This window comes from Capsicum annuum, chromosome 12, assembly GCF_002878395.1.
Source record: "Capsicum annuum cultivar UCD-10X-F1 chromosome 12, UCD10Xv1.1, whole genome shotgun sequence".
Taxonomy (NCBI): Eukaryota; Viridiplantae; Streptophyta; class Magnoliopsida; order Solanales; family Solanaceae; genus Capsicum; species Capsicum annuum.
Genome location: NC_061122.1, coordinates 45368278 through 45440366, shown reverse-complemented (window position 1 = coordinate 45440366; position 72089 = coordinate 45368278).

Genomic DNA, 72089 nt, shown 5'->3' with positions numbered 1-72089 from the left:
CCAAACCCTATTTTAACACTTGCCCAATCCATACTAAATCTAAACCTTTAGGAGTTTAAAGTACCCCACTTAAAATGGATTACCCATGTTCTATTTTCATCTTTTCAAATCCACACTCATCAAAGCACATAAATCTCATAACTCCAATTCCCCTAATGTTCCTAGCCCTTAACTCCACTACTAATTCCTCTTCAAACTTTAATCAAAACCTAATTCACCAAATTTATCACGACCCATCATTCTTTCTTTAGAGATATATTGTATGCATTGCCCAATGCACTAGTTTGCCATTTTCATTCCACTGCACAAGTATGCTCAAATTTTAGTTTATGTATTTTGTTTATGAAATAAATTCAACATAAATATCACTTGATGTAAATGTTTTAAATGGTATTTATGTCGAGTTTGTATCTAATTTTTTAGTGCGGTCTAGAAACCCTATGGGTGAAGTCTGAGTAACCCAAAACAAGGGTAAAAATGTGTTGCGAACAATTTTAAAATATGGGGAATCCCATAAAATGATTTATCAATACATGAAGTAAATTAGGATGCACAACAAATGTTTGATAAAATGTGAAAAATGAGGATTGAAATAACTAATAAGTTTGAAGGTTCATGTGACGGACCGTCAACTAGTGATGGTTCGCTAACCTAACTATCACAAAGAAAATCAATATGATCAAATCTAGTTAAGATCCAATGGTTTCACTGATGACCCGTCAAGATTGCGATGAACCATTTCACCAACTATCACAAAGCTTAATTTATTATATGGAAACTACTTAAGCCTGATGGTTGGAGTGATGAACTGTCACTTAAGTGACAAACCATCACCCTAATCCATCAAAGCCAACTAGTTTCCAATGTCAACATTTGTTCTTGAATTCATAATTTTGTGCTATGTTTAGTTACTTCTCTCATCAGGTAAAATTCCTTCTAAGATTTCAAAAAAAAAGGTGAAGTAAGACAAAGGTTAGCGATAGATGCCTTACTCTCTAAATTAAGGGATGAACCTAAAAAGGAGATTGAGTAAGCTGAGGCCCTTGCCTATCACACTAGACAAAGTGAGAAGCGGCGTATGCATGCATTCGAGTCTGAAGAGAAGAATATGTTGTTGAGTGAGGATTAGAGTAGTGATGGGGAGAGTACCAACAACTCTACTTCTAGCCCAAATATTAAGGATGGAAATGAGGCTATTGCTAGTTTTGAAAACAAAACCCAGGGAAGAAAGAGGTGATGTAATTTATTGTAAAGCTCCTAGGGTAGGATTAAAACATCACTAGATGGTCTTGAACCAACTAAGTTAATAGGCATGAAGAGACCATTTGTCTAAGAATATTAGATCATGACCACTGACCATCTAAAGATTGAATGATTGTTCAATGCATATGAGTTAGGTTATTTAAGCAAACTGCCAAACTATTATTTTCCTACCATTGTCTATGAGTTCTATGCCAATTATTTGGCTATCTTGGAGAAGGATTGCCAGAAGGTGAAAAAGGTGTCTTACATGAGAAATGGGGAGAGAATTCCGATTTAGGGTTCTAAGTAGAATTTAAGACCACACAATCAACCAAATCCTATTCGGTTAGTTTTATACAACTTTATCCATCACCCAAAACTCTAGCATCAATGAAAACTACGTCAACTTAATGTCCATGGATGGCCCGAGTACTAACAGTAAATGGAGAACCTTCTAGGTTGAATACTAAGAAGCGTACAACTAAATCCTCCCTGAGTTTCAAAGCTAAATTTTAATGCGATGTGGTTAGTTTAGGATATATTCCTACTGGTGGGGATGCTAACATAAACCCTCAAAGAGTTATTTTGGTCACAATTTTAATGGAAGGACCAAAAGATAACTTTGGACAAGTGATTTCAAATGAGCTATTTATGAGGGCTTATAAGACTTCTAGAGCATTGCCTTTCCCATATGTTATTATAGAATTATGTAAGCTAGTAAAGATGCTTATCATTAGTGGACTTGATAATGAGGTATAGGTGACCAAGAGGAAAGACAATGAAAAGATTTTTGCTGAAACCAAGTTTGAGTTTAGGGTTCACAAGCCACTATCATTTGGACCACAATATCAAACTACTCTATAGACATCTGATATCCTCACAGGAATGCCAATACTACTTTTTGTTATCGATCCACAGGGTTCTTCTATAGTATCTGGGGTTGCTCCTACTCCACAAATGTCGAGACTATCAATAGTACCTCTATTCCACCTACTTACTCAGAGTGTTGATTCACCCCTAAAATTTTTGTGATGGTAGTCAAGGCCCAAAAGAAATCTAAGAAATAACTGAATGCTTGGGATAATCAATTCAAGCCATTCATGGATCAAATCATTATAGAGGCTTTGAATCCATATGTAAATCTTATTCCCGTACTAATAAAATGAAGGAAAGGTTAAGCAACAGGCTTAGAAAGCTTTTTATTCCAGATTTGGTCAAGTTTACGACCAAATTTAAAATGGATTGAGCTGACATTATATCCATGAAAAAGGACCTCACCACTGGATTTCCAGATTTTATTATTTAGAATCAAATAATTATGAGTAAATTTTGGATTTAATGGGGCCCTCTATGAAAGATAAGGGCAAATAAGTACATAAAGGTGGATAAGAGAAAATATCAAGGAAGAGAAATCACAAAAATAAAATAGATGAAGAGGGAGCTATGAGGAAAGTGGCAAAAGCATCAAATAAAGATGAAAAAGCTTGGATAAATAAAATACAAGATTAGTTAGATGGATTATATTCTAGTTCAACAAGTATAGTTGGGACCAACTACCTATGTTATCGACACCTACTCCAGTTATTGAGGAAGTTGATGATTTGAGCACCCCGATCACCACCGGGGTCACTGTTGTAGATTCTGAAGGCACCAAGGGCTCTAAAGACTTTCTAGACTCTCAAACCTAAGGTATTCATAAGAATTCCATCCCTTGAGTTTATATTTGTATTATTTATGCATTGGGGGAACATATTATTTTTACTAGTAGGGTGGGGTACTTGTGAGTCTATTACCGCGAGGGTTTTTATTACTTGTGTTTTTAACCTCATGTTCTATATAGTAGAATTAGAATGTTTAGCTTTTGTGTTTCTATCATTGTCACTGTGTTGTCTCTATCCATATACTTTTTATGCAAAAGGATGATAATGAATGAATAGTAGTCGTTTTGAAGTTTAAAAAATGATGACCCATTGAAAATTATAAAAATTTTATGGTTGTATGTCTTTATTTGACAATTGACTGTTGTGGATCTGTACTTGGAATTAGTAATTTATAAATGATGGGAGACTTGCTTAATCTTGAATATGAGTCTGATAGTTAGCAACAATTGTGCTATTCTATGCCATGAGTATGTAAGGCTATTGTATTGTTTCTTACTTTATGCATGCATCTAGAACTTTCCCAATTCATTCTATTATGTGATAAGTTGGTTTTCTAGGAGTGGATCACAGACCTTGTTCATCCTTAATCCACTTTACTCAAAAGAACTTCCCAAATAATATATTAAATCCCTTTATCCCTATTTTAACTTATATAACTTCTTTATTCAACAATTGTTAGCCTTCCCTTCTCTATCATTAAACCTCTATTTTGGTACTGGTCCTTCCTTGGACATCGTACACCTCAAAGTTAAGGGTGGCTATTCTACAAAGTTTTACTAAACAAATAAGGGTATGAAAATATTGTGGATGGGTGAAAGAAGATCCTAAGAGTACACAAAGAAGGATGAATGAAAAAGAAATAAAAAGAAAAAAATCTAAGAAAAAGAATAAAATCATAAATTAAGTGGATTTGTGTAATCATGCATGTCAAGGAAGGTTGAGTCACTTTCCTAGATATATCCTACCTGCACCCGAGCTATCATTACAAGCAAAGTAAAATAATGTAGTGATCCTAAGCAACAGCTGAAAAATTAAGTGAACGGTATGGGCATGCTTATGATATTGTATATGCATTATTTGAAGTTCTTTGTGAGAGTGAGATATTTGAATTTTAGTCCCTGAAAAATGTACAATCTAATGGTAGGGCGAGTAGGCAGTTTGTATCTTTCTATGACCTCAGAATAAAAAGTTAGAGGATAGGTAGAGCAAGAGCTCTTAAAGTTAACCTGGGAGCTCTTGTGTGAGGGAAATCTCTAATATAAGGGCATGTGAGAGGTACTTGAACCTATCAGTTATTATTTGGGTCTTTTGAGTATATGTAGTTGTAACGCCTCAGATTCTGAACCTCGGACGCTACACGGTGCTCATAATCTCGAAGGACCATAAGCTAACCTATGACTGATATCTATAACTGAGCACTGAATAATATATTGTAAAAATGCAAAAAATTGGCAAAAACTTTCCATAAGGTTCAATACTGAAATAAAGTATAACAATACCAAAACTAAAACAAGTGTCTGAAAATACTCTACTCTGAAAAAGCCTCTAACTGTCTGAATAAGGAGTTGGTGGGATAATCCACCAACTAACTCTATCTACTGAAATACTAAACCTAATGCAATAAAGAAATAGATAACATCCACGAATGATGAGGACACACTGCTAAGTTTACTGGTGCTGGCCAAATTTGAATTGCTATATGTGCTCGAGATCCCGTGTGTTTGAACCTATGGTATAAAATACCATAGTGCAAGAGAGTATGCGTCTGTACGAGGGGATATACTGGTATGCTAGATGAGGTAAGGATAAATGCAAGGGTTCATATGCATGAACATAAGACTGACTGAATAACATGAGACTACTAAATGAGGATACATACATAAATGCATAAACCATAACTGAAGTCAAAGTGACACTGAATACTGAGTTCTGGATACTGTCTAACTATTATCTGAGTTCGCTGATATTGTAGTACTGAGTTTTAATAATTAGACTACAGATAAATGGGTTTACTGATACTGTATTTCTGATGACTGCTATGGGGTCGATCCTATCTAGCGGGTGATCCCAGAATCTACTAATACTGATACTGCTTGACTAAATCTGAGATCAGGCCTATCTAGCGGTTGATCTTTGAATTTATTGGTAATGAATTGATTGACTGAATCTGAGATCAAGCCTATCTAGCAAGTAATCTCTGAATATATACTACTGAACTAAGTTATATTACTGAGACTGATTTTTGAAACTGAAACTATGAGAGGTAATCATCTAATGGACATGCACCTTCTAGTTAATTTGGGGTCCAACCTGTAACCCCAGTTGGAAGGGTGCCAGTACTTTGCCACGGGTAAAGACACTACTATGGTCAAGCCTATCTAACAGGTGACCCAAACAGAAAGTCAAGCCTAATCTAACGGGTGACCCTAACAGGAAGTCAAGCCTAATCTAACGGGTGACCCCTGAGAAGTAGCCAAGCCTTACTCTAATAGGTGACTCATCATCCTACACTAGCTATGTAGTTCTAGAGTACAGGGACTGCTACTAATGACTCTGCCTAACTAACGGGGAAGCCGTCATCCCTGCCCTCGCTCGGTGCTGAGTCCTACTCCCAACTGAATAGATACTGAAATGATTCTTAGATTGTACTGGAATGGGATGAATCTATTACTGATCATGTTATGTATCTGGTCTCACTGAGTTCACTGGGTTCCATTGACTGATGGAATACTACTGAGCTTACTGAACTTTCCTAAGTCATGAAGCTGATTGAGTTCTACCGAATCCTGTAACTGACTGAGAATACTACTAATTATGATATGACTGAGAGTACTATAACTGACACTGGCTCTAGACATGTAGCTAAATTATCGGTTATGAAATACCTCCAGGACTCAATAGCATAAAATTAAAGTATAATAATTCTTGAACAACATGGCAATCGTCTATCATTCACAATACAATCAATGAAGCATCTCTTCAAGTATTTGAAAGTCATAAAGTTGTAGATGTATAGGCATACATACTAATGTCTCATAATTCATTCACCAAAGCCTTTCAACAAACACTTAGCATACATTAACTTGTACACAAATGGGGATTTCATATTAACATGCTATAATGACACTACTTCATTCACATAGGCATTTAATCAAACATATGGGGAGCATGCTTTGGTTATACACCAAACAATACATCTAAATAACATGGCTACATCAATCAACATGTAATTTGAAGGGTTTATCATGAATATCTTTCAAATCATCACATACTAGGATCAAAGCTTTCAACTTGTAATCTAAAACATGAATTATAACCCAACAATAACATAGACATAAACTTCAATTCAATCAGAATCATGAAAATCATAAATACACAATCTTTATAATTCAAAAAGGATTCTTAAGCTTCATGGGTGGAAGGAACCCATGAATCAACATCTAACATACCTTAATGGTAATGAAATTGTTGAAAGATTGGACCTGTAAGCTTGATTGAAAGAATTTTTGTAGATAACTTTGAATTTGGAGCTTAACTTTTTGATTCTTGAGAGATGACACTTGGATTTTTGTTCTTGAGAATGGAGAAGAGATTTTAAGTTACTTAATGATTACTTAGGGTTTAGAGAAAGGAGTTTGTGTGTTTAATAACTCACAAAATATTTTAAAGTGATTATGGACGGTGTAAGGGTGTGAAATGACTTCAACATCCTTGATCTAGGTAAAAAAATGAAGTGTTTTTGGCACTTGGAAATGACTTAGGCGGCACACAGTCAATCGCACAAGCTAGTTTGGGCGACACCTTGTCAATCGCCTAAGTTTGGTTGGGCAGCACCTAACCAATCGTATACCCTTACTGCCTCTCACGAAAATGGGCATAACTTTTTGCTCGGGTATTGGATTAAGGCAAAATTGGTATCGTTGGAAAGCTAATTCGATTTTATACAATTTGATTTGTCTAAATCTTCAAAAATAACATATATACCCCAAGTTCTGCTTGTTCAAAGATGACCCTTTCAAAATCAAACACTAAAACTTAATGGATTCAAAAACTCTTAGCTTGAATTACTTTAAGTGACTCTTATGAACATGTTTAACACATCATAAGCTCTATTCTCGCTAGGATACTCATTGTAAGTCATGTACTCAAATATGAATTATAAGATTAGAGGTTTCACACATAGGAACAATGAATTAATTTCTAGCTAAGAAAAATATGGGGTGTTACATTATCTCCCCCTTAGAATCATTCGTCTTCGAATAAGACTGACTAAGCTGAGATCACTGATAGACTGACCTTACTTACCGAACATGAATATCTGAAACATGACTATATGACTGGAAGTTCTAATATACTAAAATTTTATACTGAACATGGATATCTGATGCATGAATACCTGACTGAACTGACTCATGAATGCATGACTGAATATAAAATAGTAACTGATATCAAGTTTATAAGGAAAATCTGAGCATCAGGGAATCATAGGGTATCTCCCTCTTGGGACACTATGTCCCTCTAAGAATGCTTACTTCACTGATATACAGGGGCGATGCACAGGACACCTATGAACTAAATCATAACTAAATATCTGGGATCTGAAACTAATGCATGATTCATGAACTGGGTGAAACTCGCAACTACTAGGATGTTCTATATTGGAATAGTTACATTACTGAGATTTTTGATAGTATGACTAGACAGAATAGGAAAATAAACCATATGAATTATGACTGCTTAACTGTCAAACTAAATTGTTGGCTTTACTAACTAACTCATGCTGAAAACTTAAGCTCAAATGGAAGCAAGGGATCTAACAAAGCATATCATGAAGATGAAATACTCAGAACATACCTGAATCTATGCTAGGGGAACTTGCCGTATCATAGCGAGTCTGAAGTTCATAGAATCTATTCTGACACTGACCACTAGTGGTATTGAAAGTGGCACCCTGCTGATGCAAATCTCTACCCCTCTGAGCCAGTATTCTACACTCCTGTAACCTATGGCCTTGCTTTCCACATCTAAAACATACCTCGCTGCCTACTCTACATGCACCTAGTGATTCTTACCATACTCTTCACAAAGCAGATAGGCATGCTTAATTCTCATACTACCCTGAGTTTTGAAGCCTGACGTCCCATCATGACTGTCAGTCTAGAACTTTGGTGCTGGTGCACTAGATGATATATAAATATGGACTACTGAACAATCATGAGATAACTGAGCATAAATGCATGAAAAATGTAAAATCTGAGAATGCAAGACTAAGTATATATCTATTACGTCACTGAGACAATCTATAATCTGAAAGGCTGAAAGCTATTAAACTGAATATCTGAAAGTATGTACACTTAGTCAAGCAAACCTAAACTAAAAGACATTGAATACTATACTGAGACTGTGGGAGCTATCATGTAACAGATATAAACCACGTGAGCTATCATGGAGTCCAATGTCTAACCCACGTTGAGGAGAGTTATTCTATCCTTTCCATCAAAGTAGAACCTGAACTGTAGTGATCACTAAACTGATGTCCCAAAGGATGTGGATGTCATTCCAAACTAATGGAGGACCCCTCAAAATCTACGGTGGCTCTGTAGGACAGGAACTTAGGGACTGCTATTAACGTCTCATGCCTAACTAATGGGGGACACGCCATCCGTTCATACACTCGGTGCTAAACCCTATTCCCAACTGAAAGACACTGAAATACTAACTGGTGCATGCACTGATAACTAATAACTAATAAGCTCTGGTCATGGTATTCTAAAAATAATAGTGCATATAGATTCTGAGGTAGTTATTAATGTATAAACTGATACTGGAACTGAAATTGGATTGAGTTTAACTGAACTCAATTTCATGACTGATAGTGCTCGTTATTATAATAACAACTGAGAAATTAACTAAGCTCATGGTTTAACTAAAATCATTCTAAGGATACTAAAAACTAGGTAAACAGCTAAATTTTGGGTATTCATAATCCTCAGGACTCGATAATAATAACAATAAGACCACATTAAAACTTTGAAACCATAGAAGGAAATCATTGTTCAACATTCAATACTTAAACATTTCATCAAACACATGGGGACCGTAAACTTATGCATGAGAATGAGCAAACATGCGAAAATATCATGGTTACATGAATCAATTCACAACTTAGGGATTTGATATGAAGATCATAGCATTGAAAATATGTATTGGCTCATTCCACTTGAAAACACATATACTGTTAACTTAAAATCAACCACATGGGGATCGTGAGTTAAAACATGGGGGTAGTTAAACCATCAAAATCACATAAATTTCAATATTAGAAACATGGCTTAAGGATTTAACATGTGAAAATAACCATTTGAACATATCAAGGCAATTTCAACAAAAACCATCTATAAACATGATACATACTCTAAATTCATGAAATTTCATGGATATAATTCATATTAACATGTAAAGATCATAACTTTGAACTTGAAAAGGGGTTTTGTGCTCCATCGGTGAAAGATGACCCATGGATGAACTCCCACATACCTTAATTTGGTGGATTCTTGAAGAAATCATGAATTTGATATAGAAGCTTGACTTTGAAACTCTTGGAGATGATCTTGAAAGCTTTTCTTGGAATTCTTGAACTAGAGAACTTAAATTCTTGTTTATCTTGAAGAGATTTAATGGAGTATTGAAGTTCTTGGATGGAGGTTAGGGTTTGTTCTTGAGAGGGGAGACTTTATTAGAGAGAAATTATGAGGTAGGGGGCAACTGATACTCCTTGGGGGCTAAAATTATGTGGTATGGATGGATTTGCGTGAGGGAAAATGACCAAAGTAACCCTAGACCCTTTAGGAACTGAAGCAGTGCGTGAAAAAGCTTCACATCATGTAGGATATAGCATTAGGATAGCAATGCATCGTGTCACTTATCATGTCGAGAAACCGGCGCACCACGCCCCAATCGCTTGGCTTACTACCTCACATGAAAAATGCCATAACTTTTCCCTCAGGTATCAAATTAAGGCAAAATCATTATCGTTGGAAAGCTGACTCAATTATCTATAATTTGGTGAGTATTAAGCTACAAAACTCTATGTTTATGAAAATTTATACACATCCAAAGTTGACGCTTGTAGAATCAAATACCAAATTTTGGATGAATCAAATGCTCTTAGCTCAACTTTGTTCTAAGTGATTCTTATGAACATTTTTCACCTCGAAAGCACATCAATCACGAGGATAAAGTTCATGAAATTTATATACATATAGGAATCATTTGGATTATAGGTTACACATGTAGGAACTATAGTTTAAATTCTAGTCCAAAAATGTGGGGTCTTATATTTATGCTCCCAATCAACTTTACAACATAAAGTGTAATACCCCATATTTTTCTAGCTCAATTTAGCTCTTAGTACGCAAGAATTCCAATATACACTTTAAAAAATACTCATAATTTTCTAGCTTAAGGCCCATCATTGCATAGGAAATTTAGTCAGCTTTCCAACGATATAAATTTTTCCCAAATCCGATATTTGGGTGAGAAGTTATGCCATTTTAGTGAAACAGTATGTCAAATTAAGAAGCACCGCGTTGTGGTGAGGGTCAAAATTGCATTTGTCATTTTTCAGTGAGACACCACGATTCCAGCGCATTGCGGTGAAGTTTCAGTTTCCAATTCGCTTTTTTTAGTATGTCAACGTGATAATGGCGCATCGCACCAAAGTGCAATTTCACAATTGTCACTTTTTAGTGAGGCTCTGCGATACCTCCGTGTCGCACCAAAGTGCATTTTCACACTCTTCCTTGGACGACACTAGCCGAAAAAATCTAGTAACTCACTGTGATGCCACCACATCGTGGTGAAAGCCAAAATTGGGATTTTTAGTGACAGAAATTTAATTCTTTCCAGGGGAATTTAGGTATTTTTTCATAACCCAGATCAGTTCAAAACATGTTAATTAACCCCTAATAACCTAATTAGATCATCATTTATTCAATTTTCCTTAAATCAGGATCAATCTCTCTTCTAGTTAGTAAAACCCTAGCCTTCAAGAATTAAGAAGAATCTCAAGAATTATATCTCCCAAGTATGTTAGGTGTTCATCCATGGGCTCTTACCATCCATGGAGTCCAAGAACCCTATTTAAAAATACAAGTTCTCATATTTATGATTTCCATGCTTGAATTAGATTATATGTATGTTCATGATGTTGTTTGGGCTTCAATCTATGATTAATTACAAGTTTCATGAAATTAAGATAGCATGTGTGATGAGTTATGTGATTCTCATATTAAATCCTTGAATTTATAAGTTGAATATTGTAGCCATGATATTTACATATATTTACACTATAACATTTTTCGCCTAAGGCCACTCTTGTAAAGCATGGCCTAAAATAGCAGAAAGTGTGGCATTTGATCAAAGGCTACACTTTGGGGGGAGTGGCCTAAAGAGGCGTAACCTTTGATCAAAGGCCACACTTTTCAAGTGTTGTCATAGCAGCTACATTTAAAAAGCATGGCCATTAAGGTATAAAGGCCACACTTTGTAGCTTGTCATTGGCAATACTTTTATTTGATAAAGCTACACTTACAAGTGTTGCCTTTGTTTTGCTATTGGACACGCTTCACAAGTGTAGCCTTTTGTAGCACCTCTATAACAATACTTAAAAGACGTTGCCTTTGTTTTACTATTAGGCACGCTTCACAGGAATAACTTTTTGTAGCACCTCTATAACAACATTTAAAAAACGTGACCTTTTCTTTATTACTAGCAACACTTAGAAATCATAGCCTTTTATACACCCTCTACGACAATACTTATAAAGTGTAAGAACGTTTTAGCCACACTTTTGAAATGTAGCAATATTGCCGAAAATTTGATAGTTCAAACCACATTTTACAGAAATGGCATTAGGCATATAAAATGTTAGTACATAATTTCTAATTAAAAAATAATTATTTTGATCAATATGTATACATCATTAAGCACATTACATAAAAATCCATATTTATATATATAATCTCATGCACCAATTAGCTAATAAATAATTGAAGTGCATAGATTTGATTTAAAAAAATCACATCTTTTACATACTAAGTAGAAAACAACATAACAAAAATTTGTACCAAGTTCCACAAAAAACCAAATGTATATAAAAGTACTTTGTTGGAGCACACAGCCAGAACCCCTCATTCCAGGAGCAAGAGTCTGAGCTTTCATAACCATATAGTTCTCATCCTTGTTGTGTGGTTAGAATGGTACCTCAGCGAATACCAACTCTACATGGAAAGCCTACTAGTTGGGAATGAAAAACCCTATGTCATGTTTTTATGAAATTTCAAGTGTCTTCTGCAAAAACTTTTAATATGAAGTCTCGAAAAAGTTTTGAGTACTGCTTGGGATCAACTGTAGATATTGCGGTTGGATCATATTAGAATGCTTTATAAGCATGTTCCAGCTTCTTGCTTATGTCATAATTCTGTAGTATATCGATTATACCAAAGAATAGGATGACATCATAATACTGCCCTGTGGGATCTCCCATTAGCTGTGTCTCAAAATTGCTTCTTCTCATATTTAATTCAGCCTTTGCTGCCATGTTGATACCCAATCTAATGGAAGCCCACCTGCCAATACTCAAGGGAGAAAATAAGTTTAGTCAAAATCCATTTAAGTTGAAAACTTGAACAAAAGCAGAAAAAATAAACAAATGTCAAATGATATTCGCAAGAGTGCAGTTTACCCTGAAGGATCAAAAAGAAGATCCATGTCATCCCTGGAAATTCGAGGCATTGATACATCACCACTCCGGTCTGCATTAGCTGAAACAAAAGAAGAAATGAAAATCATTATTCGTGTAGAGTTCCAAGAAGGAACGAGTGTGGATAGACATGTATACCAGTAGAAGTAAGAACTCCAGAATTAGGTGTGTCAGTTGTGACTGGTTATCCAGAACCTGAAACTTCTTGAAAGTGCACTCCAACAAAAAGACTGTAGTCCATGATTCTCTCCTGTTCAAGGAAATCACAGTCGCGATCCACTTGCCTGTGCAATAGAAAGTTGAACATACTTTGTGAAAGGAGAAACTGAAGGTAAAATTTAGAGTGCAGTTTGACACTGGCTTAGGCTACATGTCTATGACTATGGTGAGCTTTTTAATGTTGGAACATCAAATGTAAAGCTCTACTGACTCCTCTTATAACAAGTAATAGAAGAAACTTTCTCAGTCTAGTTATCCTCTTTTCAATCCTCTTATGCTAAAAAGTACTTAGTATTGACAGACCAAAGAGATAAAGAGTACTTTGTCGATTCCAAGCCACAGTTAGTGTATTCAATATTAACACCTGAAATAAATAAGACACCTATTATTGATAATAGCCAAATCAGACATAAAATCTAAAGAGAAAACATCTGCTATTGGCATAGATTTTTTGTTTACTCGGCATATGCTTCTTTCTTCTGGGAAGAACTATGGCTTGCGATGATGCCATCATTATAGAAAAAAAATCAAGCTTTTAAATGACAGAAAGCAAAAAAAAATACTACCTGCAAAACTCTTGGAACCAAACTTTCTGCAGTCTGAATATAAAATTGAGATCCAGGTCCTTGAGGGTAGTAGTGGAGTCAATTTGGAATTCAACTTTCACAGTGAGAAGACCATGGGAAGAACCTTTCAAGTCAAAACACCTGTGAATGGCATACTCGGTACAGAAAAAGTTCCCCATTTTTACAAAGCGAACCTACTCATCAGTTGTTGTTAAGGACAAACTCAATTAAAAAGAAAAGAACAGGCAAACTCGATGCAACAAAAACATGAACTTGTCAAATACCATACTAAAAGATATTGTTCTAGTTGTATTATATAACTTCTTCTGAGTAGGTCTAGTCATCTTCACAAAATGAAGGCCAAAAAATTTGGTAACTAGTGTGTTCTCAAATGCCTGAACATGATTGTAATAAGCTGGAAGCATTCCTAAAAGAACCTGCAGTTATGTGAAAGAAGCCCCATTATGCAATTTACTTAAAAGACATCAATGACTGGTCCTACATGACATCAAAGTACATAATTTCACTAGTTTGTTGAATTTGAAGTATAGAAAATTGAGGAAACTATATAGACTAATATACTTAATGGAATCATATAAAATGTTTTGAGCATCCCAAAACAGAAATATCATCACATAAGTTGACATGGAGAGAATATTATTCAGAAATGTACCAAGGTCATTATCTAAATACCTAGTAGTACAAAACAAAATTTACCAAAAACTTTTGTCCCTGAGGTAGTTGAAAGCAGCAAAGAAATCATGCTCAGAATAGCGCCTTAAAGTTTCGGCAAGCAAGGTTGACACAAGTGGAGATTTTGAGCTACGAAGTTGATTTTGACAGCTAATGCAATCAGCCAAATTTTAGATGGGAGAGTGTATCAAACTAGGGAAATGGGAACTTCAAAAAAAAAATGGAACAAGTAAAGAGAGGATAAGAACCTCATTGAAGTAGAAATAAATCATTGGGATCAATATGTCAAGATATATTTGAAATCAAGGATAGGATAAATACAAGTACTAGTAGAAAAAAAAGAAAATATGATAATTTCAAAAATACTGATTCTACCTCCTCAAGCTGCTTGGAAATAGAAGCAACCTCCAATTTAGCCTTCATCATTTCTTCCTGAAACCACCTTAAGTATTAGTACCCTTAGTTAGTCAGCATCACCTATAGTCAATGAAAGTAACAGAAACCTCTGCCACTTGAAGAGAACATTTGGTTTTATGGATCTTAGCATTCTGCTCCTCATTTATCCATTGTAGCTAAAACCAGATATGCATATAATACAAAGTGATGTCAATTCTTTAGGAAGTGTGCCAAAATTATTATATTTGAAAGATTTCACCCAAAAACTTAGATCAACATGGCATCAACCGAGAAAAAAGAAGAAACTAGAACGATGAAGATATCTTGATCCCTAATATGAAAATTCAAGTAAACAACACAGACACTTTCAAGTTTTAGATTCAGCTCCAGTATTTTCTCCTTTGCTTCATTTGTACTGATTTCCAGAGTATCTTTTTTCTTGTTTTTTGATTCGGTTTCCCTTCTAAGAACATCTATCTGCAAATGAACAGAATATTAAGGAATGCAGCACAATATTAATACAAAGAGCCAGCTTAAACATAACTAACCTGGCATTCAAGTTCAATGGCATGTACATTAGCCTTAGCAATTAGCTCTTTTGCATTAAAGATCCTTTTTCCCAGCAAAGACAAGTATATATCAAGTTAATGAAAATCTACACATTATTATTTAAATTGCAAAATTCAAATCTAGAGCACCGAAATATCCCTGCTTGTTATCATAGTTATCAATTGCTGTCTGAATTCTTTATTTTACTTGGATACTTAAAATGACCATTCTCATTTCAAAAGTTATGTGTTGTCAAACCTGAAATAACTGAAGTTCACTTTGCAAAGAAGCCAAAGAAGCCAATTTGGCACCGAGCAGTGCTGGAAGATTTTGAAGCTTTTCCCAGTCTACATGATTGAATTTTTCTCCAAGAGTAGCTCGGTTTCTTGCATATTTGATCACCAATTGCCTGTATATAAAGTTTATCATGTAATCCAAGTAATAAACCTAACCACAAGATAACATGGGTTAAGCACCAAGGAAGAAGCAGTAAATTACCAATTTTTTTTAAAAAATGTAACTTGTAGTAAATCACCAATTTTATGACAAGGATTTTAGCTCAAAAATCTTATTATCATTGGGAACTTTGGAAAATTCTGTTCACACTGACCAGCCATTTGGTTTCTAACCTTATGATGTAGGAATAATTCATAATATTTACCTATCTACATCTGCCCATCAGAATCTTCCACTGCGTGTAGGCTTCGCTCTTGACAAGCCATATTTATCAAGAAAAGCACGTCCTACCCCCATCATCTTCAGGAAATTCTGACTCTTCACCAGATATCACATCATCTTGAACGTGATATCCCTCCAAACTGCATGTCAGTGTGTATGAAGTAGATGGGAAAGAGCTCATTGACTATCTGTCATAATGCCTGGGGCTGTACAAACTCAGTACCAGCCTCCGCATGCTTTGAAGATTTCCTCATTTCATCTTGTATTAAAGAGTAGAACAACTTACAACAATCCCTATAAGCAGAACAACTTATAGGTAGAACAACTGTATTTTGCGTGGCCTCCAGTTGTATTTTTTTTCTTGTAGTTGTTTTTCTTATATGATGAATAAAGAGTAGAACAACTTACCAGCAATCCCTATAAGCAGCGCATTGCAGGCAAAAATCTAAAAGAGCCATTGGAATTAGCAGTAAATGACAACAGCTCACTTAATTCCTGTTGTATATATTTTGATTTTCCGTGGCCATGATACCAGAGCTGAAATCAGTGTTTACAAAATCTGATACATACTAGTATTACTTGAGCTCCTTTCTTCCAAACACAAGTGGTTTTTGGATAGACACTGGTTAATTTTAGATGACAGCGAGTAAAAAGGCAGTTCACATACAAAGATCAGGAATAAAAGAGACATGGAACAATAATATCATAACCAAATCTTTCTTATAGCACTGAAGAAATTCACCAAGAACAGAAAACATTTTAACTCATACCAAAACACCACCAATTTGATTTATACATCATCATAACTTTCTATAGAAGTACCAAGTGAAATGTTTGTCAAATGACCTACTTCTTAGTTCTCTTCTTCTTAGAATCGGAGTTCGCAAACACTATTTTGGGATGCTTTCAAGTCAAACATGGGCCAATGAGAGGATTGTGATTAAGGATAGGGTAGTTAGCTATAGTGACAAGAGCCGTAAAGAAAACACCACCAGCATACATTAACAGCGTAGTTTGGGTTGAGCCTAACACATAGACTATGAGGAATGCTACCATAGCAAAGCTCAGAAGAAGTATCTGCATCAATTGCTCCACTAGATTTTGTCCTTGCCAATCCATCCAAAATAGACGACAAAAAACAAATGAAAAAACTGCACATTATCACAAAATAGGTAGAATAGAAGTAAGTCATATTTATACTAAATCCACCGATCGAATTAACTATCCATTAGTCCAAACCGACAAGCTAGTTGGGATCGTTCATTAGTTTCAGCACCATCTCTTTTAGAAAAATAATTCTAAAATAATAATGCATAGCCACAGTACAGTTTATAATGTTTTGGTTCCTATATCAAAAACAAATTTGAGACAAATAAACCAATGAATGAACTATTCATCATAACACAAATATCTATTGAGGAAGGTAGTTCAAAATATTACTGTGCAGCTCTATCATGATCTAAGATCTAAGGTTCTTGCCTTGACAGAATCACTATATTCCATGGAAGCTTTGCGCTCAACTATGTAAGGTTGATAGCCTGCCGCAGTTGAAAGATTTAAACTCCTTATACTATCTACCTGGTCACTTTTTAGTTAAACTCCTTATATGTTCTAATTGGTTTACATAGATTTCAACAGAGTTAGAAAGTAAACTATGTCTGCGGTACTATAATTCTTCAAAATAGATGTCCCCACCAAACGTGATGTAGAACACCATTATAGGTTAACAATCAGGGATCACTACAAAACATTAAATATTACAAAGTATTGTAGTAAAGAGGGGACAGTCGTGGTGGTAATAGATTTAGGTGAAGAGAAAGTAGAGTTCATCCTCAGCTTTAGTGCCAACAAGAAATTAGCTAAGCCTTTAATGGTTGCCAATCTTATCACACAGGGTGAGGTTGATATAGAGTATCAAAGAGAGCCTTGCAAGTATGCAACTAGTGCACATCTCATGGTTAAAGTTCATGAGAGTAGCAAGTTCCCTAACTACTTAGCTATAGCACTCTTAAATAAAAGTGGACTAAACGATATCATGGCTATTTAAGTTTGGGAGGTAAATTTTCTTCTTGCCCAAATCTTTCAAAAGTTTGAATGGAGTAATGAAGTCAGTGAGCATTCATATAGCCAACCCCAACTTATTTAGGACAGATAGTGAGCATTCATATAGCCAACCCCAACTTATTTAGGACCGAGACATATAGTTGTTAAAAACTAACTTCTATTAATAATTATAAGTTAATAACTCTTACTGATACTTGATTTAAGGTTCTACAGCTACTCAATAATAATACAATGTATCTTCCCCGGTTTCCACATCTTCTGTACAAGCAAACACAAATCTAAGACGGGTTCTATGGGTTCAACTAAACCCAATGCTTTTGTCGAAGAAAATGTACACATATACAACAAGAAAATTCAAAATGTATAATATATGTAATAAGGTTACATTCATTCTAAACTCACCGACTCTAGATACAGAAATAAACTTGTAAATTTTTACAAACACAAGAACATCACAAGCAATGGAAGTCAATGGTGAGGGTATTTGGAGTAGTGTAGGCTATTTCAAAGGGAAAATAGATAAATCTAAATAACATTGGAAAACTGAGAATTTCATTATTATAAATTAACAAATATGCACACGCCTAAACCCTTGCCTAAATCTTTGAATTTTAAAAGGGCTTCTCTTTGCCCAAATTGTAAAAAGGTTTTATTTTTCCAAATCATATCAGATATTTACCAAACAATGCATGAATGCTCAGAAATAAAAACAAAACAAGAAGAAAAGGGTTAATCAGAGCTTACCTCAATCTAATTTCTAATAAAAACACAATTTCACACTAATTTCTAGAAAAATATTAACGGTATGCTTCAATCTTCAATTCCGCACAATAGCAATTGAGAATAAACCCTAGACAAACCCTAAAACTTTGAAACAAATCAAAATAAAAACAAAACCATAACCATAACAAAAAACAAAAAATGAAAACCAAATAAAAACCAAATGCACCTCCAATCAGTGAAATTTTCACTTTTATCACTCAACTGAGCTTCAAAGACCAAAATTTCTACCTTCTGAAATCTCCACGCGAACTGAGCTGTGGAGAGCCAAAATTTGAGGATTTTAGGCAAAGAAATTTGAAGAAAATTGATGAATTCGGTGGAATTGAGCTCAAACAATCATATTTGAAGATATTTGGGAAAAATTTTTGTTGTATGTGTGAGAGAGGATTGATATATTTTTCATGTAAATATTTACTTTCACAATTTTTTTTGGTTAATTATAAGTTGGAGGGAAATTGAAATATTTGGGAGGGAGGAAGAAAATTTTAATGAAAATTTTAGGCCACATTTTAAAACTGTTTTCTTTTAAATTATAATAAAAGTACATTTAAAAATGTAGCCATATATCTATCTGAATAAGAGTTGTCAATTATATCATGATTTGACAATATTTGTAAAGTGTAGCATCATTAAAGACCACACTTTCAAAGCGTTGTCAAGGTTATGCTTTAAAAGTGTGATTTTTAATGGTATAGGCCACACTTGTAAAGTGTGGCTCAGGTTTAGTGTGGCCTTAGGCCAAAAATGTTGTAGTGTTATTATTATGTGAAATAATCATGCTCCCCAAGTGTTTGTTAGAATGCCTATGTGAATTGAATAGTGCAATCATGACATGTTAGCATGTGTTCCCATTCATGTCCAAGTTCATGCCTTGCAAGTGTTTGACAAAATATCTCAATGAATGAATAATGACTAAGTAACTAGCTAGTATGCTTTCAAGAATGTGCCAAGTTTTACTATTGATGCTATCAAGTCCTGGGGGTATTCAGTACCCAAAAAATCTAGTTGTTTACCTAGATCACAGTAGCTACAAAATAATCTTAGTAATGTCACGAACAGTAGTACTCAGTCAGTTACAGACCTCAGTGAAACTCAGCCTAGTTCAGTCCAGTTTAATAATCAATGTCATTCAATTAGGAGTAGGATTCAGCACCGAGCAAAACCAAGGATGGGGGCTCACCGATCAATAGAGGGTGTGATCCTTAGTAGCAGTCCTTGTGTTTTAGAAATACGTAGCCATCGTAGGTTGCCAGTTGAGATAGGGTATTTACCTGCCAATTGAGGGTAATACCATTCTCATCTGGGAACCTGCAAGTAGAGGGTGAGCCTTAGTCCTTTGGGATGATATTTCAGTAGATACACATAGCCAGTATCTATAGCCGTGGCACGGTACTTACACCCTTCCAACTGGGATTACAGGTTAGACCCTAATCAGGTCAGAGAAGGGCATGTTGGTTAGATGATTACCTTCTAAATTTTCAATTTCAGTCTCAGCCTAGAACTCAGTCCAGTTCGACAAAATCAGGACTGTCAGAAATAGTCACCGAGTTATCAATAATTCAATTATTAGTAATCTCAGATATCAAAACTCAGTTCGCAATTTTAGTATAAATCTCAAGCACAGTATATTTATGTATATGCACAGTATTACATAATTAGTATTTACAGTAGCTTTAGTTATCCATGTACTCTCATTCAGTTATATTCATATCACTCAGTTAGTTACCATTCATGCATATAAACCCATGCATATTAGACTTACCTCATCTAGCATACCAGTACATTCCACGTACTAATCGCATACTCTTTTCTTATGCTATGATGTCTCATATCATTAGTTCGAACGCTCAAGCTCATGACCGCGCTTAGCCAGATTCAGTCAGTAGCAACATATCTAGTAGTGAGTCCTTATCTATCGAGGATATTCTTTTATTTTAGTATTATAGTAGATTCAATATTTTATTAGTCAGAGTTAGTTGAGGGCCTGTCCTATCAACTCCACATTCAGACAATTTAGTTAGAGGCTTTTCAGACTAGACTAGTTCAGATAGTGTTCAATTTCCAGTGGTTATTAATAATTTCTACATTTATTAGTATTCAAATTATGAACCTTATGGCATTTCAGCCTAACTTCTACATTATTTTATTATTATTATTCAGTCTCAAGCAGGTACCAGTCATGGGTTAACTTATGGTCCTTCAGGGTCGTAAGCATCATGTAATATCTGGGGTGCAGACTTAGGGCATTACAAGCTTGGTATCAGAGCCTAAGGTTCAACAGAGTCCTAGGGAGTCTGAAAGCCACGTCAAGTAGAGTCTTGTGCATGGGTGTAAAGTGTGCCACACTTATGTGCAAGAGGCTACGAGACATTTTTAAAAAAGTTTTCTTTCTTTTAGTATTCATGTCATGCGAGTGAGCATGAACTCAAGTTAAAATCTCAGTCTAATTCATTTTTTCCTTCTATTTACAGAACATGCCTCCTAAAAAGATCAACAAAAAAAGAACTGGAAACCAGCCAACACCTCCGCCTGTTAGAGCAGATCCCTTGGAAGAGCATGTCTCCCATGCAGAATTCAAAGCCGTGTTCACCACTTTAGACCATTTTGTAGCAGCTCAGAATGAATGGACAACTAATGTTCAGCCCAACCCAGTGGCCAATACTGCTACATCCAGGATTCTGGACTTCACCAGAATGAATCCTTCCCTATTTTTAGGATCTAAGTCTGAAGAGGATCCACAAGAGTTCCTCGATCAGGTGAAGAAAGTCACAGATATTCTGGGAGTGGCTTCCAGTGAGAGTACTGAGTTAGCTTCCTATCAGCTATAATATATAGATCATATATGATTTAAGCAGTGGAAGGTAGACAGGGGCACAGATGCAGAGCCCATAGAATGGGAAGAGTTTGCTACTGCTTTTCTAGATAGATTTTTTCCCATAGAGTTGAGGGAATCCAAGGTATTAGAGTTCATCACTCTCAAGCAAGGAAACATGAGTGTTAAAGAGTATTCCCTCAAGTTTACTCAGTTAGCTAGGTATGCTCCCCATGTAGTAGCAAACAATAGGTCCAGAATGAGCAAGTTCATATCTGGGTTGTCAGAGACTGTGGTCGAAGAGTGTAGAACTGCGATGTTAATTAAGGAGATAGACATATCTAGGCTAATGGTCCATGATCAGTTGATAGAAAAGGCTAATCATAACGAGAGAGAGAGAGAAAAAACAAGAAAGATAGAATATGTAGCTTCAATTTCACTTAACCTAAGTCAGAAGGCGGTAACTGTTCCCAGTTTCATCCAAAATCTTTAGTTCCAGCTCTTTCCTCAGCTAGTACTCCTATACCTAAGTTCAAAAATGGTAAGTAAGATAATACACCTGGCTCTAAGTCTCAGGACAGTGTTAGTAGTGCTCGAACAAATCCTCTTTTCCAAAAATGTGTAAAAACCATCAGGGTGTCTACAGAGCTGGAAGTAATGTATATTTTGGGTGTGGCAAGCCATGCCATAGAATCAGATATTTTCCTAAGTCAGGTTCACAGGATCATTACAATCATCCCCCAGCTCAATCCGGTCACCCGAATCAACAGGGTGTTGCTTCCAGTGCCACTAGTAGGCAACACCCAAATAGACTCTATGTACTTCAGTCCCGACAAAATTAAGAAATTTCTCCTGATCTGGTCACTGGTACGTTATAGATATTTCATTTACATATTTATGCTTTATTAGATCCAGGAGCTTCTCTGTCTTTTGTAACTCTTTTCATAGTAATCAACTCTAAAGTCAGACCAAAAATCTTAATAGAACTTTGCTCAGTCTCTACCCCAGTGGGTCAGACTATCATAGCCCGATGGGTATACAGGAACTATCCAGTTATGTTATCTCAAAAATTCACTTCAATAGATTTAGTAGAGTTAGAGATAACGTATTTCGATGTCATTCTTGACACAGTCCTTGAATGGAGAGATAGTACCATAATGCTTAAGGGTCAGCTAATTTCATATGTTAGAGCAAGAAAAATGATATCCAAGGGGTGTGTCTACCATCTTGTGTGAGTCAAACACTCTAGTTCAGAGACTCCTAGTCTTGAGTCAGTTCTAGTAGTAAATAAATTCTTAGATGTGTTTTCCAAGGATCTTCCTGGAGTTCTTTTCGAAAGGGAAATCAACTTTGGAATATACCTTCTTCCAGATAGTCGTCCTATATCTATTTCGCCACACATAATGGATCCTACTAAACTCAAAGAGTTAAAAGAACAATTAAAGGAACTTTTAGATAAGGGGTTCATCAGACCCAATATTTCATCGTAGGGTGCACCAGTCTTATTCGTGCGTAAGAAAGACGATTCAGTCAGAACGTGTATAGACTACCGCTAGTTGAACAATGTTACAATCAAGAAAAAATACCCAATTCCTAGAATTTATGACTTGTTTGACCAATTTTAGGGTGCCAGTTACTTTTCTAAGATAGACCTTAGATCAGGCTATTATCAGCTTAGAGTCAAAAAATGTGACATCCTGAAAATAGATTTCCGAACCTGGTATGGTCACTTTGAGTTTCTAGTCATGTCCTTTGGTCTCACAAATACCCCAGAAGCCTTCATGGACTTAATAGATCATGTGTTCAAGTAGTACTTTGATATGTTCATTATAGTATTCATCGATGACATTTTTGTCTATTCCCGTAGTGAGAATGATCACAGATATCATCTCAAAATTGTACTTCAAACCCTAAGAGCCTATTAGTTATTTGCCAAATTCGGTAAGTGTGAATTTTAGCTAAGGTTAGTAGCATTCCTTGGTCATATTATTTTTGGTAATGGCATTAGAATTGATCCTCAAAAGACCAAGGTGGTGAGAAACTAGGCTAGACCCATTTCTTCATCAGATATTAGGAGTTTCTTGGGTTTAGTTGGCTATTACCAATGGGTTTTTGAAGGTTTTTTGTCTATTATATTGTAACGCCCTGAATTCTGAACCCCGAACGCTACACCATGCTCATAATCCCGGAGGAACACAAGCTAACCTATGACTGATATCTATAACTAAGCACTAAATAATATACTGTAAAAATGCAAGAAACTAGTAGAAATTTGCCATAAGGTTCAATACTAAAATAAAGCATAACAATACCAAAATTAAAACAACTGTCTAAAAATACTCTAGTCTGAAAAAACCTCTAACTATTTGAATAAGGAGTTGATGGGACAATCCCCCAACCAACTCATCAACTGAAATACTAAATCTAATGCAATAAAGAAATAGAGAACATCCTCGAATGATGAGGATGCACTGCAAAATCTACTACTACTGGCCAAATTTGAACTTTTATGGGTGCTCGAGATCCCGTGCGTCTGAACCTATGGTATAAAACACCATAGCACAAGAAAGTATGTGTCAGTACGAGGTAATGTACTGGTATGCTAGATGAGGTTAGGATAAATGCAAGGGTTCATATGCATGAACATAAAACTAATTGAATAACATGACACTACTGAATGAGGATACATACATGAATGCATAAACGATAACTGAAGTCGAAGTGACACTGAATAATGAGTTCTGAATATTGTCTAACTGTTATCTGAGTTTGCTGATACTGTAATACTAAGTTCTAATAATTGGATTACTGATAACTAGTCTACTGATACTATATTTTTGATAACAACTATGGGGTCGATCCTATCTAGCGGGTGATCCCAGAATCTACTAATACTGATACTGCTTGACTAAATCTGAGATCAAGCCTATCTAGTGGGTGATCTCTAAATCTATACTCTGAACTGAGTTCTATTACTGAGACTGATTTCTAAAATTGAACCTGTGGAAGGTAATCATCTAACCGACATGCTCCTTCTAGCTAATTTGGGGTCCAACCTATAAACCCAGTTAGAAGGGTGTCAGTACCATGCCATGGGTAAAGAGACTACTATGGCCAAGCCTATCTAATGGGTGATCCTAACAGGAAGTCAAGCGTAATCTAATGGGAGACCCCTAGGAAGTAGCAAAGCCTTAATCTAATGGATAACTACTCATCTTGTGCTGGCTACGCAGTTATGGAGCATAGGGATTACTACTAATGACTCTGCCTAACTAACGGGGAAGCCATCATCCCTGCCCTTGCTTGGTGTTGAATCCTACTCCTAACTGAATAGACACTGAACTGATTCTTAGACTGTACTAGAATAGGCTAAATCTATCAGTGATAATGTTACCTGTTTGATCTCATTGAGTTTACTGGGTTCCATCGACCGACAGAATACTACTGAGTTTACTGAACTTTGCTAAGTCATGAAGATGACTGAGTTCTACTGAATCTTGTAACTAACTGATAATACTACTGATCATGATGTGACTAAGAGTATTTCAAATTAAATTGGCTCTAGACATGCAACTAAATTGTCGATTATAAAATACCCCCAGGACTCAATATCATAAAAGTAAAGCATAACAATTCTTGAACAACATGGTAATCGTCTATCATTCACAATACAATCAATAAAACATCTCTTCAAGTATTTAAAAGACATAAAGTTGCAGATGTATAGGCATGCATACTAATGTCTCATAATTTATTCACCAAAGCATTTCAACAAACACTTAGCATACATTAACTTGTACAAAAATGGGGATTTCATATTAACATGCTATAATGGCACTACTTCATTCACATAGGCATTTAATCAAACATACGGGGAGCATGCTTTGGTTATACACCAAATAATACATCTAAATAACATGGCTACATCAATCAACATGTAATTTGAAGGGTTTATCATGAATATCTTGCAAATTATCGCATACTAGGATCAAAGCTTTCAATTTGTAATCTAAAACATGAAATATAACCCAACAATAACATAGACATAACCTTCAATTCAATCATAATCATGAAAATCATAAATACACAATCTTTATTATTTTGAAAAAGATTCTTGAGCTTCATGGGTGGAAGGAACCCATGAACCAATATCTAACATACCTTAATGGTGATGAAATTGTTGAAAGATTGGACCTTTAAGCTTGATTGAAAGAATTCTTGTAGATAACTTTGAATTTGGAGCTTAACTTCTTGATTCTTGAGAGATGACACTTGGATTTTTGTTATTGAGAATAGAGAAGAGATTTTGAGTTAATTACCGATCACTTAGGGTTAAGATAGAGGAGTTTGTGCATTTAATATCCCATAAAAATATTTTGAAGTGATTAGGGACTGTTTAAAGGTGTGAAAAGACTTCAACAGCCTTGATCTAGGTCAAAACGGAGTGTTTTTGGCACTTGGCAATGACTTAGGCGGCACTCAGTCAATCGTACAAGCCTGGTTTGGTGACACCTTGTCAATTGCCTAAGTTTGGTTAGGCGGCGCCTAACCAATCGCATACCCTTACTGCCTCTCACGAAAATAGGCATAACTTTTTGCTCGGGTATTGGATTTAGGCGAAATTAATATTGTTGGAAAGATAATTCGATACTCTACAATTTGGTGGGTCTAAATCTACGAAAATACCTTATATACCCCAAGTTATGATTGTTCAAAGATGACCTTTGTGAAATCAAACACTAAAACTTGATGGATTCAAAGGCTCTTAGCTTGCATTACTTTATGTAATACCCGTACCTTTCTCCTAGCTTGAAATTATCTCAAGTATATTAGAAACTTATGTTGAAATATGAATCCAATTTATTACACATGGTATTTTAAGATTTTAACTTTTTTTTCACATGAGAAATTGAGTTAGCTTTCCAACGATACCAATTTCATCAAAATCCGATATCGGACGAGAGAGTTATGGCCAAAATATAGAAGACAACAAAACCACCCAGGTACGACGGTGTAGGCTGACAGACCGTCGGACAAGCGATAGACCATCAACCACGTCCATTGCATCAAGGCAGCGAGCCAAATCTCTGGATGAGTACAATGGAAAGGTTCGACGGACCACCGCATCCCACTGTCACACCAAGGCAGTAAGCTCCAACTCTATCTTACTTCGATGGTGAGTCTCACGGACCGTCGACCCAGTGATGAGCTACCGTACCCCACCATCTGATGTCCCGCTCAGTTATTTTAAGTCATTTTAACAGGGCTATTTTGGTCTTTTATCACCCGTTTATATATACCCAGTTATATCCGACCTCAGCTTATTTGTTCGTTATTCCTTCACAACAACAAAAATTAGGGTTTTCTGTCTAAGATTAATCCCCAAGAATAAAAACCTAGGTATGATTAATGTTCATTCATGGACTCCTTTCGTCCATGAAGCCCAAGGATATCTTTTCTAAGTTCAAGTTTATGGATTTTCTTTATGAATTTCATGTTGGGTTGTTGTTTTTCATGTTGATAATGACTAATTGAATTCAAATCCATGTTTGGTGATAAATTTCATATATAAGTGATTAGTAAAGATATAGGTTCATGTAAACCTAGGATTAAAACCCTTGAATGATGAAATTAGAAGATGATTCATGATGTTTGATTGTTGTATAATGTTGTCTACATATACTATGCTTATTATGTGTTCGATTAAATGCCTTTGTAAAGGAAAAGTGCCCAACAAGAATGATATCATGAAATTCCCATTTATGTACAAGTTTATGCATATCACATGTTTGATGAAGTGCTTCAATAGATGAATTACGAATTGTGTTGTTGGTCATGCATTCAAATAAGTCATTTTTTTTAGTTTCTTCTCAGTGAATCCTGGGGTACTTATACCCAACAATTTAGTTGTGTGCCTAGAGCCAGTATCAGTTTTTCACAATACTCTCAGATAAGTCACGATCCATAAAACTCAGTCAGTCATGTGTCTCAGGAAATCTCAAAAATCTTAGTAATATCAGTAATGCAGTAATCTCAGTAGTTCTGTAATCTTAGTGATATTAGTATTCCCAATAAATCTTAGTGACTTTAGAACTCTCAGTCAGTCCTCAGAACTCAGTAGCATTCCGTTAGTTAATGGGATTCAGTAAAACTCAATTTAGCTCTGCTAAATAATGCTGCTAGTGTCAGTTTAGTTCAGTTAATCAGTTCAGTGTCTTTCAGATGAGAGTAGGATTTAGCACCGATCGAGCCTAGGGATAGGGACTCATCTGCTAGATAGGACTAAGATCCCTAGAAGAAACTCTAAGTTCCAAAACTACGTAGCCAGTGTAGGTACAAGATGTCACCTATTAGATAGGAATGACATACTCAGGGATCACCCCTTAGCACATTTAAATATATAGGACTGATCCCAGGGGTCACCCGCTAGATTAGGACTGACTCTATAATAGTTTTCTTTACCAGTGATGCAGTACTGATACCCTTCCAACTGGGGTTACAGGTTGGACCCCAGTTAGCTTAGTATGGGGCATGTCAGTTAGATGACTACTTCCCACAATCTCAGTTTCAGTCTCAGTATCAGTAATAGCACTCAGATAGTTCTATAGATTTTAGGACTGCCAGATACAATTACACAGATACAGTACGGAACTCAGCTAGTTCTATCAAGTTCAGGACTGTCAGATACAGTCACTTATGTTATCAGTTATATCGGTTATCAGAACTCATGTTATCAGTACTCAACTTCAAGACTATCAAATACAGTCAACCAGACCAGTTTTTCATAATCAGAACTATCAGACATAGTTATTCATATATCTGTAATATAGTATTAGTCCCTCAAGTATTTAGTAATACAGTATCATACTTTCCCACTCATTAGTGACTCAGATGCCAATATCAGTAAACTCAGTAGTCAAAACTCAGTATTCAGTCCTATCATGATCTCAGTTACAATTACGCAGTCATGCATGTATTCTCACGTTCATGTTATTAAGTCTGTTATTATTATTGTTCATGCGTGTAAACCCCATGCATTTAGCCTACCTCACATGCATACTAGTATATTCAATCATACTAACGCATTTGTGCTATGTTGTTTTATACCATAGGATTAGAGACATGATCTCCAGAGCACCAGTAACATTCCAGTCTCAACAGTAAGAGTTAGAAGTGAGTCCTCATCATTCGAGGACGTGATCATTACTTTATTATGTCATTAATTAATTTAATAGTTGGAGTTAGTTGGGGACATATCCCATCAACTCTTTATTCAGACAGTTTAGATGCTTTCCAGATTATCATGTTCAGTTAGTTATTTCAGTTGTTTTGGGTATTTTATACCCCACGTAGCTGTTATATTTCTATCAGAGATTATGTCTTAATTTTGAACTTTATGGCCTTTCAGTTCATGTTTCCATATTATATAGTATATTATGCAGTATACAGGTATAGATATCGGTCATGGGTTAGCTTGTGGTCCTTTGGGGTCATGAGCACCGTGTAACATTCCGAGTACCAGATTTGGGGTGTTACAAACTTGGTATCAGAGCCTAAGGTTCAATAGCATCCTAGGAAGTCTGAAAGTCGCATTTAGTAGAGTCTTGTACATGGGTTTGTTGTGCACCTCATTTATGTGCAGAAGGCTATATGATGTTTTCGGAATAGTTTCCTTTCTGTCAGTATTCATGTCATGCCAGTGAGCATAATCTCAAGTCAATCTCTCAGTCTAATCTATTTCGACCTTTATTCTATAGAACATGCCTCCTAAAAGAAGAAATGAGAATCAGTCAGCCCTTCAGCCCAAAGAACCTTTGGGCAAACATGTTTCTTATACAAAGTTCAGGGCTACATTTACTACTCTTGCTCAGTCAGTTGCTGCTCAGAATGAATGACCATCTATTATTCTGGCTAACTCAGTGTGCAATTCAGCTGCAGCCAAAATTTAGGACTTCACCTGAATAAATCCTCCATCCTTTCTTGCGTATAAGGCAGATGAGGACCCTAAAGAATTCCTAGATCATGTGTAGAAGGTTATAGATATAATTAGGGTTACTCCTAGTGAGAGTGCTGAGCTATATGCATATCATTTGTAGGATGTTGCTCACACTTAGTTCAAGCAGTGGAAGTCAGAAAGGATAGTCGATGCAGGGTCAGTTGAGTGGGAGAAATTTGCTTCTGCTTTCCTTGATAGAATCTTCCCCTAGAGCTTAGAGAATCTAAGGTACTCGAGTTCATCAACCTTAGGTAGTGCAATATGACAATAAAAGAGTATTCTTTTAAGTTTACTCAATTAGACAGATATGCCCCTCATATAGTTACAAATAGTAGAGCCAATATGAGTAAGTTTATTTCTGGGGTGAATGATAGCATGGTTAATGAGTGCAAATCCACCATGCTAAATAGTGACATAACTTTATCCAGGCTTATGACCCATGCATAAGTAGATAGAAAAGCAAAAGATTAAGATAAAGGAAAAGCAAAATAAGAGGGCAAAGATAGGTAGTTTCATCTTTGCTCATCCTAAGTCGGAGGGTGGTAGCCATTCTCAGTATAGTCATAAGTTTTTAGTCCCATCCCCATCTTCAACTAGTGCACCAGTACCCAAGTTCGGGAATGACCGACGTTATGGGTTGCCAGACTCCGAGGCCTAGGGTAGTGAGAACAGGAGTTTTACCTATCCGCTTTGTGAAGAGTGTGGTAAAAATCACCTAGGTGTATGTAGAGTAGGAAGTGAGGTATGTTTTAGATATGGTAAGCCGGGCCATAGGCTACGGAAATGTAGAGTAAGGGCTCAAAAGGGAAAATATTTGCTCTAGCAGGGCGTCACTTCCAGTACCACTAGTAGTCAGCCTCAGAACAGGTTTTATGCTCTTTAGACTTGCCATGATCAAGGAAATTCCCCCATCATAGATTCAGGTACGTTATAGGTCCTTCATACTCATGATATGCATTGTTAGATCTCTTGCTCTCATTTTAGCTTAAGATTTTTCATCATGAATTAGTCAGTAAAACTAACAATTTTGTTTAGCATTCAGACAATAAAATTCCTATGGTTTGTTTACCAACTTTTCATTTAGTCATACTATCCTAAGTTTCATTAATAAGACCACTTCGAGGTAGCACATCCTAGTGATAGTGAGTTCATCCCAATTCTGGTGTCATGTCTCAACTTTGAACCCCAGGTATTCAGTCATGAATAAGTTCATTGATGCTCTGTGCATCACCCCAGTATCTCAATAAGGTGAGCATTCTTAGAAGGACATAGTATCCCAAGGGAGAGATACCCCATAATTCCTCAATGCTCTCATGTCTTATATTTAGTTTCTCTTCACATAACGAATCCAGTATAGAGTAGAGGGTACTCATAAGTTGATCCTCAAAGTCCCAACCTCAGCTGTGGGCTAGATATTCAGAGGCTCAGTTCAATTCAGGATGTTCTGTCTGTATGTCACGTATCAGACTCAGTTAGGTTTTCGTGTTTCTGCTCATTCATGTTTAGTAAAATGATCTCGGGTTCATTAGCATTTCCATTTAAGATAACAGTTGCCCTTAAGCTTATTTAGTTCCATGTCCAAATTACCATTATAGACTTGGCATTCAGTTCATTCTCAAATCCTCATTACAAACTTGGTACTAAGTACCCTTACATATTTAGTCATGCATCCGTATATCAGTTTAGTCGTATAATCGTGCATCAAATATGCATTGTCATTTTGAGTAAAACTCAGCTCATCAGAATACTCAGTCATGCATTCATGAATCAGTTACACATACATCAAATATGCATGTTCAGTATGGTATGTTCAACTTATTAGTCATGTCAGCCATGGGATCATATTCCAGCCATTCATGTTCAGTATGTATGTCATTTTATCTTCTCCCCTCTAACTCAGTCTCATTTGAGGATGAAAGTTCTCAAGTGGGAGATATTGTAATAGCTGTACGTTTTTCCTAGCTTTAAATCATCTCAAGTATGTTAGAAACTTATGTTGAAATATGAATCCACATTTGTACACATAGTATTTTAAGATTTTTACTTTTTGTCACATGGGAAATTGAGTTAGATTTCCAACGATACCAATTTCATCAAAATCCGATATCGGACAAGAGAGTTATGGCTGAAGTATAGAAGGCAGTAAAATTGCCCAGGTACGATGGTGCAAGCCGACGGACCGTCGGATAAGCGATGGACCATCGACTATGACCGTCGGATCGAGGCAACAAACCAGATCTCTAGATAAGTATGATGGAAAGGTCCGACGGACCGTTGGACTAGCAACAGACTATTGTACCCCACCGTCGCGCCAGGCAATTAGCTCCAGGTCTGTCTCAGTTTGACGGACCGTCGACCCAGCGATAGGCCATCGCACCCCACCGTCGCATATACCGCTCAGTTATTTTAAGTCATTTTAATAGGAATATTTTGTTCTTTTACTACCCACTTATATATACCCAGTTATATCCGACCTCAGCTTATTTGTTCATTATTCTTTCGCAATAGCAAAAATTAGGGTTATCTCTCTAAGATTAATCCCCAAGAATAAAATCCTATATCTTCTCCAAGAACTAAGATATTCAAATTCTTCAAGTTTATGAACTTCAAGAAACTCAACCCAGGTATACATAGTGTTCATTCATGGACTCCTTTCGTCTATGAAGCCCAAGGATCTCTTTTCTAAGTTCAAGTTTATGGATTTTCTTTATGAATTTCATGTTGGGTTGCTATTGTTCATGTTGATAATGACAAATTGAATTCTAATCCATGTTAGGTGATAAATTTCATGTGGAATTGATTAGTAAAGATGTAGGTTCATGTAAACCTAGGATTAAAACCTTTGGATGATAAAATTAAAAGATGAATCATGATGTTTGATTGTTGTATAATTTTTTCTACATATGCTATGCCTACCATGTGTTCGATTAAATGCCTTTGTAAAGGAAAAGTACCCAACTATCATGATATCATAAAATCCCCAATTATGTACAAGTTTATGGATATCACATGTTTGATGAAGTGCTTCAATAGATGAATTATGAATTGTGTTATTGGTCATGTGTTCAAGTAAGTCATGTTTTGTCAGTTTCTTCCCATCGAGTCCTGGGGGTACTTGTACCCAACAATTTAAGTGTGTGCCTAGAGCCAGTGTCAGTTTTTCACAATACTCTCAGACAAGTCATGATCCATAGAACTCAGTTAGTCTTGTGACTCAGGAAATTTTAGTAATCTAAGTAGTTCAGTAATCTCAATAATCTCAGTAGTTTAGTAATCACAGTGATCTCAGTATTTCTAATAAATCCCAGTAACTTCAGAACACTCAGTCAGTCCTCAAAACTCAGTAGCATTCCATTTGTCAGCGGGACCCAGTAAAACTCAATTTAGCTCCGCTAAACAATACCGCTAGTGTCAATTCAGTTCAGTTAATCAATTTAGTGTCTTTTATATAGAAGTAGGATTCAGCACCTAGCGAGCCTAGGGATGGGGAATCACCCTCTAGATAGGACTGAGAGCCATAGAAGCAATCCCTAAGTTTCAGAACTACATAGTCCAGCGTAGGTATGAGATGTCACCTGCTAGATAGGACTGACATACTAAGGGATCACCCGTTGGCACATTTAAATATATAGGACTGATCCCAGGGGTCACCTACTAGATTAAGACTGACTCTACAGTAGTTTTCTTTACCAGTGGTGCGGTACTGACACCTTTCCAACTGGGATTATAGGTTCGACCCCAATTAGCTTAGTATGGGGCATGTCAGTTAGATAATTACTTCCCACTATCTCAATTTCAGTCTTAGTCTCAGTAATAAAACTCAGATAGTTCTACAGATTTCAGGACTGTCAGATACAGTCACCCAGATATAGTACAGAACTCAACTAGTTCCATCAGATTCAGGACTGTCAAATACAGTCACTCATATTATCAATTATATCAGTTATCAGAACTTATGTTATCAGTATTCAGCTTCAGTACTATCAAATACAGTCAACTAGACCAATTCTTCATAATTAGAACTGTCAGACATAGTTATTCATGTATTAGTAATATAGTATCAGTCCCTTATGTATTTAGTAATACAGTATAAGTATTTCTCACTCATTAGTAACTCAGATGTCAATATCAGTAAACTCAGTAGTCAGAACTCAGTATTCAGTCCTATCATGATATCAGTTATAGTTACTTAGTCATGCATGTATTCTCATGTTAATGTTATTAAGTCTGTTATTATTATTGTCCATGCATATAAACCCCATGCATTTAGCCTACCTCATATGCATACTAGTACATTTAATTGTACTGAAGCATTCGCGCTATGGTGTTTTATACCATAGGTTTAGAGACACTAGCTCCAAAGCACCAGTAGCATTCCATTCTTAGCAGTAAGAGTTAGAAGTGAGTCCTCATTATTCGAGGATATGATCATTACTTTATTATGTCATTAATTAATTTATTAGTTAGAGTTAGTTGGGGACATGTCCCATCAACTTCTTATTCAGACAGTTTAGAGTCTTTCTAGACTATCATGTTGAGTTAGTTAGTTCAGTTGTTTTTGTTATTTCATACCCCACACAGATGTTATATTTCTATCAAATATTATGTCTTAGTTTTGAACCTTATGGCCTTTCAGTTCATGTTTCTGCATTATACCGTATATTATGCACTATACAGGTCAAATATCAGTTATGGGTTAGCTTGTGGTCCTTCGGGGTCATGAGCACTGCGTAGCATTTCAAGTACCAGATTCGGGGTGTTACACTTTAAGTAACTCTGATGAATATGTTTAACATATCATAAGCTCTCTTCTCACTAGGATACTCATTGTAAGTCATGTAATCAAATACGAATTACAATATTAGAGGTTTCACATGTAGGAACAATGGATTAATTTATAACTAAAAAATATTAAGAGCTAAGGTCATAGCCTATGCCTCTAGATAGCTTAAGCCTTATGATAAGAATTACCCTACCCATGATTTTGAATTAGCAGTTATTGTCTTTGCTTTAAAGATTTGAAGACATTATTTATATGGAGTACATGTTGATGTGTTCATAGATCACAAAGCTTTCTGTATATGTTCTCTCAGAAAGATTTAAATTTGCATCAGAGAAGGTGGTTAGAGTTGTTTTATATCAATTAGGTAAGGCCAATGTAGTGGCAAATGCTCTCATTTGGTTGTTTATGGGTAGTATTACTCATGTTGAGGATGGTAGGAAGAAGTTAGTTCAGGAAGTGCATCAGCTTGCCCAACTAGGTGTTTGCTTAGTCGATTTAATAGAGGGTAGTGTATGGGTGCAGAATAGTTTAGAATCATCTCTGGTTATCGAAGTGAAGAAAAAGTAGGACAGAGATCCTAGCCTAGTTTAGTTGAAAAAGACAGTTAGAGATAAAAAAGTAGAGGTTTTCTGCCAAGAAGGACATGGTGTGTTGTGTTACCAGGGTCAGTTATGTGTGCTAGATGTAGATGAATTGAGGCAACAAATTCTTTCTAAAGCGCACGGTGTGCGTTACTCTATTCATCTAGGGTTCACTAAGATGTGTAGTGATTTGCGAGAGATCTATTAGTGGAGTGGGATGAAGAGGGATATCGCAGATTTTGTAGTTAGGTGCTCTACGTGTCATCAGGTTAATATTGAGCACCATAAACCTAGTGGATCCATGCAGGAGTTCAGTATTCCCACATGAAAATGGGAAGAAGTGATCATAGACTTTAACAGGTTTGCCTCGTACTTCTCATCGGCATGATTTGATTTGGGTTATCGTAGACCGAATGACCAAATCTGCTTATTTCTTTATAGTTCATACTTCTTATTCAACAAAGGACTATGCCAAACTCTATATCATAGAGTTGGTCAGTTTATACAGAGTCCCAATATCCATTATTTCAGATAGAGGTACCCAGTTTACCTTTTATTTTTAGAAAGCATTACAAAAGGGTCTTAGTACCCAAGCTTACCTCAGTACATCTTTTCACCCTCAGATAGAAGGTTAAGCAGAAAGGATCATTTAGAATCTAGAAGATATGTTAAGAGCATGCATTGTTGATTTTAAAGGTAGTTGGGATGACCACTTGTCTTTGATAGAATTCCCATATAATAACAGTTATTATTCTAGTATTCAGATGGATTCGTTTGATGCTCTTTAAGGTAGGAGATGTATATCTCTAATTAGTTGGTTTGAGGTAGGTAAGGCCACCGTAGTAGGGCCTGATTTAGTGTTTGATGCCTTAGAGAAGGTTCAGTTGATCAAAGAAAGGCTTAGGGTATCCCAAAGCCAATAGAAATCATATGAAGATGTGAGCATAAAGGATCTTGAGTTTGAGATTGGCGATTTTGTGTACCTAAAAATCTCTCCCATGAAGGGAGTAAAGAGGTTCCGCAAGAAGGAGAAGCGCAGTTCCCGATATGCCGGTCCTTAAAAAATTCTCAGCTATTTTTGAAAGGTAGTTTACAGATTGAGTTGCCTTCAGACTTAGCTTCAGTGCACCCAGTATTCCACGTCTCCTTGCTAAAGAAATGCATTGGTGACCCAGAAATTGTAGTCCCCTTAAAGGACATAGATATTCAGAATGATCTCTCTGTCGAAAGGGTCCAGTTCAAATCCTTGATCATCAGATTCACAGACTAAGGAACAAATAATTTCCCTTGGTTAAAGATCTCTAGCGGAACTAGATCATTAAGGGACCTACTTGGAAAGCAGAAGAAGATATGCAGACCAAATATCCTCTTCTTTTCTCCATATACTCAGACTTAGCTTGAGGTAACAGTCTTTCTTAGATTTAATCAGTTCCATGTTCAGTCACAATTACAAACTTGGTATCAGTTACCATTGCATATTATTCTCATGATAGTCATGCATTCATGAATCAGTTCATCCATGTAATAATGTTTCAGTGTGAAAACTCAGTTTATCAGTAGTTTCAGTCATGTAATCATGCTTCAATTGTGTATGTTTAGTATGTAAACTCATTGTATCAGTATTTCTCAGCTTAATCAGTCTCATTCGAGGAAGAATGTTCCTAAGGGGGAGATATTATAATACCCCATATTTTCCTAGCTCAGTTTAGCTCTCAGTACGTGAGAATTCCTATATATACTTTCAAAAATAATCAGAATTTTCCAGCTTAAGACCCATCATTGTGTAGGAAATTCAGTCAGCTTTCCAATGATATAAATTTTTCCCAAATCCGATATTCGGGGTGAGAAGTTAAGGCACTTTTAGTGAAACAGTATCACAAATTAAGAAGCAGTGCGTCGCGGTGAGGGTGAAAAAGACATTTGTTAGTTTTCAGTGAGACACAGTGATTCCAGAGCATCGCGGTGAAGTCTCAGTTCCCAATTGGCTTTTTCCAGTATGTCAATGCGATAAAGGCGCGTCGCGCCAGAGTGCCATTTTGCAATTGTCACTTTCCAGTGAGGCTCTGCAATACCTCTTCATCGCGTCGAAGTGCATTTTAGCACTCGTCCTTGGACTAAACTAGCTGACAAAATATAGTGACTCACGCATCTCAGTGAAAGACAAAATTGGGAGTCTTAGTGACGAAAATTTAATTCTTTCCAAGGGTATTTGGGTTTTTTTCCATAACCCAGATCAGTTTAAAACACGTTAATCAACCCCTAATAACCTAATTAGATCATCATTTACTCAATTTTCCTCAAATCAAGATCAATCTCTCTTCTAATTAACAAAACCCTATCCTTCAAAAGTCAAGAACAATCTCAGGAATCTTTAAGAATTAAACCTCCCAGGTACGTTAGGTGTTCATCCATGGGCCCTTACCACCCATGGAGTCCAAGAACCCTATTTAAAAATACAAGTTTTTAGATTTATGATTTCCATGCTTGAATTAGATTGTATGTATGTTCATGATGTTGTTTGGGCTTCAATCAATGATTAATTACAAGTTACATGAAATTAAGATAGCATGTGTGATGAATTATGTGATTCATATGTTAAACCCATGAATTTACAAGTTGAATATTATAGCCATGATATTTATATATGTTAATTATTTTGTGAAATAATCATGCTCCCCAAGTGTTTGTTAGAATGCCTATGTGAATTGAATAAGGCAATCATGACATGTTAGTATGTGTTCCCATTCATGTACAAGTTCATACTTTGCAAGTGTTTGACAAAATGTCTTAATGAGTGAATCATGACTAAGTGACTAGCTAGTATGCTTTCAAGAATGTGCCTAGTTTTACTATTGATGCTATCGAGTCCTGGGGGTATTCAATACCCAAAAAATCTAATTGTTTACCTAAATAATAGTAGCTATAGAATAGTCTCAGTAATGTCGTAAATAGTAGTACTCAGTCAGTTACAGAACTCAGTGAAACTCAGCCCAGTTCAGTTTAGTTTAATAATTGGTGTCATTCAATTGGGAGTAGGATTCAACAATGAGCAAACCCAAGGGTGGGGTCTCATCTATCAGTAGAGGGTGTGATCCTTAGTAGCATTCGTTATGTTCCAGAACTATGTAGCCAATGTAGGTTGAGATATCAACCTGCCAGTTAAGGGTTGATAAGGTGTTTACCTGCCAGTTGAGGATAATACCGTTCTTATCTTGGAACCTACCAATAGAGGGTGACCCTTAGTCCTTCAGGAGGATATTTTAGTGGATCCACATAGCCAATGTCTATACCCGTGGCAAGATAATGACACCCTTCCAACTGGGGTTATAAATTAGACCCCAATCAATTTAGAGAGGGGTATGTTAGTTAGATAATTACCTTCCACAATTTTAGTTTCAGTCTCAATATAGAATTCAGTTCAATTCTACAGAATCAGGACTATCAGAAACAGTCACCTAGTTATCAATAATTCAATTATTAGTAATCTCAGTTATCAGTTACTTAGTTATCAGAAATCAGTACTCTATTTTAGTATAAATCTCAGACATAGTATATATATGTATCTGCATTGTATTGCATATTCAGTATTTACAACAGCTTCAGTTATCTATGTACTCTCATTCAGTTATATTCATATCACTCAGTCAATTACTATTTATGCATATGAACCCATGCATACTAGCCTTACCTCATCTGGCATACTGGTACATTCCATGTATTGATCGCATACTCTTTTCTTGCACTATGATGTCTCATATCATAGGTTTGGACAGTCAGGCTCTTGACCGCGCTTAGATAGATTCAGTCAGCAACAACAGATTCAGTACTGAGTCCCCATCTATCGAGGATATTTTTTATTTTAGTATTATAGTAGATTCAGTATTTTATTAGTCGGAGTTAGTTGGGGGTTTGTCCCATCAACTCCACATACAGACAGTTCAGTTAGAGGCTTTTCAGACTAGACTAGTTTCGATAGTGTTCAGTTTTCAGAGGTTATTAACAGTTGCTATATTTATCAGTGTTCACATTATGAATCTTATGGCATTTCAGCCTAACTTCCACATTATTTTAGTATTATTATTTAGTGCTTATAGAAGGTACCAATCATGGGTTAGCTCATGGTCCTTCGAGGTTGTAAGCACCGTGTCCAGGGTGTAGACTCGGGGCGTTACACAAAGACACACACACACACACACACACACACACACACATATATATATATATATTTCAATTCCATGGAAAGTGGTTCAAGACAACATATATTTTCATCAAAACAATTCCATGACACATACTTTTTGAAACAACATCAATATATATATTTGTAAACGTGATTTGTGATCTTTAAACTTGATAAAATATTTAAATTTATGGACATGGAGTTTAGGGTAGTCCCACATACCTGAAGTGCTTATTTTGAAGAGTGACACCCTAATCTTAATGCCTTTCTTGAGAATCTTGAACTTAAAAGGATTGAATCTTGATTGTTGGGAAAGAGGGAAGGGTTTGTTTGAGATTAATTATGAAGGGAATTAGAAATTTCATGCCCTAATAACATTATTAATCGATATTAGACAAAATGAATTGATAGGAAAAGACATAATTTCCCCTCAGGTAATGAAACTCATAATAGAATCCCGTTTTGGAGGCCCACCGCAATGCGCCAAGGGGCTTATCTCCATAGGCACCATGACGCGGTGCAATAGCGGTGACCCACTATTTTTGTGATCCAAACACAGCCCAATCCTCGTCTGAAAAATTTGAAACTCCTCCAATATATTCCCTTTACACCTCTGAACATGAAATGACTAACAAATCAATGTCTCGAGTGTCGGGAAGACTAAATTTAAAACCTTCGAAGTTAGGAGGCTCAATATAAGCCTAAGTCTCTCAACACTTAGATAATTTTCAAGTCCTAAACTTTGCATGCATGCAACTAAGGGCTAAAACAAGTCAAGAGTATTATAAGGCGTTACATTATCCCCCTTGGGATCATTCACTCCGAATGATGACTCGACTAGAAGTTGATTTGAAGTCGAAGCATTCTAAAATTATGGGACTAGATTCCCCAAACTAATTTATACCTTGTATTTGTATTTTTCAATAGATTGATACTAGTAAAGGTAGTCAAGAAAGCCAGGTTTCGTACCCGTTATGAGGTGAGTGGGACTTTAACTTCTTGAATACTTATTTTTCCAAAATCATGATTTAGAACCTACATTAATTGTAGTTCAAATATGTAGTTCCTTTTGGAATGAGATTTTACTTGGCCATTTATATTATTTTATAAGAAATTTTGTGAATTGGAATTGTTTCAGCTCTGTAACCACTCCAATTGATTTCAACATTTGATAAGATCAACACTATGATATTCCAACATGAAATTTAAATAATGTCCTGTAAATTGAACATGACATCCTAGGGATTTAATTTTTATATTATGCTAGGGATATTTCATATTCTTATATACATTTCTTAATGGATCTTATATAGACTCATTCACCACTTCCTAGTGTGAACCTCAGAGTCATTGGCTTTCCGTAGTTGTTGGGGTCTAGGGAATTACCCATTTGGCTATATCCTCTTATAGTTTATCATAGTGTTGAGGATTTCCAGACTAAGGGGGGCCTATTTATTTGAAGTAAGTTGCAATCCAACTAGAGGATCCACTCTGATAACCAAGTTGCATTGAAGTTTCTGATAACTCGCATGTACATCAACAAATTTTATGAAAAACTTCTTTATCCTTCAATATTCATAGGCCTTTGGTCGTTATAAAAATAATTATCGTAAGTTATTCCCCAAAGTTCCTACTATTATCTCATTAAAAACCTTACCAGAAAATCCTTTCAGGGATAAAAAATTAGAAGAAGAAAAATATAGTGTAGCTATCACCCTTGGCCTTCAGTTGAGGCATCCTAGATTTGTATGTCATACCTCGGCCTTGCAAAAATCTCAAAGGATAAAAAACCAAAGAGTTAGCTAAAGGAAAATAAAAGAAAGAGCAGTGTACATTTGTAGGGGTTGTTGTTAGTTTATTGTCTTTCAGGGAGGCCATGGTCTTTGAATGCCCTATTACCCTCAAACCCATTCCCATAGTTTCCCTTGGCACATTTGATCAAAAACTCCTTAAGATGTCAGCTCTTTAGTAGCTCAATGACTGTCTCCCGAAGGTGGTGGTCATAGTCTGAGGTCTCATGCCTGTGATCTGCCTCCATAAGGTGGTGATGATAGTCTGAGGTCTCATGCCTGTGACTCTTATGAAAATTATACTGGCAGTTCTTATCCATTGCATCCTGTTTAGATCAAAAAGTTTTGGGAATTTTTCCTCTTTGATATCTCAAATTGCCAAAACCAGCCATTTAGATATTATGTTGAAGCAACTTTGAGAGCATGGGCATTTTGTTAATGGCATACTCCACTGTCTTTATCGCCTACCGGTCTTGTAGTTTCCTTCATGTTGATTCTATTTATACTCTTCTATTCTGTAGGGATTGACTTGAAACTCAAAATCCTCCATCTTTGTTTCCACTGACCTTTGAGTTCATGTATAGAGGGCATATCGTCCTTAGTTTGGGCCCTTCAAATCATTCCACAATGGGGAGAGATTCCAAGCTTATTCATCTTCCATGCTCCAAGATTTCTTTGTGGGATTTGGTTTGTTCCACATTCATGGGGTCTTCCTGATAACTCATTGACAATTATTCCTAATCTGAATCTTTGATTAGTACCGGGTGTGCACATCTGTCCATGTTGTGGCTTCAAGCTTTGTCAGGATTTCCTTACGCTTAAATAAAGCAAATAAACTTTCTAGATTCAATCCTTTGGTGAAAGCTTCTGCTGCCCAGTCTTCTGGCACCATTGGATATTGCATTCTCTTTTTCTTAAACCTAGCACCAAACTCTCACAATAACTCCATGCCCCGTTGGTCTATTTTGAAAATAAACCCTCAGTAGGGCTGCACCTTTTTGTCCCTGTGATGAGCCTTAATAAAATTGTTGGCCTGCATATGAATGGCTCAATAGAGTTCTCCGATAGTAGAAAATGCCATACCAAAGCCCCTCCCAAGGGAACTTTGCCAAAAATTTTCACCACGACCGACTGAGCCTCTTTTATGGTCAAGTTGTTGCCATTCACCACCGTGGTGAAAAAAACAAGTACTCTTGGGGATCAAAGTTCCCATCATATTTTAAGATGTCCAACATTTTGAATCTCCTAGGGATGATCCTCGTTGCGATGTTAGTTGTGTAAGGAACCTTGGCATAATTCTTGGAGTCTGGCCATTTTATATCTAATGAGACTTCTGGTATATGATTCATCCAAACTTGGAGCTCGAAGTACTATTCTTTCATCTCCTTCCTCAGTAACTCCAGCATAGTTTTCAATGAGGTTTCATTCTTAAGCCTGGATTTATCATCTTCCTGGATTTATCATCTTCTACTACTTCTTTCTTCATCCCATCTTCATTCATTTGTCCATCCGAATCACCTATTTCTTTGCTCCAAAAAATGTATTGGGTAAGCTAAATCGATCCCCTTGGAGTTCATCCATCCTTTTGTCTTACGCTTCTATCCAGGCCATTTATTTCTTATAGGATACAACAAAATCCCTCAAGAGTCACTACAACCCTTATATGTCGTTTACTTCCACCTCACCGTCCTTAAGTCCAAGAGGTACTTTCTCCCTTCTATTCATGTTCACATTTATTATGTTTACGATGAGGGATGAGCTTCCATCTCCAAGGGTTGTCCTTCATCCAAAGCCTGTGGGATCCATTAGCTAAGTCTCTAGAATTTCTAAAAGAGCAAGTTGCATTAGTTGAGTCCTCAACGTCTCCTCATGAAGGGGATTCTCAAGGCGCTCACCATCATTAAGAATTACCTATTTTCTTGCAAAATAAAACACAAAAAATGGGTGAGAAGAGCAAACCGAAACCTGTACAATTGCTTTAGCCCCAAAGAAGGTACTGTAGGTACTAAACTATTTACTGTTGATTTAGGATAGTTAAATACGTGGGTGGCTCACACATTACGACTTAGCTTCAAGTTAGTACCAAAAGTTTTAAAAGTAACAAGTAGACATTTACAATCATGTAAGTGATGAACAAGTTATAGTTAGAAAACAAATCTTGGGCATGAAACAGAGCATATAATTAAGATCCATAGGCCATGAGATGGCCTCAACCATAAATAAGACTAGAGAAAGTAAAGGAAAGTTGAAAACAAATAAAACTTGGAGACAAAGCTAAGAAAATTTTATCACATAGAAAGAGAGAGATGGGGGAGAAGATCATGCCTTTACAATGGGGAAGGGAAATCTATTTATATTGTACAAGGTAGCCTATCACTTATAGCATCACAAGCTTAAAATTTCTCTATTGTATGTCCTTTCATGCACAATTGCTACCGATGGTGACCTCTTACTATATTTTCCTAAATCGAGAGGACATACTCCTATCTTAAAATTATTCTTGAGATGAACTGCTCACAGAAATTGTTCAATCCTACCTGATAATACATAGTTACTATGGTACTATGCTTTGTTTTGATGATTTGACAAACCTCCAAGGGATCAGACATACACCATGTCGATCTGAGATGGAACAAAAGAATCAAGATCTCAAGGGAAATAAGGGAACAAGTTGTATGATTGATATAGATCTTATTTCATAGGGACCATGTATGTGCACTAGGCCAATCCTTACAAGTCAACTATCACAACAGTACACAACTATCCATAACTATAAAGATACAGTCAATTGTGACAGCTGCAGAAAAGCTGCTTGGGTCATTTTATCAACCAATGAGAAACACTTTAAGGTTTTTCCTCCTATTTTCTCCATATATGTATATATATATCATTGTATGGAGGAAAACCTAAGTTTTGTGAGATAAAAAATATCCATATTCTCTCTACAAAGATTCAAGGTGTCAAACAAGACAAAACTTTAACGACCAACGGACCAGTTTGCCCCAACTAAATTTGTCTTTAGGACCAAGTTGTGTAAACTTTGTCTTCTTATCTTTATTTTAAACCTTCTCCTCTTAACAAAAGCTTGTGTAGGTGTTTTATTTTTCCTTTTATAATTCATATTTAAGTGTGGTCTAGAGTTAGTCATAGTTGTGTCAACTAGGGGTAGTTGATACAAGATAATCAACTAGAGGTACTTGATTGTCAATTTTCTACTGAATGACTCTTAATATTGAGAGTCTTGCCATTAAATAGAAAATATTAAATGATTACATCCCTAAAGATCCATCTTCCTATTCCTAAAGAGCAACTTTTCTGCCCCTCTAAATCCACTATTCTATCCCAGAAAATCTTCTCTACTAAAGCCACTATTATTCTCTTAAATTACTAAATCAAATCTATGTAATTACACTAATATACAAAAATATATGGTTACATTAATATATACAATATTTACATCATGCTAACATCCCCCCTCAAATTGATGTTTGTAGATCAAGAAGCATCAATTTGCCGACTAAAAACTGATGTCATCATTGTGCCATTGATTTTGTAAATGCATCAGCTTTTTGAAGATCATTGAACATGTGCGGAAGAGTAATGACACCTTTATCTATAGAGTCTCGTATATAATGATAGTCTACTTCGATGTATTTAGTCCGCTCATGATAAATCGGATTAGTAGCAATCTGAATAGCACTTGTATTGATAGCATGGAGAGAAGTAGGATTAGATTGAGGAAATCCAATCTCAACAAGTAATCCACGAAGCCACACAATCTTGGAGCAAGCAGTAGACATTGCTCGATATTTAGCCTCTATTGAAGATTTTGACACACGATCTTACTTCTTACTCTTCCAAGATATCAAAATCCAAGAAACATGCAGCAACTAGTAACCGAATGATGAGTGTCAGAACATTCTGCCCAATTAGAATCACTAAAAGCATTAAGACAAATAGGACAACCACTAGGAAATAATAATCCCCGAATAGATGTTCCTAGGATATATTGAATTATGCGACGGACAGACACCAAATGAAGATGATGAGGAGCTTGCATGAATTGACTAACTTGTTGAACTGGAAAAGAGATGTCAGGCCTGGTAATAGTAAGGTAATTTAAGCTCCCAACTAATTGCCGAATTATAGTTGGATCAGGAAGAAGATTGCTTTCCTCTCAGTGATACTTCACATTCAATTCTAATGGAGTATCTACAGAGGAGGAATCCTGAAGACCTACCAAAGAAATCACATCTTGGGTATATTTATGTTGATTTAGAAAAACACCTGATGAATCACGCTGAACTTCCAAACCCAAGAAATATGTAAGAGTACCAAGATATTTCATATGGAAAGAATCCTTAAGTTGTTGTTGCAGGCTAGTGATTAGTAAAGAATCAGTTTCTTTAATAATAATGTCTTCTACATATACCAAAAGAAGAACACAACCTGTGGATATTTTCTGAAGAAACAAAGATAAGTCATATTTGCTCTGCTCAAAAGAGAATTATAGCAAAGTAGACTAAAATTTGTCAAACTAAGCTCTAGGAGCTTGTTTTAATCCATACAAAGACCTCTTCAACTTGCATACATCTGATGTAGGCAATGAGAACAAACCTGGTGGAGGTTTTATATAAATATCCTCTTTGATATCACCATGAAAAAAAGCATTTTTGACATCCATTTGATGAAGAGTCCAGTTTTGTGAAGCAACAATGGCAATAATAGTTCGCACCGTCGTCATTTTTGCTATCGGTGCAAAAGTCTCTTCATAGTTCACACCATACTCCTATTTTTTACCAAGAACAACCAACCGAGCTTTGTACCAATCAAGAGTTCTATCAGAATAAAGTTTAATTGAATAAACCCATTTACATCCAATTGAATGGACATTTGAAGGATATGAAATAATATCCCAAGTGTCATTTTCTTTAAGAGCCAAAAGTTCTTCCTCTATTGATTTTTGCCAATATTCATGCTTGGAAGCTTGGAAGTAACAAGTAGGAACAGAAATGGTAGTAGATAAAGTAGATGAAAAGCCATATCAATTAGGAGTACAATATAATCTCGTAGATCGTTAGTGGGCCCAAGAAGAGCAGGCCTCTGAGAATTCTCAGATTCTAGTTATGGAGCAGTTTTAGGTGGCAGATCAATATCAAGAGGGGGTAAAGTTGGCCGCCGATGTTCATACACAAATCCAGATTCGAACCTCTTAAAATAAGATGACAAATCCTCAAAAGTTGGAAGAAGAGGTAAAGCAGGAGATGAATCAACATGAGTAGAAAAAATACTGATTCTCAAAGAAAACAACATTTCTAGAAACATGAAATTTATTAGAACATGGATCATAACAGAGAAAACCTTTCTATGAAGTACTATAACCTATAAAAACACATTTAGTAGACTGAACAAAAATTTTATTGCGCTGAGAAGGGGAAGATGTACAACACAAATACAACCAAATGTATGAAAATTATCATAGCTTGGATTATTGTGATAAAGATGAAAATATGGAGATTCAGGATTTAAGACTTTAGATGGTAGTATATTAATTAAGTAAATAGCAGTTGACAAAGCTTCCACCCACTACTTAGATGGAACAAAGGACTCAATCAATAAAGTACGAGTGGCATCTAAAAGATGATGATTTTTACGTTCAGCAACCCCATTTAGTTGTGGTGTATATGGACTAGAACGTTGTGAGACTTCCTTTTTCAAGCAAAAAGTTTTTGAACTCATAAGACATATGTTCTCCACCAGAATCAGATCTTAATAATTTGATACAATTAAAAAATTGAGTCTCAATATAGGCCAAAAATGTCTTGAATATGGAAAATACCTCAGATTTGGAAAGAAGAAAATATACCCACGTAAATCGACAACAATCATCTATAAATGTTACAAAATACTTGAAATGAGCATGAGAACCAATTGGTGAAATCCCCAAACATCACTATGAATGACATCAAAACACTTTGTAGCACGATTACCAAAATTAGGAAAAGGAAGAATTTTACTCTTGCCTAATTTACAAGAAGAAAAATTAAAAAAAGCAGTGAAAAATTGATTTTTGCTCCCCAATAAACTTGAATTTGATAAATGAGACAACACAATAGAATTTGGATGTCCTAAGCGCTTATGCCATTCCTCAGTCTTACTACGTATAGAAGTACAAATAAATGATAGAACACGAGGAATGGAAAAATGTAAGGAAACAGTCTTCCAACTTTAGGCCCCTTCGCAATTATCGTCCCTGAAACCTGTTCCTGCACAAGATAACCATTACAAGAAAAATTCACATCACAATAGTTATCTACCAATTGTCCAACTAAAATAAGTCTAGTGGAGAGCTTTGGTGACACAAAAACATTATTGAAAGTTTTAGTAATATCCCCAACCTTGGTAATGGGTAAATTACTACCATTGGCAACTTGAATTCGTGATGGACCATGATATTTACGAATATTTTTTAGCATACGATATGAGTTGGTCATATGATTTGAAGTGCCAGAATCAACAAGCCAAAAATTAGATACAAGATCATTACCTTGTAGCCTTAAAATTGAAAAGGCTGAAATGATCATTTGTCTTACCATTTTAAGAGTAAGAACTTGTCCTGAAGATGAGTTCTCAGTAGTAAAACCATTTGTCCCAGCTTAAAAAGCATTGACCTTATGGTTTTGAGGGTGTGTGAGACACTCTTTGATAATGTGTCCTTATTGTTTGAAATAATTACAAAACTTCCTACCATAATTGCTAGCAATATGACCATATTCCTTGAAACTATAGCATTGGGTTCTAGTCATATCCCTACCCTTTCTTTTACCTTGGATAGAAAATGTAATAATAATATCATCAACTTGCTTGAAAGCATTTTGTGTGACAAAACACTGCTCTTCACGGAGTAATTCCGTAAAATAAATATCCAAGGAGGGAGACGGGTCATGATTCATCAAGTGGGAGCGAACACTCTCAAACTCAAAGCGTAACTTCATCAAAAATTGATCTCGCTTACTTTGCTCATGAACTTGCTGAATTACAGAGAGGGATTCGGCAGGTATTTTGGCATAAACAATATCCTTAAATTCAGCCCATAAGTTCTGAAATCCAAAAAAATAATCCTGAATAGAAAGACCTCCTTGAGAGTAATTAGCAATCTCATACTCTAAGTGAAAGCGTCGAGCACAATTATCTTGGTTGTAAACCTTTTGTAAATAATCCCATATGGCTTTAGTGTCTTGTAAGGCCTAATATTAAGAACAATAAGAGGGTCAATTGACCCTAAAATACATGTCATCACCCGAGCATCTTTAATCTTCCATCATCCTAACTTTGTAGGATCAGTAGGAGCAGGATCAGCTCTATTTATATGGCCCCATAGTTCTTTTTCGATGACAAATAAATGAAACTGAAACTCCCATAATGAAAAATTCTTTCTAGTGAAACAAACGTTGAATGATTCAAATTGATATGAAGTCATATTTATGAAAACTAGAAACGCTGACTCAAAAAAACAACCAAAATGACCAAGATCAAAATCTAAAGTTTTAATTGTCAAGGAACAATTAACAAAAACCAAATTTTTCAAAAAAGATTGAAAGTAACCACAAATGAACTCTGTGAAACAAGACAGCCAAGAGAAGGCTCTGATACCATGTCAATTTTTTGCTGAATGCCTCTCAATTTTGAGAGTCTTTCCATTAAATAGAAAATATTCAATAATTACATCCCTAAAGATTCATCTTCCTTTCCCTAAAGATCAGCTTTTCTATCCCTCTAAATCCGCTATTCTATCCTACAAAATTTGCTCTACTAAAGCCACTATTATTCTCTTTAATTACTAAATCAAATCTATGTAATTACACTAATATACAATAATATATGGTTACATTAATATATACAATATTTACATCACGCTAACATTGATTAGTTAGGCTAGTGTTAGCAGTGAAGTGTGACCTAGGAGTAGTTGACCGTTGGTTGTAATAGGTGTATTATAGTGTGGCTCAATGTTGTCCTATTACAAGGGGATGGGGTTAAGGAGTTAGGCTTAGGATTACCGAAGTCTATAATCAATTCGCTATTGTTTAAGTTGATTGTTGTTATTGAAAGGCCTAAGTGGTAGGTTATGGTTTTATTCTCTTTATCAAGGAGGTTTCCATGTAAAGTATCATATGCACTTTATTTTTGTTGTTCCTGTTGTGTGCATTTTATTACCAGTAATCTTCCTCCGTCAAAGTACCTGGTCCCTTGACTGCTAGTTGATTCATACAAGTCATCAATTGGTATCAGAGCAAGTTCCTCCTAATTAGTTAACACCTAGGAGAGATCTTGCTAAAATCACTTCTATGCTAAATCTTGAGAAAATATCAGCCAAATACAAGACCATCAACTTCAAATAGAGTTTTTCTTAGGAAAGAAAGAATAAGTGTATAAATAAAAATGATTGCTACCATACGTGTGGGAAGCCTATTCATTTCATCAAATATTGTCCTCTCCATAAGCTTGACTACAAGGATTACATCAAGAATAATCATGAGAAGGCACGCAACAAGAACCGGGTGTTGATAAGTTCAAACCAAGGGCAACTACAGACAATGTCGCCAAACAAACCCTGGCTACTTTTGGAGACTCGGCTAATAATGAAGATAAAGATGAGATGAGTTTTCTTAATGTGAAACAAAATACTCATTACTACTTGAAAAAGGAGCTAAGGTCTCTAGCATGTGTTTTAATTAATGCATGTTATGGATTGATCAAGGAGAAGGACACTCTAATCGAGATTACTGCTGAAGCTAAAGTTGAGAAATCCAACTAGTCAAACAAATATTTTAAGCTAAAAGAAAAGGTTTCGCCCCTCACTGTTGAGAATGAAAGACTAAATAAAAAATTGAGAGATCACACTCATAATAGTCCAAAGACAAAAGAAGAAGGTAGTAGTAAGCTGTAGTTTGAACTTGAAGAAAGGCTGAACAAATGTAAGCTAGATCATGATACTTCCCATAAAAGAAATAAGATGAACAGAGTGAAAAATGAACTTCAAAAATCTTCTAGTTGGACTACTTCATCTAAACTTCTTACTCAACTCAATAATATGGATCCAAATTTTAGTGAAGGCATTCTTATTAAGAAGAAGAAAAAGAAGAATATACAACTAGTGATCCATACAACCCTCGAGATAAGTATGTGTTCAATACTGACAATTGGCTATGCACTCTCTATGGTAACAACGGTCACTAAAAGGACTCTTGTCATGAACAATATCATCCAACAAAATAAATCAAGCATTTGTTAGAGAAGAGGAGATGTTGAAGAGCCCAGTCAATTTTCAAGAAAGGGACATGTTCCCTCTGGTAAGAAGTTTTACATGCCTCTTTGGACAAAGATAAATCTTATTCTTTATTCTCAAACTCCAGGTGACCCAAACTGATTTAGGTATCCCCAAAGGCATCAACTGATTTTTCACAATGGACGAAGTGAGAGAGGGAAGTTATTAAGAATTGATACATAAAATAGTGACTGCTCATGAATCCTGGAGACAAGACAAGAAAATCTCTCTCACTCGAGGAATTCCAAAAGGACAGTATGTCTTTTGGAAGTAATAAGGGTAGGCTAGTTGGATGAACCTCTAAAATTTTAAAAAATGATATTGATGGGAGTCTTGGAAATGAGCAAATTGAAAGGTTTGAATATATAAAGAAATTAAAGAACCTACAAGGGAACTAATCCTCCTGTTACCAGAATTCCTCTTTGGCTATGATCAGACAAATAGGTATCCAAGATAGTGAGCTTTAAGCCTTTTCTATTTAGCTTTATATCATTGTAGAAATGTACACATAGTGAGAGGATCTAACTCAAATGTTGGAGACTATCAGGAAAGCTCAAAATAAATTTAGTAATTCAGATAAGGGACATACTCCCTCTCGCAGGTTAGTGTAACTAGCTATACACTTAGAAAGCATCTATTGTAAATTAGAATCACGTGATGTCTTTTGTTCTCCTGCCCAATAATTAACGGTGTTGCATCAGAGGGTTTCTCTATCATAATATTTTTTTCTTAATATGACACATTGCTTGATCTCACTTTATATTGAATCCAAACCATCCTTTTTCCATTTCAAATTCCTCTCTATAAATCAATCTAAACATTAAAAAACTTTTCGCTTCATCTATTTTGCCTCAAATAAATAGAATACCCAAACCCTTTTTTCAACCTCCTCTCCCACAAAAAGCCATTGTGACAAAGAAGGGAAAAACATAGAGATCAAAGCCAGTGAAGGAGAAGAGGGAAAACAAAAATAAGTGCCTAAGAAACCTAAGAAATATATTGTACCAAAGAAGCAACAGGTGCAATCAGGACCCAAAAAAAGAGGGATGACTGAGAATCAGGTGAAGAGGGACTTGGTACTCCATCTAAGTCCTCTAAGAAAAATGACCCTGGCAAAGAACTCACTCATGAAGAAAAATAGTACCTATCAAGAAAATAAAAAGTTTTGATGGGATGGGTGTTTGATCTAGTAATCAGTGAAATTCTAGGGATGCAGGAACTGGTAGACAAAGCTAAGGCTAAAAAATGAAGTCATCTTGTTGAAATTTCCTAATAACTAGGGTATTCAAGTACTTTGGAGTAATTCTTGAAAAGATTGTTTCAAAGAATAGGAAATATATGTTCACCAAGACTATATTGGAAGAATATAAACGTGTCGAATGGGATAAGGAAGTTGGTTCTCAGACAATTACTGGACAAAAGAAGACCTCTATGGAGTTGAAATGAATGATTGATGTGTTTGATAAGCATGATATTTAAATAGTAAATCTCAAGTCTCAATTACAAAAAATAGCCTCAAAAGGACCAGGTATAGTTTTGGGATCTCTGAAGGAGCTTCGGGATGAAAATGACAAGTTAAAAGATAAAGTGGTCTCTTCGAGGAACTAGGCTGGAGTCCTCACCCAAAAAGTACTCAATGCCCACGAAGAGTCAAATGTTCGCATGACAATGATGCTCCAAAAGCTCTCTTAATACCCAATCTCTGCTCCTTTTTATTCTTTTCCTATACTTTCTATCTTTTCCCTTAAGTTCCTGTGTTTTGTCCTGTTCTCGTGGATCTTTCCAATGTTTATACTTTTTTGTTTTTGGTCTTATAGTGCTACTATTTAATGAAAGCAGTTTTATTTTGTTGATTACCTTTTTCTCTGTTTTCCCTCGAGTAACTTCTTTAGCACATGTTGTATTGTCCCAGTGGCTATGAATTAACTTGGCGTATTATTACTGATGCTTGGATTACTATTTTTTATATTTAATGATGCCAAAGAGGGAAGAATATGGTGACATAAGGATGGGGAATAATAAAGATAGGGGAGTTGGAGAAATATGGAAAATAACGATCAATGGTAGTGACAAGAAAAACTGATATAAAGTGATAACCATTACTAATGAAGAAGGGAACTGATATGATGAGGAATCTATTGGCAACAGGGAACTAATTGTAATCTTGATTTTGATGATTGAAAAACTTGTTGGGAAAGGCAAGAGCACAAAGCCCGACAGGTTAGCAGCGGAAGAATACCCAAATCTAAACTTTCCCTTTCAACTTGAACCAAGAGGATACAAGAAAATCCAAGAAAAAAAATAATATGGCAACAAATAAATCACCACACAAACATGATAAGATAAGAATAAAGACAATAACACGAGACACCAAATTTACGTGGAAAACCCTTCAATGTGAAGAGTGAAAAACCACGGGACCAAAAACTTCACTATAATTACCAAGATTTACAATATTATCCTCCAAAATATCCACCAAACAATTTCCAAACAACAAGCAACAATACATAAACCACGACACCAAACATTAGAGAAATAAAAGAGCGAAAGCACCAAAATGCAGCTACTATTTGGTAATAAAAAACAGGATCTACAGGCCACCAAATTAATGTTCGTCAGTTCCTAATCAAATATTGAGATGAGAGGAACAATCATTTTAAAAATTAGCTCAATCAGGCAAGAAATGAAGCGGTAATCACGATTTGAAGTTGATAGTTGTGGCTGGAATTTTTGGGCAAAAATCAGCTTTCCTTTTCTCTCTTTGGCTGATGAAAACTCTCTTTTGTGATGGTAAATAAGACCTCAAAAAGATCAATATATATGCCCCATTGTAATGGGCCTATGGGCAAAAGTGGTTTGGTCCAAATTGGGCTTCATTTGTCCACATAGAAAGGGAAAAAGACCCAATAACCCAACAAAACTGACATCAAACCTCGTATTGACTTAATACGATGATAGGGGAAATGATATAGAAGTGCTAAACTATACATAGGATATGTGGTTTCTATGATTGCCAAAACTTTAATAGACCTGGTACTACTAATACATGAATACATGGTCCACTAGTGTTTGGTAGCACTTTAACAAGGAATTAGAACTGGTTCATGAAGTCAAGTGTGTGTGAATTTTCTTTTGGGAAATTTGGTCCATAACAAAAAGTTGATTTATGTGTTTGTCAAAGCTTTAAGGTCTCCTATAAGTCAAAGCTTCAACAACCAAGGGACCAATTTGCTATATCTAAATATGTCTTTAGGTCTAGGATATTAAGTATTTGTATTTTGCTCTTCATTGTAAACCTACTCATCTTATGAGAAGCTTGTGTAGGTGTTTTATTTTTTCTTTTATCATTAAGATTTGAGAGTGAGCTAGAGTTTGCCATAGTTGTGTCAACAAGGAATAGTTGATAGAATAAAATCAATAAAGGTTAGTTGATTAGTTAGGCTAGTGTTATCCATGAAGTGTTAGCTAGGTGTAGTTGACTATTGGTTGCAATAGGTGTATTGTTGCATATATTAGTGTTATCCTATAATAAGGGGATGGGTTAAGGAGTAAACCTTAAAATTACCGGAGTCTGTAATCAACATCTCTTGTTTAGTGGATATTTGATAGTGAAAATCCTACGTGGTTGGCTATGGTTTTACTCACTTGAGCAAGGAAGTTTCCACGTAAAATATCATTTGTACTTTACTTTTTGTTGTTTTCGTTGTGTGCAAAGGACCTGGTCCCTTGACTGGTATTGGATTCATACAAGCCATCACTACCTAAGTCGAGATAACCCAAAACTGTTAACCCTATTTTACCCCATATACTAAGTTTCAGGATTAAAATTTTTCATCATAAATCTATGTCTATGAATAACTGTTAGGAGGTTCAAAGCACTTTTTATCCTTAGTATAAGGTAACAAAAATTCTCTATTGTAGAAAGGTTGAGTAACTCTCTATTGCTGCAGTTGTATTGCTTGTTAATTAGTACTTAATGATGCATTTTTCTTGCTACTAATATTGTACTTTGAGTTTTACTCTTACAGGTTTATAGTAATTCAAGAACACAACAAAGTAGTTGCATTATAAGCAATTTCAAAAAGTATATTCAAGATGAATTGTGGTGAGTCTAATGTTGATTTTACATATAAGATGCAGAAAGGCTGGTTAATAAGATTGAATTGATGATGAATAATATTGAAAAGTCCAAATTATATGATGGAATGCGTATTAATATCCAACATAAGAAACTTTTCAACAACACTTATTTTTTGTTTAGGCTCCCACTTGAATGTTTTACAGATTGGTAGTCTAGACGACTATGCTGTATGGAACAGAGTGTTGGCCAGTTAAGAACTCCCACATCTAAAAGGTGAAGGTGGCGGAGATGCAAATATTGCGATGGATGTATGGACATACAAGGAAAGATAGAGTGAGGAATGAGATTATTTGGGAGGAGGTAGGAGTTGCCTCAGTGGAGAATAAGTTACTAGAAGTGAGGCTACATTGGTTCAGGCATATGATAAGGAGGGGCCCTGATGCTCCAGTGTGAAGGTATGAGACTCTGGCTATGGATGGTTTTAGGCGGGCTAGAGGTAGACTGAAGAAATATTGGAGAGAGGTGATTATGCATGATATGGAGCAATTACAGCTTACAAAGGACATGACCCTTGATAGAAAGGTGTGGAGGACACAGATTAGGGTAGAGAGTTAGGGGGTGGGAGTGTGGCGTTAGTAATAAAGGAGTGCTCCTTTGGGTCGTGAGTTTCTGGTTCGTAGTGTTGGGGTTGTAGTGTTTGGGGTTAGTGGTGTTGGCTTTTTTGCATCCCGTACTAGTTTATTATGGCACTTATCTTTTGTGTTTGTTATACTGTTAGTTTGTTTTGTGTACCATACTAGTTTGTATCTGCTTACCTTTTGTATTTGTTATACTGTTATTGGTCCTAAGCTGGGGGTCTATCGAAAATAGCCTCTCTACTTCTCTTGAGGTAGTGGTATGGTCTGCATACACTCTACCCTCCCTAAAACCTACTAGGTAGGAATAGACTGGGTATGTTGTTGTTGTTGCTCCCATTTGAATGTTCAGATGTTAATTTATGCATTGGGAAGCACCTAAAACAATTTTTGTTCACAATTTCAGCTTTTCGCAGTTCTCCTACTAAAATGAGATTTTTCCAATTGGATTGGCAATATACAAATGTATGATCCTAACATGTCTCCAGATGATATCATAGTTTTCAAAAAACTAGGTCTTGAGATCTTGACTATTAATGAAAACTGTAAGAGGCAAGTTCTAAGAGACTGAGACCAACAATGTTCTACATGCCTTTTCCTTGTTATTTTCTTACCGGCAACCTGCTGGGATCAAATCGGTCTTCGTCTTGTATTAACCAATTTTTTCTACTAGCAAACTCATTACGTGATTTGTTGGGAAAAATTTATCAAGAGGAGTTTCACATAGAAGCCATTCAACTCATAAAGGGAACTCTCCCCTTCACAATGGAGATTGACATAACTAGCTATGAGATGATGTCTACTGATTTGTTCTCAGGATTCGCTTGGAATTCATTGATATAGGTCTCAACATTGACATGGAAACTTGGATTTCGGGTACTTGATTTCTTTCTACCTTGATCTATGTTTATTGTTTGGTCTCATGGCGTGCACTAAACATATGTTTTTTGTTTTCAGAGACTGGAGTTACAGTATACGAAAAAAGATACAAATGGCAACGAGGATGTATTTTGTTCGATTAGCCAAGGAAACTAAGGTGCTTCCAATTATCATATCATTGAAATCATTTCTCTCTATATATTGTTTTCGTTCTTTACATATGTGAATGATTTAACTTCTAGTTTTCATCTTATAGGTCTTTTGAAAAAACGTTTTTGGAAAGCATGCAAAATAATCTATCTAGTGGGGAATGGACAGACCTTCTTGAAAGAAATTAGAAGTAGGTCACTTTTAAAACTTATTTTGGAAAATAGCCACCAATTGTATATTTGATTTAATTTTTAGGGTTAGGGTAAGAAAGGTCAAAAAGTGGTGGGGTCAGCAGTTTAGTAAATTCTACCTTGATCCCATAAAAGTCATTTTTAATTTATCTAGGTTGATTTACTCTTTCCCGTATTTACACAACTCCCAAGTCTATTCTCTTTTAATCTTACTCATCTCGCTTTTCCCACTCTCTCTCTCTTTCTCTCCAACTCTCAACTTTGTCATTATTGATTTCTCTTCTCTCCTAAGATCGCAACTTCAAAATTCTCATTACTAGGTAAGGTTTCGTCTTTTTTTGATTCATTTTAGGTGGATATTGAGATGGTTCTGTTTTTATTTTTATAATTTTTATGAATCTGAGGAGGTTTTATGTGAAAATTTTTAAATAAAATGAGTGTTCTAGCTTTAAAATTTCTTGTTACTATATTATGTAAGAAGAAAGGGTAGGTTCTTTTGCTTTCTGAAGTATAGAGATTTTTTTAGAATTTTATCAAATAATGACTACAGCGATTTAGGGTGTTTTAAAAATAAATTTGTGTTATGTATTGCATATCTGAATGTCGATTGAAGTGCAAAATGGGTTCTCTTGATAATGTTGCTAATATTTTAATTTTTGTGTTTGGCCTCGTGGTCGATTAATGTTAATCTTAATGATATTCAATTTCTTGTAGATCATAAGAAATGGTTAGAAGAGTAGGAAACGGTTCAGAGAATGCTTCTATCCCTGCTAACAAGAAAAGAAGTTGTGCTGAACTAAAATGAGATGCCAAAAAAAGAAAAAAAAATCACCATCTGAATATGAGTCGAATTCAAAAATAATGGAGGAAATCTAAAATTATGTTAACAAACCAAGTACAAAGGATAGTAGGTCTGAATTAGACAGAGGTAGTAGTGTTGGGGCTAGTGGAGATGGTATGGAGGGTAGTGATAGTGGAGAAGGGATTGTGCTAGACAATTTATGGGTATGGAAATAAAGATGATGATCTCTATCTATTTCAGAGTGTTCAGTGGTCCTTAATGTTGAAAAATATGATCCTGCGACCAATATGGATGAACTTGGATCATTCTTGGCAAAAATTTTCATTAGATCTAGGGTGCAGCATTTTTACCAATATAACAGAGTTTTAGTCTAGCAAAAACTAGTTTGTAGGTTTCACAGGTCTTGTTTTGGTCAATTGAAGGAATTTCAGGCCATTTAAAATTTCATGAACATGGACTACCTTTTTTTTATTTCCCACCCAGTGTTCGGTACTCACATTGGAGCTCCGACTAATTTAGATCGCGCGTTGCAGAGCCTATTAAGGGGGTAGTGCTCCCAACAAAATTTTCTCTATATCCAGGGTTAGAACCCGAGATCTCTGGTTAAGGGTGGAGCAGTCCCACCATTGCACCACAACCCATGTTGGTAACATGGACTACCTTACTAGATACTTAAATATTCTTGTTGAAGTATTAAGTTATTTGTTGTTATCATTTATTTTTTAGTTTAGTATTTTTGTTTCTAAAATTCAGTCATTTAGTTGAGATAAAATAGGATTTTATTAGTACCCTATTTGAAATTGAATAGGATTCATTTGTTTATTTATTTTCTAAGACATGAATGTATAAGTACCCTAGTTGAAATAGAATAGGATTCATTTGTCTATTTATTTTCTAAGACATGAATGAATAACACAAGCTGAATATTTTTTTGACCATCTTTTCTTTTCTTCTTCTCTATAGTTTTTAGAACAACAAATGGTATCAAACAATATTTTATTATAAGGGCTTATGAGTTAGAGAAGACCCCAAAAAAAAAACTGCATAAAAGTCAATGTTGTTATGGCTTCTAGCAATTTCACAATTCCATCACCCCCAATTTTTTCTTGTGGGAATTTGTTAGGGTTTTTGGCCTGATTTTCTTACCAAAATTAAGTTATACTTTCTTAAAAGGAAAATAAAAGTAATACCACAATTACTTTTACTTTTCAACAACAACAACAACAAACCCAGTGTCTTCCCACCAAGTGGGGTCTGGTATTACTTTTACTTTTCCTAAAGGGAAATATAAAACTTTTTCATATTTGACAAACCTCTTTCTTGAAAGAAAGGTTTTGGACATCTATAAATAGAAGACCCCTTTCTCATACCATAACATAGTATCATCCACAATGTAGTCATCGAAGAGTCTTGTTTAGAGGGAGATTTCTCCTAATATGTTTTATGCTTTTTCAATATATTTTAAGTTTTTTTCAATATTATTTTTAATATATAGGTCGTTTGACCAAACCATATTAATAATATATTTTTAGTATTTATTTTTCGTTGTTATCTGAATTATCACCGTCTTGGTTTGCAAATTTTAAGCTTTACATGACACCCTCTGGATTTCGAACCTAGCAAGATCCAATTTGGGTTGTCAAGATGAGAACCTATTTGCGAGCATATGAATTGTGAGAAGTGGTAGAGGTTGGAGGCGAGGCAAATCCTTTGCCAAATAATCTAACTATGGCGCAAATTAAGAATCACAGAGAAGAGGTTTCAAAAAACTTTAAAGCTCTCTCTTGCATACAATCAATACTTTTGGAAGTAATTTTCACAAGAGTTATTAAGAGTGAGACTGCAAAGGAGGCTTGGGACAAGTTGAAAGAAGAATTTCAAGGAAGTGACAATATCAAGCAAATAAAAGTGATAAATCTGATAAGAGTTTGAAATTCACAAAATGAAGGATTCAGAAACTATTGAAGAATTCTCCAACAAGTTGATGAAGGTTGTAAACCAAATCAAACTTACGGGAGAAGAGCTTATAAATTCAAGAATCGTGGAAAAGGTTCTTCTAAGTTTGCCGGAATAATTTGAAGTGAAGATATCCTCACTCAAAGATTCAAATGATCTTACAAAAATGTCACCTTCAGAACTTGTACATGCACTTCAAGATCAAGAGCAAAGAAGATCCTTGAGGCTAGAAGATGCTATGGAAACTACTTTTCAAGCCATGCTCAAAGGGAAGATTCAAATGCAAAAGGAAGGTAAAATCCCAGAAACTTCTACTAATTCTAGCAGAAAAAATCAAGGTGATTCTCGCAATGGATACAAAAAGAAAGAAAACTTTCCTCTATACAAGTATTGTAGCAAAACCAATCATAAAGAGGATGATTATTGGTTTAAGGGGAATACACCACCTTACCAGTGTAGATATTGTAATAAACTTGGTCATATTGAAAGGTTTTGCAGAGTAAAAAGGTTAACAACCAGCAAACTCAAAAAGCCAATGTTTCGAAAGTTGAAAAATAGAAAGAGTTTGTGTTTATGATGATGGTAGCGATGAGATTGACTGGCGAAATTACATGGTTTATGGAATGTGGTTGCACTCAACACATGTCCAGCAAATGAGAATATTTTACGAAGTTGGAATCTACCAAAGGTTGTGTCAAGTTGGCTGATAAAACCAAGTTGAAGATTGTTGGTAAAGGAACTATGGCAATCGCAGCTCCAAAAGGTACTATATTCATTCAACATGTTTTCTTGGTACCTTATCTTGACCAAAATCTTTTGAGTGTTGGTCAAATGCTCGAACAAAATTATATGTTACTATTAAAAGACAAAATGTGTTGTTTTTGAATTTAGTGGCCAAGTTGTGATTACCGTTGAAATGATAAAGAGGAGTTTTCCTTTGAATTGGAACTTGATTTATGAGCTAGTTTGTCGAAGTAGTAGATGTGAGCAGGATTCAAAATTATGGCATAAAAGACTTGGCAATTATAATTTGAAATCAATTCAATATGCTCAAAAGCATGATTTAGTGAAGGGTTTTCCAGAAATTGAGTTATGTTCAGATGTGTGTGAAAGTTGTCAACTAGGAAAGCAATGCAAATTGCCTTTTTCAAAGTTAGCAACATGGAGAGCAAGTGAGAAGTTACAACTTGTTCATTCTAACATTTATGGGCCGATGAAAACTCCATCTCTCAATGGCAGCAAGTATTTTATTTTTCTTATAGATGATTTTATTTGAATGACCTGGGTATATTTTCTTAAGTAAAAGCTTGAAGTGCTCGCTGTTTTTTAGAATTTTAAATCTTTTTATGAAACTTAAAGTGGATGCTTGTTGAAAACTCTCCGAACAAGCAATGGGAAGGAGTATACTTCAAGTGAATTTCATTTATTTTGTGATGATATTGAAATTGAGCATCAGCTTATAGTCACTTACTCACCCCAGCAAAATAAAGTTTCTAAAAGGAAAAATTGGTCCATTCTTGAGATGGCAAGGTGTATGATTTTTGAGAAAATTTTGCCAAAGTTTTTTTAGGTAGTGGTAAACACATTAATTTATCTGCAAAATAGACTACCAATAAGAGTTGTGGATGAGATGACACCAGTTGAAGCTTGGAATAGCATAAAAACATCAATTAGGCATCTAAAGGTATTTAGTTCTTTCTGTTATACTCATGTACCAGCTGTCAAACGGATTAAACTTGATAAAAAATCCAAAAAAAAATTGGTTGGTTATAGCTCTATCTCAAAGGGCTATAGAATCTACAATATTGAATCTGGAAAAGTTTTTGTAAGTCCAGATGTGAAGGTATATGAAGATACTTATTGGGATTAGAATATCTCTCAAGTCAGAAAGATGGTTGTTGAACCTACTTTTCAAGATTCAAGTGAAGACTTGGAAGCAAAGAATGATTAACATTTTTCCGTTAGAGGCACCAAATCATTGGCTGAAATTTATGAAAGATATAACCTTGTTGTCATGGAACCTTCAAATTTTCAAGCTATTAGTAGGGCTGAAGAATGAAAGCAAGCGATGGAGGAGGAAATTGTCATAATTATGAAGAACAAGACATGTAAACTTGTTGACAAACCTAAAAATAAGCAAGTGAGATCTAATTTCAATTCAAGCTTCAAGAAATTCACCATCAACCGTCATTAATTCAAGTACCAAGGTATGTGAAGTGTTCATCCAAGGGTTTCCTTCCACCCTTGGAGTTCAAGAAACTCTTTTAAATTACAAGTAAAATGATTTCATAGACTTCATGTTGCATTTGGATGTACTCTTGATTATGATGTTAAATGGGTTTTCAATTCCGTGATTTATCACAAGGTCCATGAAAACTAGTTAATTGTGGATTAAATTATGTGAATTTCATGTTGAACTCTTGAATTACAAGTTGAATGTAGTATCCATGATAGTTTTACATGTTTATTGATATGTGAAATACCCATGCTCCCTACGTGTTTGTCAAAATGCTTATGTGAATTGACTAGTGCAAGCATAACATGTTATTATGTGATTTCATTCATGCACAAGCTCATGTATATCAAGTGTTTGACAAAAATGTCTAAATGAATGCATTATTAGTAAGCAAGTATTATTATGCTACTAAAGTCATCCAGTATTTTGCTTTTCATATTATCGAGTCTTGGGGGTATTTAGTACCTAAAAATATAGTTGTTTCCTAGAGCTACAGTAGTTACAAAATAGTCTTAGTAGTGTCACAAATAGTAATACTCAGTAATCAGTCCCACATTGGTTCAGTAGTTAGTTCAGAACTCAGTAAACTCAGTTCAAATCAGTTACATAGTACAATCAAAAATAGTTTAGCCAAGCCTAGTACAGTTTAGAAATCAGTTCAGTGTCTATTCATATGGGAGTAGGAATCAACATCGAGCGAACCCAGGGATGGAGGCATTCCTGCCAGCATAGGGTTTGACCCTTAGTAGCAATCCATGAGTTACAAAACTACGTAGCCAGCGTAGGTTGAGATATCTTTCTGCTAGATTAGGGTTGATACATCTCACATGAGTTTTCTTACCAACGAAGGTTGATGAAAGTGCTTCCTGTCAAAGAGGGTTAACCCACAGCTTGTCTTTACCCGTGGCACGATATTGACACCCTTCAAATTGGGGTTACAGGTTAGACCCTAATCCATTTGGAGAGGGTCATGTCGGTTAGATAACTACCTCCCACAGTTTCAGTTTTAGTCACTTTATAGAACTAAGTTTTGTTCTATAGATTTAGGTTTGTCAGACATAGTCACCCAGCTTAGTATAGAACTCAGTTCCGTTCTACAGAATCAGGGCTGTCAAAAATAGTCACTTAGTTATCAGTACTACAACTTTAGTATACTCAGATATCAGTTAATCAGTATTCAGAATTTAGTATCTGGTGTTAGCATGATCTCAGTTACAGTTTATGTATTCATACATGTGCTCTCATTTAGTTACGTCCATGTTACTTAGCTAGTTGATGTCCATGCATATGAACCTATGCATATCAGCCTACCTCACTTAGCATACCAATATATTCAAAATACTGATGCATACTTTTTTTTATGTTATGATGTCTTATATCATAGGTTCAGACGAACGGGCTTCTGACTGCACTTAGCAGCCTAGATTATCAATAGCAGATTTACTGGTGAGTCCTCATAGTTCGATAATGATATTATCTTTCAGTATTTCATTAGTTTAGCATATTCAGCAGATAGAGTTAGTTGGGGACTTATCCCATCAACTCTATATTCAGACAGTTAGAGGCTTTCAACTAGAGTATTTTAGACAAATATTTAGTTTTCAGTATTTATTTATCAGTTTTCAGTATTTATTTATCAGTATTCAGTATTAGTTTTCAGTTGTGAACCTTATGGAGACTTTATCCTAATTTTCGCATTTATTTCAGTATTATTATTTTTATAGTGTGATTATTCAGTGCTCATAGCAGATATCAGTCATAGGTTAGCTTGTGGTCCTTTGAGGTAGTAAGAACCATGTAGCATCCAGGGTACAGATTCGGGGCGTTACATTTGGCAAAAAAGGAAAACTCAATACCCAATATGTTAGCCCTTATCGAATCTTGAGTCATTTTAAAAAAGTAGTTTATGAGTGTAAGTTGCCTGCAGATTTGACATCGGTGCATCTAATTTCTATATTTCCTTATTAAAGAAGTGCATTGGTGACCCAGCTATGGTAGTTCCTTTAGAAAGCACAGATATTCAGGATAGCCTTTCTTACAAAAAAAATCCCAGTCGAGATCCTTAATCGTCAAATTTGTAGACTAAGGAACAAAGAAATTTCCTTGGTCAAAGTTCTTTGGCGGAATTAGTCTATTGAGGGAGCCACTTGGGAAGCAGAAGGAGATATGCATAAAATTACCCTCATTTTTTCTTTGCAAACTCAAACTCAGCTTAAGGTAATAGTTCTTCTTAGATTAACTCTTTTCTATTCTCAGTCCTAGCTATATGATCATTCCCATGTCCTTGCATGTATTCACGAATTTAGTTTAGTCATATATTATGTTTCAGACTCAATCATGTAATCATGTTTTCAGTTATGCATGTTTAGTATGTGATTTTAGTTTCCCCAATATTCTCAGCTTAATCAGTCTTATTCAAGGATAAATGTTCCCAAGGGGGAGATATTGTAATACCTCGTATTATAATTAGCTTAGTTTAGCTCCTAGTTGCATGCTTAAGAGGGTTAAAGCCTGAAAATTTCACTAACTATTAGGGACTTAGTCATTTTTAAGGCCTCTTAACTTTGAGGATTTTTAAATTGGTCTTTCCAACCTTGAGATATTGGTTTTGAGTTAATTCATGTTCATGGGTATAAGGAGCATATCTCGGGGAAGTTTTGGACTTTTTGGACCAGGATTGGGTCGTGTTTGGGTTTTGATTCCAGCAGCTCACCGCGATTGCATCACGTCACGTTGCTTGTAATGATGAGACACTTATAGCATGGTGGTGCCCTTTTAATCCATGTTCCAGTTACGATTTTAATCTTTTGAGGGGCAGTTATGTCTTTTTCCATTAACCCAATTCGTAAAAACATAAATTAAAGCTTCAGTTAGGGCATTATTTGCCCATATTCTCCAATTTTATCTCAAAAACAAACCCTAATCATCTTCCAAGAACATCAAATTCAATTACCTCCTCTCCAAGAAAATCAAGAGTTTAAGTTTTCCAATCCAAGAACTTTTAAGAAAGCTTCAAGATTGGTATTCTTCTTTCAAGCTGAAGGGTTTAAGGTATGTGTGATATTCATCCATGGGCCCTTTGCACCCATGGAGTCCAAGAATCCATTAGTATGTTTTAAATGATGAATTTTACATGTTTATGATGAATTATTTCCATGAAGCTCTTATGACTTTTGATATATGTATTGTGTTTACAAATGTTTTGAGGGAATGGGCCTGTACATGTTTAAATGATGAAATTTTTATGCTAAATCCCTAATTCATGGTCTTAGTATTATAACTATATTTTAATCGCATGCTTTACCTATTCCTATGCAACGTTCATGAACCTCATGTGTTTGATGAAATATGTAACTGTTGGATTTTGAACAATGGTTCCCTACTATGTTTTGAAAGCTTTCATATGTCCATATTGTTATTTCCATACAGTGTTGGAGGGTTATAAACACCTGATACTTAGTTGATTACATAATTTCAGTATCTTTAGAATGATTTTAGATATACCATGAGCATTATTATTCAAGTAATTATTATGATCAGTTGTTTGTTCAGTTAAGCTTAAGTTCAGTCCAGTAATTAGTGTTAGTTCAGTTAAGAGTAGGATTCAACACCGAGAGAACCCAAGGATAGGGGCATTCCTGCCAGTTTAGGGTTTGACCCTTAGTAGCAATCCCTGACTTACAGAACTATGTAGCCAATACAGGTTTTATATGTCTTACTGCAAACACATATCTCATGAGTTTTTTGCTAGTATAGGGTTACTCTTTAGTCCTTTGGGACACCAGTTTATCGAATCCACACAACCAGTGTTAATACCCATGGCACGGTAGTGATACCCTTCTAACTAAGGTCATAGGTTGGACCCCAATTATCTCAAATTGGGGCATATTGTTTAGATAATACCACCCATAATCTCATTTCAGCATTCAGTACAAAATTCAGTTTAGGTTTGCTTGACCAAAGCATACAGATTACCCGTTATTTAGTTATCAAATTTCAGTATTTTAGCTTACAGATTATCTCAGAAATAATATTTGCTTGGTCATGCATTCTCAGATTTTTCAACTCTTATGTGTTTTGCTCAGCTATTTTATGCATGCATACTCAGTTATTTTATGCTATGCAGTCAGTCATTATCTCATGCATAATTAACCTATGTATTTCAGCCTAACCTCATCTCATATACCAGTACATTCAAAGTAATGACTGCATACTTTTATTTGTGCTATGATGTATTATATCATAGGTTTAGATGCACTGTTTCCTGACTGTGCTTAGACTATTCAGCTTATCCAGCAGCAATGGTCGTGGTGAGTCCTCATTTATCGAGGACATAATTATTTCATTTCTATTTATATTAGTAGTTTAGTATTTCCATGTAGTCAGAGTTAGTTGGGGGTTTGTTCTATCAACTCCACAGTCAGTCAGTTAGAGGATTTTTAGACATTCAAACAGATAGTCGATTTATCAATGATTTTATTTATCTTTTCAGTATGTCTTCATATATTTTAAATTTATGATTTAATCATGTTTCAGTATATAAAACCTTATGGAATTATTAGTTGTTTTTTCACATATGTTATTTATTATCAGTTTACTCAGTGCTCACAGCAAGTATCAGCTCATGGGGTAGCTTGTGGTCATTTATGACCGTAAAAACCATTGTCGCGACTAAGCGATAGCCTCAATTCATGACAATTGATTTGGTTGGGTTAGCGATGACTGATTCCGATGTCATTCTTAGTATGGATTAGCTCCACTCATGCTATACCCCAGTTGATTGTAGAAATAAAGTCGTTCAGTTTTAGGGGTTAGATTATTTCATATCTTAAGGCCAGAAAGATAATGTCTAAGAGGTGTTTTTACCATCTTATCTGAGTGAAGGACTCAAATTCTAAGACTCTGAGTCTTGAGTTAGTTTCAGTAGGAAGTGAATTTCTAGATGTATTCCCTGAAGATCTTCCCAGAGTTCCTCCCGAGAGGAAAATAGACTTCAAAATAGATCTCCTTCTAGATACCCAGCCTATCTCTATTCCACCCTACAGAATGTCTCCAGCTGAGCTTAAGAAATTGAAGAAATAGCTAAAAGACCTCTTAGATAAGGGTTTTATCAGGCCCAGTGTTTCTCCATAGGGCACTCCAGTCCTATTTGTACGTAAGAAAGATAGTTCTCTCAGAATATGCATCGATGACCATCAGTTGAATAGTCACAATCAAGAATAAGTATCCATTCCCCAGAATAATGACTTGTTCGACCAACTTCAGAGTGCCAGTTATGTTTCTAAGATAGACCTCAGATCTGGCTATCATCAGCTCAAAGTCAGAGAATGTGACTTCCTGAAAATAACTTTCAAAACTCGAGATGGTCACTTCAAATTCCTAGTAATGTCCTTTTGACTAACAAATGCCCCTTCAACTTTCATGGGCTTGATGAACAGTGTGTTCAAGCAATACCTAGACATGTTCATCATAGTCTTCATTGATTATATCCTTGTCTATTCCCGTAGTGAGGCTGATCATGTAAACCATCTGAAAATTGTATTACAGATCCTTAGAGCTCATTAGTTATTCGCCAAATTTAATAAGTTCTAATTTTGTCTAAGATTAATAGATTTCCTTACCCATATTTTTTCGATGATAGCATCTGAGTTGACCCTTAAAAGACTGAAGTAGTGAGAAACTAGCCTAGACCCATCTCTCTACCAGATATTAGGAGTTTTTTGGGTTTGAATGGCTATTACAGATAGATTTTTGAAGGGTTTTCTCATATTGCATCCCCCATGTATTGATTGACTCAGAAGAAGGTCAAATTTTAATGGTCATATTCTTGCAAGAAGTGTTTTCAGGAGTTGAAGACTCAACACACCCTTGCCCAATCTGGACTTTTCCAGATGGTTTAGATGGATTTGTAGTTTATTATGATGCTTCCAGAGTTGGTCTTGGTTGTGTTTTGATGCAGAGAGGCAAGGTCATAGCCAACACTTCCAGACAACTTAAACCCCATGAAAAGAATTATCCTACCCATGATCTTAAGTTTGCATTTGTGGTTTTTGCCTTAAAAATTTGTAGGCATTATCTTTATGGGGTTCATGTTGATATTTTCATAGATCATAAGAGCTTACAGTACGTGTTCACATAGAAAGATCTAAATTTTCATTAGAGAAGATGGTTTGAGTTATATGAGTGTGTTGTATCAACTCGTCAAGGCCAATGTGGTGAAATATGCCCTTAGTAGGCTGTCCATGGGTAGTATCGCTCATGTTGAGGGATGTAAGAAGAAGTTAGTGAGGTTCATTAGCTTTCTAGATTAGGTGTTTGGTTGGTTGATTCAACTGAAGGTAGTATATGGATTTAGAATGGTTCAAAATCTTCATTGGTTTCCAAAATGAAAGAAAAACAAGATTGGGATCCTAGTTTCGTTAAGTTAAAGGAGGCAGTTAGAGATTAGAAAGTAGAGTTTTTCTCCCAGGGGCGATATGGTGTACTTCATTATCAGGGCAGGTTATGTGTTCCATGTGTTGATAGTTTGAAATAACAAATACTTGCAGAAGCACAGGGTGCGTGATACTCTATCCACCCAGGAGACACTAAGATATACCATGATTTATGGGAAATCTATTGGTGGAATGGTATGAAGAAGGATATTGCAAAGTTTGTGGCTAAGTGATCAAATTGTTAGTAGGTTAAAGTGTAGCACCAAAGGCTTAGTGGTACATTACAGGAGTTCAGCATCCTTATTTGGAAGTGGGAAGTGGTGAACGTAGATTTTGTGATAGAATTGCCTCATACGCGTCGTCAGATTAATTTGATATGGATCATTGTGGATAGAATGACCGAATCAGTTTATTTCTTTCCAGTTCATACTTCGTACTCAACTAGGGATTATGCCAGGATATATCTTAGGGAGTTTGTGAATTTTCATAGGATTTTGTTATCTATCTTTTCAGACAGAGGTACTCAGTTTACCTCTTATTATTTGAAGGCATTTCAGAAGGTTCTTAGTAGCCAAGTTCATCTCAGTGCAACTTTTTATCCCTAGATGGATATTCAGGTAGAATGAACCATTCAGACTTTAGAGGACATGTTGAGAGCTTGTGTTATTATAACAATAGTTACCACTCTAGTATTTAGATGGCTCCATTTGAGGCTCTCTATGGAAGAACATGTACATCTTCCATTGGTTGGTTTAAAGCAGGTGAGGCTAATTTAATAGGGCTAAAATCAGTGTTTGAGGTGATGGAGAAGGTTCAGTTGATTCAGGAAAGTCTAAAGACATCCCAAAGCTGTCAGAAATCATATACAAATGTGAGGAGAAGAGATCTTGAGTTTGAAGTTGGTGATATGGTTTATTTGAAGATTTTGCGTATAAAGGGATTAAAGAGGTTTGACAAAAAGGGAAAACTCAGTCCCCGCTATGTTAGCCCATATAGAATCTTGCACTATTTTGGGAAGGTAGCTTATGAGCCAGAGTCACCTGCAGACTTGGCATTAGTACATCTGGTGTTCTATAGTTCCTTGTTAAAGAAATTAATTGGTGATTCAGCTATTGTTGTTCCTTTAGAAAGTGTGGATGTTCAGGATAACCTTTCCCACAAAGAAATCCCAGTTGAGATCATGGATCATCAAATTCGTAGGCTAAGGCATAAAGAGGTTTCATTGGTTAAAGTTATAAGGTGGAATCAGTCTGTTGAGGGAGCTACTTGGTAAGCAGAGGCAGATATGCGAACCAAGTACCCTCATCTTTTGTCTACAAACTCAGATTCAACTTGAGGTAACGATTTTCCTTACATTGACACCTTTCTGTTTGTAGTTTTAGCTATGTAACCATTCTCATGTAATTGCATGCATTAACAAAATTAGTTCAGTTCATGTATCATGTTTCAGACTCAGTTAGGTATCATGTTCCAAGTTATGCATGTTGAGTATATGACCTCAGTTGCCTTAGGTATCATGTTCCAAGTCATGCATATTGAGTATATGACCTCAGTTACCCCATAATATTTTAACCTTGATACAGCTCTTAGTCGCATGCTTAAGGGGTCCAAGGCTGGAAAATCTCACCAAGTGTTGAGGACTTAGTCATTTTCAAGACCCCTAAACTTTACAGATTTTTATTTTGGCCGTTCCGACCTCAAAATATTGGTTTTTGAGTTGATTCATGTTTAGGGAGGTTAAAAGTATGTCTCAAAAGAGTTTTGGGGCTTTGGGGAGAGGTTTGGGATTTGTTTAGATGGATGAAATAGAGAGCCAATACGATAAGGCCACAATGCGTTAGTCTCTCCCATAATGAGGAGGTCTGCGGTGTATTACTTTCTCCACCGGAGTAAGCGGCATGGCGTGTTGCTTTCTCCCTCAGAGAGAGAAAGAGAAAGAGGTGCGGCGCGTGGCTTTGTCCTGCACAATTATATGATCTAAGTGCCCAAGGGGTATTTGAGTCATTTCCCTCGACCCAACTCGTCCGTAACACAATTTGGGACTTCTAAAAGGGCATTATTTTCCCCTTTTACTCCTAATTGCTCTCAAGAAAACCTCCTCTTCTCCCAAGAACAAAACCCAAGATCTTTTTTAAAAAATCAAGAGTTCAAGCTTCTAAGTTCAAGAAATTTTCAAGAAACTAGCTATCAAGGTATGTGGGTGTTCATCCATGGGTCCCTTTCACCCATGAAGCCCAAAAACCTTTATTTTTTATCAACCCATGAGTTTTCCTTCATTATGAAGTTGCATATGTTCAAGATGAGTTTAATTCATGTTTTTTTAGTAGTTTTACTCAATTTATGTGCTATTATGATTCTATGGAGAGTTGGGTTATCTCAAGTTTTGAGTTTCGAGTTTCCATGTTGTATTCAATTAAATGACATGTCAAAATATCAAATTATGAATTTATCCATGAAATCATGTTCTTTTCTCATGTTTTAACACATCCCCATGTTAAAATCCATGCCTTTCACTTAATTAGTGGGGTGTTTACGTTTTGGATCTTTGAAATATGATTCCATACTAAAGTTTTAAGCTTTAGTATTGTATTTTATGATCATTCAGTGCTGGCGGGTTATGAACACCTGATACCTACGTGTTTACTTATATTTCAGGTCTTTCACGTAATGATTTTAGTTAAGTCATAAATGTTACCATTTACTCAGTCGTTATGATCTTGATGAGTAATATCAGTTGTTATGTTCAATCGAATTTAGTTTAGTTTAGTACCAGTGTCAGTTCAGTTGGGAGTAGGATTTAGCACCGAGAGAACGTAGGGATGGGGGCTCACCTGTCAGTAAAGGGCGTGACCTTAAGTAGCAGTCCATGAGTTCCAAAACTATGTAGCCAACATAGGTTTGGGATATCTTTCTACCAATTGAGGGTTGACGCATATCACATGAGAGCACCTACCAGTAGAGGGTGACTCACTAGTCCTTCGGGAAACCAGTTTAGTGGATCCACACAGTCAATGTTAGTACCCGTGGCATGGTACTAACACCCTTCCAACTGAGGTTACATGTTGGACAGCGATTAGCTCAGATTGGTGCATGTTGGTTATATGATAACTCCAACAATTTCAGTCAATATTCAGCATGTCATCTCAGGTTTATTTGACCAAAGCATACAGATTTTTAGTTATTCAATTACACATATTTTAGTCTTTCAGATTATAGATTATCTCAGAAACATGTTTATGCTTGGTCCTGCATTCTAAGATATTACATGTTCATGCATTCATGCTCATCTATCTCACGCATTTCAGCCAGACCTCATCTCATATACCAGTACATTCAAAGTACTAACCGTATATTTTTTTTGAGCTATGTTGTCTTATAACATAGGTTCGGACGGTTAATTTCCCAACAATTCTTAGACAACTCAGCGTTACTCATCAATAGTAGTGGTAAGTCCTCATCCATCGGGGACATGATATGTTTATCTTAACTATTTTAGTATTTCCTTGTGTTCAGTCAGTCGGACTTAGTTGGGGGTTTGTCCCATCAACTCCTCATAATGTTTAAAGGCTTTCAGACAATCAGTTAGAAAATTAGTCATTTCTTTCACTATTATCAGTTGTTCGTATAGGCAGTTTGGTTTTCCATATTTTATCAGATATTTCAGACAAATTGTTGACACGTGTTTTAGTATTTAGATTTATAGTACCTTACTAGTTCATATTCCTTGATGTATTATATTACTATTTTACTCAGTGCTCCTAGCAGGTACCAGCTCATGGATTAGCTTGAGGTCACTTGTGGCCATAACCACCGTTGTCGCGACTAGGGGGTAGCCTCTGGTCATGACACCACCCTATCCCAATCCTAATCCCAACTTCCCCTGACACTTTTCCCTTTTATCTAATACTCAGCCAAACAACAATAACACCACCACCAGAATAACGTATAAGCAACAGCAACTCCAACGTATAACATCAACAACAACAAATATAAACAATGACTTCAACATCTGGCAACACAATAACCACAATAGCTTTAACCTACAAATCAACCCGACGCACGTACAGCTCAGCCGAATTGATTCCTTATACTCTTTTTAATTTAAAATTCAAATTCATAAGGAATATTACAATTCTAGCTCACACCTTTATCCTCTAAAAAGATTCCTCATTAAAATCTCAAAAACGCCCTTAAATTTCTCTATGCCACATCGGTGGATGCTATAAAATTAATCCTTATTAATTTTCTATAAATACCCACTATTTTAGAGGAAAAAGAGAGAGGTTGGATAGCAGAAATCCTCAATTTGTATGGGATTTTAGCTATCCAAAAAGATTTTAGCTCGTAGTCCCAATTCGCTTCCCCAAAAAAGGCAAACACACTTTTCTTTTTAGTTTATTGTCTTTTCTTCTTCATTATGTTTTTTTCTTCGTATTACTCGTAAGCATGTTAACGGTGGGATTATGTGTTGTAGAGGTCTCAAAGGTTATAAGCTTGTGTTGTGATGGAAATGATATAGTTGCATCGATTCATGAATTTTATTGTTTTAATCTAAGCTTGTTTATGACCTTTTTTTATTCTGGTTGTACTCTACAGTTTGAATCTCATAGTTAGTGTAAGAGTGAATATGATTTTGTTTGAGTC